This window comes from Nicotiana tomentosiformis, chromosome 8, assembly GCF_000390325.3.
Source record: "Nicotiana tomentosiformis chromosome 8, ASM39032v3, whole genome shotgun sequence".
Lineage (NCBI taxonomy): Eukaryota > Viridiplantae > Streptophyta > Magnoliopsida > Solanales > Solanaceae > Nicotiana > Nicotiana tomentosiformis.
This window is the reverse complement of record NC_090819.1, coordinates 93,830,020-93,902,108: the sequence shown is the minus strand read 5'-3', so window position 1 is coordinate 93,902,108 and position 72,089 is coordinate 93,830,020. Positions and strand designations below refer to the sequence as shown.

The 72,089-nt window shown below is 37.9% G+C and overlaps 2 protein-coding genes across 2 annotated transcripts; one reads left to right on the top strand and one right to left on the bottom strand.

Annotated features, from left to right (window-relative positions):
- Positions 1-1,885: 1,885 nt before the first annotated feature.
- On the top strand, positions 1,886-8,232 carry LOC104096564 (uncharacterized). The gene is made up of 8 exons (XM_018770945.3): positions 1,886-2,010; positions 2,191-2,294; positions 2,396-2,714; positions 2,814-2,940; positions 3,770-4,150; positions 6,531-6,939; positions 7,838-7,915; positions 8,003-8,232. The coding sequence occupies exons 5-8, from the start codon at positions 3,798-3,800 to the stop codon at positions 8,051-8,053; spliced, it is 891 nt and encodes a 296-aa protein (XP_018626461.1). The 5' UTR covers positions 1,886-2,010; positions 2,191-2,294; positions 2,396-2,714; positions 2,814-2,940; positions 3,770-3,797; the 3' UTR covers positions 8,054-8,232.
- Positions 8,233-41,850: 33,618 nt separating this feature from the next.
- Positions 41,851-46,765, bottom strand: LOC104096562 (glycosyltransferase BC10-like). Its single transcript, XM_009602944.4, has 2 exons — positions 45,460-46,765; positions 41,851-42,650 (listed from the first exon to the last, which is right to left on the bottom strand). Exons 1-2 carry the CDS (start codon positions 45,985-45,987, stop codon positions 42,012-42,014), a joined length of 1,167 nt encoding a protein of 388 aa, XP_009601239.1. The 5' UTR covers positions 45,988-46,765; the 3' UTR covers positions 41,851-42,011.
- Between the last annotated feature and the right edge of the window lie 25,324 nt (positions 46,766-72,089).

Here is a 72,089-nt window from a genome sequence, read left to right as displayed (position 1 = left end):
TCTCAATACCAAAAGTGCGTGAAGCCTAAGGGAGAGAAGAATCTTTCTGTCAGAGGTCATTACGGGACGGGTGACGTGGAGGAGGGAGGGTGAAGGAACCACGTGCGTGAGTTGGAGGGAGAGTGAACTCGCTTGAGTTCAAGCGAGTTTGGTCGACGGAGGGAGAGAAAAGGGGGTGGGCGCCGCTTGGTTAGGAATTAGGTTTAGGGTTCTGGGGGAGGGGAAACACATAATAAGCTTTTTATATGGGGGGTGAGAGTGGACTGTGTCCGTTGGATGGCGATGGATTGAATGGTCGAGATCGATCCGTCCAAAACGACGTCGTTCGCACTTAGTTGTGAGACTGGACCGGGTGAGGGGTTGGGCTTGGCGGAATTCAGGTGAGTGTTTGGGCCAAATTGTTTTGGCCCAGATTTAAACCCAAACCAAATTTCCTTCTTTTTTTCTTTTTCCTTGATTTTAAATAAAATTAATTAATCAAAAACTTAAATTAAGTGTTAAATCAATCTAATTTGTAGGAATAAACCTAGTTATCTATTTTATCATTAATTAATTTAGACTAATGAAGGAAGAATTACTTAATTTGCGATTAAAAGCTAAAAATACAAAAATGACCCATATTTTATGATTTTCTGTTTAATAATATAATTAACTTATGTAATTAAATCCTAAATGCAACTAAACCTAAAGTGTTATGCATGAAATACTTTTAGACATTTTGGTGTTTTTTTTTTAATGATTTTTAGAATGTTAAATATGCAAATAAATGTAAGAAACAATTAACCGAAAATCCCTACAAATTCTGTAAAACCTAAAACAATTAAGAAAAAATCTATTTGTGAATTTTGTAGGAATATTTTAGTCGGGCAAAAATCACGTGCTCACAGTATGCATGTTGAGGCTGGCAGTAAATCCCATGTACTTTTTTAAGAAAATGGAGAAACAAGGTAAACTGCAGATTTTGACTCTTAGTCTCTAGGATGTCAAGCATCTTAACATAATACTTTTACGATTTTAGGGTGTTTCTTGAATTGTATCTGTTGGATTAGTCCTTGTTGTATTCTCTAACTTCAGGAATTAGTTCTAAGCAAGTAAAAAGACATTTTCAATGATTAAATTTATTCATTTATGTACCTTTTTTTTTCTCTATGTGAGTTGATACTTGCTGGTTTTGGACAACGATTTTGTCAATAGTCATGTGAGCTTAGAACGTTTTTATTTTTATATTTGTGAGTATTTTAATTAAGAATATTACAATTTATGGCTTTATGCACTAGTTAATATTGAAATCGAACAAACCAAAGTTATTGTATCGAGTAAATCGAAACCGAAAGGAAAAAAATCGAATCATACCAAATATAATTAGGTATTATTGGCATAGTATTTTAAAAAACTAAATACAAAAAATATCGAATCAAAATATGTAAATATAGTACCGTATCGACGACGGACGAATAGAAGAGAAGAATAGAGATGAGAAGAGAGAAACCTTTGAATTTGGTAAAGAATTTGTCCAGACTCTTGGTCTTGGCCTCCCAGTCAGCCAAAACTAAGATAAAGCTAACCATAGTTAACTTAACTCACCAAGGTTAGGTCAATCACACTAAAGAGCCATTGAACTGGTTAGCGAGAAAGGTCCATGATTAAAATATTGAAATTAAAATTATAAAACTGACGTCTCATAAAGATTCCGTCGATCAACTTAACGCCGTCGAGGAAAATGCAGCGTATAAGTGGGGCACAGTAACGCCGTAACGGAACGAATTGACGGTTCAAACGAGGAGATCTCTACACCGTTCGATAAACATATCGACGGCCAGAGATTAAACGGCGTGTTGAAGTTGAAACGGGGGTTGTATAAAAATATGGGTTCAAAGGCCAGAGAGGCTATTTTTGTTGTATCACAGAGTGGGAGAGAAAGAAGAAGATAGTGAGCACTTTTTTTCTCTCTGTATTTTTTCTCTAATAATTTTCTTTCAAATTTCTCCGGAAAATTTCCTCCAAATTATGGTGAGTGAAAATGTCTTGAATTGTTAATTGCGTGAAGATCTAAAATTCTGTAATTCAATCTTTTCTTCGAAATAAACCGCAGACGAGATGAACAACTTTGTAAATTCGAATGTGTAGTTTATTGTCTATGAGTTTAATCTGGAAAATTTATATATATCGGTACTTGTTTTTGATCTGTAGATACATTCTGAAGAGGCTTGAGGTTTTCTTCTGAAGGAATTTTGAGTTTTGAATGCTTCAGCTAATTGTGAAGATTTGGTGTCGCGGGATTATGTTTCTCTAAGGTCTGTAATTTGAACTGTTACTCGATTTTCATTGGGTTTTCTCTGGTAAAAAGTTTGGATATGACATGAAATTTTGCTTTTTCGTAATTTTTGTTGGGCAGGCGCTGCATTCGGAGAGATTCTGTTGTGATGTTGGAAGAAATCTGAAGTATAGAGATCATTTTGAAGGATTTTAAGATCGGAATTGAACTCGAAATCTGATGAATGAAACGCTGAAATGTCGTCATTTTTACTGAAGAATCTCTAATTTTTCGACTGATAAATTGAGTTTAAAAACTATTAAAATCGAGGTTCTTCTCAAATCAGTTCATCTGGTAGCGGACCCGATTCAATTCGCCATTGACGAAGCTCACAGACGAAGAAAGAAAAGATTTCCTCAGCCAATCGATGGTTTTATGAGGCAAAATCAAAACTGATAAGGCATGCATATCAGTTTTCGGTGAAAATCGGTTTCAGTTAAAGAGTTTGATTTTGCGTTTTTGAATGACAAAAGCTTACGTTTTGTTCTTCTTGTAGCAGACTGTTGACAGATCCTGATTGCCATAGAATCGTGTTTGAGACGCTCTTCCGAGTGCCGATAGCTCCATACGAGCTTCAATTTCCATTTTTGGAGTCTAAAAAGAGGGACAAACCATTTTATACAAAGGTAAAGATTTCGGCTAATGCGATGTTGTTCTTGCTGGCTAGCCCTCTTTCCCTTCGATTGTGCCATTTTCATGAGGTTGTGAGCTACCTCTGTCGGTTTCTGTTGATTTTCATCTCCAAAACTTCAGCTTTTTTCACCAGTCCTATAAAAAAATTCCAGTAAACTCTGTTTTCTCTAATCTCAGTGGGGTTCTGTTTCCATTTTTTCTGGGAATAATCCTTTCCTCTGATTCTGAAAATTGTCAAGAATTTTTTGTAACTAAGGGTGAAATGTTGATTATCATATGTTCTTTTTTTTTTGGTTTCATTGCAACTCAGAGGATTTTCTTCTCCATGTCTGGAATGTCGAAGAACTTTTTAGAGTATTTGTTGAAATGTTGTTTTCTCCGAACATCTTTTTGTTTCTTCAAACAGGGAGTTTTGCTTTCACTTTGTTTGGCCTTCATATATTATGATATGAAAAAGCATCCATTTTCCTTCCTTCAGATGCTCAGTGATAGAAAATCTCCAATTTTCCTTGAGATTTTCTCAGCTATCACACAGATAGTGCAGTTTTCACGTATCTTATTTTTGTTTTGTACGATTTAACCAGAGCTGTATCGGATTTCATAAATTTTATCTTTCTGCATTTGGACAATTTTTTCCTAAATTTAGATAGGATAACTTTCAATTTTCTGATCACGAATTTATTTTCTGCCAATTTCCAAAAAAAAAAAAAAAACTTTTCTTCTTTTTGTTGCTATAATTAGTGGTAAGTTAACTGCGGTTAATAGTAATGGAAAAAGTTTAACCTGAGTTAATTAATTTTTGTGTTTGATTGGATATTACAGGTGCGCGTGGTGTATATAAAAACCAGAGATGGAGAAAAATTCGAGAGACGGATCACTACTGAGATCAGCTCAGAACCATCAGAAAGAGACGAAGTCAGCTGCTGCTACGACGTCGTCTGATTTCGTGTTACAGTGGGGGAACCGGAAAAGACTTCGGTGCATGAAGGTACAGAATAAGAATATTAGTCATAAAAGTAATAATAATGACTCGGCCGATTCAGTGGCGGTTCAGAGAACTCCGGTTCGAGTTGATCGACGGGTTGTGAGATCTGATCTAAACAAGGACTCCGGCAATCAACCCGCTACCACCAACACTGCCAATAGTAACGGTTATTTGAATCTCCGGCAGCGTGGAGCGTCCCCTTCTCATCGGAATCTCAGGTAAATTTTTTTCTCCTTTTTTCCTTCTGAAAATGCTTGTTTAGCGCGTGATTGTACACGCTCCGGCGTGCTGTGAGGTCAGTAACGGCAGATTAATGGATCGTAATATAATGTGTAGTGCTCTTTCTCTCTTCATTTTCTAGTATATCTAAATTTTGTATTTTTAAAAAAAAAAAATTGGAACCTTATTAATTACTCCCTCCCTCAGTTTGGGTGGGCACGGAATTTACAAAAAAAAAATACTAAAGATTGTTAAAATTTGTGATGGTGTATTACAAATTAGACTATAACATTTGAAGTTTGAATTTAAATTATTTCTAAATATAATATTTTCTTGTTCTTTTTATGACAGACTATAAAAAGAAAGGAAATCGAATAATAGAGAGTATTTATTTATATATAAAACAGAAGATTATAGTAGTACAATTTTCAGAAATATATACTTTATATGTAAAACGCATATCAAATATTTTGTCATAAGTTTGGAAAAAGCTTACAGTACCGAAAAGCATAAAATCTTAGTCAATTTAAACAAATATGAAGCACACTTTTCATTATGTGAAAAAGTTAAAATCACAAAACCAAAAAAAAAAAAAAAAAAAGGTGGACATGAACAGGGTATTGACAACATAGGGGTTCATAAAATATTAAGTTGTTGTAAGTTGGTATAGCCTTATTCAGCGTTTGCACATAAGAATTGTAAAATTTCAAAAAATAATAAATTTTTTCTTCAAATGAAAATGATATTTGAAAATTAGAATTATATTTGAACATGAATATCATTTTGGGCTGTTTTGAATTTTTGTAAAGGATCTGAATTGAAAATTTTGAAAATTAACTTTTTGAAATTTTTTAAATTTTCAAAAAAGATTGAAATTCATCTAAAATTGAAAATATTATGACCAAATATTGATTTCGAGAAAAAATAAAAAAATTGTATGGCCAAACGGTCTCTTAGTTTAACGTTTTTTATCACCACTACATGTGAGCTGGTTTTATTGTACGGCTTGAAGGGTAGGTTATTATTATTGTTATAAAGAAATTCTATTCTCACGTTGAGAGGTGAAGAAAAGAAAAAGGAGGCAGTATAAATTTTAGTGCGGAAAACATACAGTGATACAACTAGACTCGTGAGCCTGGGTAATAATGGGTGAGCTTTTCTTCGCTGGAAATTAATTGTGAGTGCTCACGTTTTGTAAGCTTAATAATATATAATACAACAACCCGTTTTGTAAGCTTGATAGTACCAGTTTTCAGAGTTGCTCTAAAAAGAGGAAGGGTTTTGAATGAAATGATTGAAACGCAAGTGCTAATGTCATTGATTCATCACGATAGCTTGAATGAGGTGGATTACTACATTAAATATGGTCTTTAATATATATTATTTGGCAGATAAACTGTATTTGAAGTTAAGCTCCTGTGTTACCTCTCTCTATTTGGATCTTTTTTTTTTCTTTGGTCAAATAATTGGTTCTGTTTGGGTTGAATAATCAAATCAATTGACCTTGACATTGTCTCTCTTTGTGTTTCTAGCTCTTGTTTTGATGGGCGTTGATCATATAAGATTGGATTCTTTAAAATGTCTGAATTCTCTCGGCTATAACTCTCCTCCAGATTAGATATAGTGAATGCCAAAAAAAAAAAAAAAAAAAAATGGAGGTGATTTGCTCTTATCCGCTTAAGTTTTTGGGGACATAATTACTCTTTCTTGTCATGTCATAGGATATATTTAAAAATATAGTATAGGTTATGCACCAAGGTATAGTTTCAACGTTTCCACAATATAGGTGAAGAATGAACTAAGTAAAAGAAAATATATTTTAAAAATTAATTGATTTTATATGTTGAGATATTGGATGGGCAAATGGTGGATTGATTGTAGAACATGTGAAGCTGAAGAAATTCCTACTTTTAAATCGTCATACTCAAGAAGGGGCTTAGGTATGTGGGTCCACCTTTTCTTCACAATTGATACCATCCCACAGCCATTACTATTCCAATCTTGTAATCAAGACACGTAACCTTCTCTACAATTCCAATCGAACGGCTCCTACGTTGCCATTGCACCCTACTTTTTCCTCTTTCACTTTTTTTTTTCTTCCAATCTGGGACTAATAATCCACTACTATACCCATTATTCATATTCTCTCTCTTTGGATTCACTTTCACAGGTCCATCTTCTTTCTCTCCTTTATAGTTCCCATCTACCTTCCCAAAACACCCATTTTGACGAATCTCAGATCTAGACCAACGCTAAGGTTATTTTGGTAATTAAACTTATTTGCTAAAGTTTTTATTATTTTAACAATTCAAAAAAAAAGGTAAAGTACTTTTTGTTTTTTTATTGTTATATGACGAATTGGGTTTTTGTTATTCTCAGGAATTCAGAGAGTACAATTGCGATGAGAGAAAGGAGCATCGGGTTAAGAGGGATGGCTTCTCCAGACAAAGTGGGTGTGCACGATAAGCGAGGTAGTGCGCACGTTAACCACCACCACCACCACCAAAACAGTAAGACAAACAATAATGATGATGTTAGTAACAACCACAACCACCACCACCACGGTGCAGGGGGTGGGTCTGCATCGTCGGAAACAGCGCACGATAGCAAGAAAGGCGGAGGAGGTGGGTCCTCATCGGGGAGCGACGCGATTCCGATGGTATGGCCACCGAAGTTTGTGATCGGCTTAACAAACAAGGAGAAAGAGGAGGATTTCATGGCCATCAAAGGGTCTAAGCTACCTCAACGACCCAAGAAAAGAGCCAAATTCATTCAACGCACCCTCAATGTAAGCTTTTGCTTTTCCCCTTTCTTCTCCGTTACTCCATTATTTATTTTTATTCGTTCCTAACTTTTTCCCCCTAACTTTACTAAATAAAACTTTGGTAATAGGGTCATGATAGTAACATTTTGAGTTAATGATATGTTTTGAGCTCTATCTGAACCAATACAAATTAAAATATTTTTGAGAAAAAGAAACTTCTATTCTAAGTTATTATTCCATTAAACAAAATTTGGGGTTTGCTGTTAATTAAATTTTTGTACTAAATCAGATTTATATTGAATAGGTCTCTCGAAATAATCAAATGGACTGTACGTTTTAAAAAAAAAAGACTGTACGATTGTGGTATCTTAATTATTGTTTTTTAAAAAAAGGAATTGTATTTTGGATAGTGGTATTTGGTGGGGCTACGATATTTATGGATGCGTAGCTTTGGCTTCTTCCTCATGGGGACATAAATAGCTAAGATAAAAAAGTATAAACAGAGCTATAAGGACGGCAAGTGGGGGTTTTCGGGGGACACGTGTTAGCTTTTAGGCACGGATTCTTCTGCGTATACAGGGGCACCACTAAAATTTTGGAGAATGTTTGGTAAAACTTTGAATAACATTATTTTTTAAAATTTGTATTAGTTAAAAAAATTACTAGTTTAATTTAAAACTGACTCGGAAGAGGACAAAAACTTGGAGCAACTCTAGACATATTATCTTAAATGATTTGAATAGTATTAATAACATATTATAATGCCTATAAGTTTTAATTTTAAGCTCTTACGGATCCAGGAGTAGTTTCCTTCCCTTCCCATGTTAATAGTAAGCGTAATTACGTATAATTTGTTTGAAAAAGCTATGGAATATTATTTAATTAATCAACTAATAAGCTTCGTATTCCAATTATTATGTAGCTGATAAGTCCAGGGGCATGGCTTTGTGATTTGTCCTTGGAGCGATATGAAGTTAGAGAGAAGAAAGTAACCAAGAAGGTATCATTTATGAAATTAATTTCCATTTCCATTTCTATTTCAATTTTGGGGGTTAGGATAATAGAATATTTCGTCGTAATTTTGCAGAGACCAAGAGGGCTAAAAGCTATGGGAAACATGGAATCTGACTCGGAGTAGACTTTCTTCTGTTTGGAAATGTTTCATTGAGTTAAAAAAGGAAAAGGCAAAAACGAAAAAAGAAAAAAACCACGTGAATGAAAATATGAGCTCTTGGTATTCCTCAAGATCAATGTACTTCTTCATGGTTTTTCGCCTTGGCATCAATTATAAGAAGAAAAATGTTTAGCCATATATAATTTTCGCTCTATTTTAATTTGTTTCCCTACAAGTTTTCCTTCCGACAAATATAAAAGATAAAGATAGGAAATAAATAAAATCATGACCTAAAGCTTCTTTTTCCTTGTTTCTTCAATCTTTCCGAACCAAGAAAACAATGTAAGAAACTGAAAATTGCAAAAAAGTAACGGAAAAGTTTAAATTTGGAGATTGAAAATATGTCAATTTTAAAGAATTTAAGCTAATAATTTTAAAAAATAAATAAATTACCTTTTACTTCGAACGAAAAGGAAGAATAGTTGGATTATATTGGTCAAGTTGGATTCTGTTATTTGTACCATTTGTCTATTTTTCAAGTCTATTTTCCAATTCGTCTCCCATTAGATTATGACTCTGTTACTTGTTCCATTTTAATCTAATCATTTTAACTAAAGCAAACTTTGAAAGTATTGAGAATGATTCATTTATTGATTAATGATCTCTCCAAATTTTAATTCAACTCATCCTTTAACGTATTTTCACTTAGAACGAATTTTCAAAAAGGATACTAAAGATCTTCGTATCCATGGGCAAAATCGAAGGAAACTAAACGCCAAAGGACAAATTAAGGAACAACTTTGCCTGCCCTTTATTTTGGCGTATTTATTAAAGATTTGATACATTAATTATTTATGTAATATATGGGCGTTACGCAATCTCACGCTGGCCCTTTAACATTTTGGTCTTTTATAAACGTCACTAAAATGAAAGTCTTTTGCCTTTTTTTTTTTTGGATGTTAAAAAACATTGAAAGTCGTATATTCTTGCGGTAAAATAAAGTAAGAAAAACAAGGATCATTCTCTTACATGCGTTTGTTTGATAACAGAAGATGTTTCAGAACAGGTTTGTAGCATTTCCCTTCTATATAAAAAATCCCTACGGAAGTGAAATAGCCAGCAGGCAGCATAGACTTGCATCCAACTTCAAAATGCTCACCAAGAAATAACTTGGAAACGAAATTACTACTCCCTCCATTCCAGTTTATGTGAACATATTTTCCTTTTTGGTCCGTTCCAAAAATAATGACCCCTTTTTAAAATTGAAAACAATTTAGCTTAAATTTTCAATTCTACCCTTAATGAGAAGCTTTTATAATCAACAAATACTTTGGACCCCTTTCTGACATGTTTAGGACTACAAATTCCAAAAGTCTTCATTTTTTTTAAACTACGTGCTCAGTCAAACAGGTTCACAAAAATAAGAACAAGAACGAAGTGAGTACTTGTTTATATTGTCTGAGGATCAAGTCTAGGGTAAAATATCCGCGAACACATTTATTTGAGTACATACCAAAACATAAGAATTTACCATACAACCACATTATCTTATTGAAGTGGTTCCAACTTATAGTAAGACATACTTTTCGTAATGGTATGGTATTTAGAAAAGAAACGGCTATGTGAAGCAAATAGCACTAATTCAGCAGCCACTGTAAATCTTGATTTCTGAAATCTTAGTTGAAGTTTACTCTGACGTTTTCTAATTTCAAGCTCATTTTCAAATATTTTGATTCAATTCCATTTAAAGAAAACTTTACAATATGTGCTACTCAACCATGTTTCCAACTCTCCACCAACGCCTATCCAAAGCAGCATGATGTGTCCGATATTTCAGGGGGGGCGTCAACTGTAGAGTTTTTGACCAATTTATCTTTACCACCGTTTCACCATAACTTTCATTAAATCCTTATAATATTTCATTTAATAAGGAAACATCTTTAAGTTTTTCAAAGTTAACCAAAAATATCCCTTTGTTAGATTTTCCATCACCTGTAACAGAAACTTTATTAATCACGTGACCCCTTTTTTTTCTCTCCCTTTTTTCACAATCTTCTTTCCTTCCTTTCTATGAAGAAAACATGCACATGACTTTTTTGGAAACTTTCAGACAGGATTTGTAATGGTTGTACCATTTGTTCGAGTGAAGCTTTCACTGCAAAAGCAGAGATGGTACTACATTACCTTTGCCCACTTCCTGAACATTATATGAACTAACTGCCTCAGAATTTGCAGACCTACAAGAAGAACTTGGCACACATGAAACCGCAAATTTACACTTTTTTTATTATACCAAGATGAAAAAAGGAAGTACAATTTTCACAATATGGTGGACTTTTTTGGAAATAGAGCTGATCAGGTTAGAGAATGATTGCTGATAACGATGGGGCTATCAGAACCAATATTAACAAAATTAGAGTTTATTACATGAGGTACCTCAAACTCCAAAACTGTATCCTTAGGCAAAAGGCCAGAGTGAAGTGGTTTACAGATGGCGATTCTAATTCTGCCTATTTTCATAGTGTAATTAAAAATTGGAGAAGGAGATTGAGCATCAACAAAATTCAGGATGAATATCACCAATAGGACGTATATAAAGCTGCAATTAGGTACTTCCACGGATTTGTTTTGCCAGAAGCCTGATCATAATGACTTCTCTGATATGGATGCCATTGAACCTATGATCACTGAGATATCAACAATGAGCTGATTGTTATTCCTTCTATGGAGGATATAAAGACTTGTATATTTTCAATGGACCCTAACAGTAGCCCCGTGTCTGATGGATTTATTGCTAAGTTTTTCCAGGTGGCCTGGACTTTGTTGCTCCAACCTTAGTCTTGGCCTTAAAATCTTTCTTTTGTGGGGCTAGTCTACCCAAGTGGCTCACACACACTTGTATCATTATGTTGCTCAAAGTGTCCCCTCCCCAGTATTTTAATGATATAAGGCCTATTAGTTTGTGTAATATTGCGAGCAAGAATTTTGCTAAACTTCTCAATTCTAGATTGTCAAAGCTACTGCCCAACCTTATTAGTGGGAACCAAAATGGTTTTGTTAAAGGAAGGTTTATAACTGAAAATATTATACTTGCTCGGGAAATCATTCAAGATATTTCTAAGCCCAATAAAAATGGCAATGTTGTGTTGAAAGTAGACATAGCTAAAGCTTATGTTAGAGTTTCTTAGTTTTTTTTTATGTGCTTCGATGAGGAGAATGGGGTTTAATGAAATATGGATTGATATGATGTTTAAGCATGTCTTTAGTAATTGGTATTCTCCACTTGTCAATGGTAATAGACAAGGTTTCTTCAAATCTGAAAGAGGACTTGGGCAAGGAGCTCTCATTTCCCCTTCCCTTTTTGTCCTATGTGCTGAATTTCTTACCAGGAAGTTACAGGATGTATCTATTCATAGAGAATTCACTGGATTCTATATGAATAAGAAGGGTCTTATAATTAATCACCCTGCATTTGCTAATGATGTTATTCTTTTTTCTAGTGGGTGCAGGAAATCCTTGGAGATGCTTATGGAGGCATTATCAGTATATGAGAAAGTTTCTAGACAGTTGGTGAATTAACAGAAGTCTTGTATCATATTGTCTCCTAATGCAACTGCAGAATTAATTCAAAGGGTAATGGAGATCACAAGAATGGAATACAAGGAACTACCTATCAGGTACATTGGTTGTCCTCTATATGTTGGGAGGAAAAAGACAGCTATTTTCTCAGACTTGGTCGCCAAAGTATTGCAAATGATATCAGGATGGCATGCCAAACTTTTGTCCACAGGTGGTACAACGGTATTGATCAGACATGTCTTGCTTGCTTTGCCAATTCATCTCCTGTCAGCCATACACCCTCCCAAGGGAGTCTTACATCAGATAGAGATGATGTTGGCAAAATTCTTTTGAGGAGGTTCAGACGAGAAGGAAAAATTTCACAGGGCTTCCTGGGATAGTTTATGCTTCCCATACAGTGATGGAGGAGTTAATTTCAGAAAATTACAAGATACATGTAATTATTTCATAGCAAAGCAATTGTGGATTTAAGGACCAATGATTCACTATGGAAGAAGTTTCTTAAGAGTAAAAACTATCAAAGATCACATCCTTTAATCAAGAAAAGGTATTCTAGGCATTCCCATACTTGGAATGCTATGTGTAAGATTAAAAGAAAGGTGGATATGCACATATTGTGAAAGGTTGGGAAAGGGAACACTGCCTTTTGGTTTGATAACTAGACCAATCTTGGTCCACTATACAATTTTCTGCTAGAAGGAAGTAAGCCTACAAACATTAAGCTCTCCGAAGTACTGGTGAATTATCAATGGTGGTGGGGAGGATGGGATAGCTTAATTCCTTTGACTCAATGAAGCTTAAACTGAGACCTGCTGAATTTAATTCCCAGTTTGGACTGTTGATGAGAAAAGTACATTCTCTGCGGCTTCATCTGGGCACTTATTCAGAAGGAAAGAGCAAAATTCATCGATTGATTCAAAGACTTGGCAGAAACAGGTGCCATTCAAAATGAGTTTTATTGTTTGGAGGGCCTTGAGGATAAAATCTCATCTGGTGCCAGAATTCTTAGGATGAGGTTCTCTATTTCTTCTAGATGTTATTGTTGTAGAATTCCTAACCTTGAAACAATAGATCGCCTTGTTTGTTCTGGAGTTTATGCTCAAGAAGTATGGAAAATTATATGTGGCCCTAGAGGTACTATATTGGAATGTCCTTTAGGCAACTATTGTTAAATTGGTGGAAATTTAACGCTCAAAACCTAGTTAAAGCCCTTCTGTTGAACAGTTTACCTATCATCACAAAATAGAAAATTTGAAAAGCCAGGTGTGGAGTCAAATATGATTCAAGAGAATCAATGTAAGGAAGACCATATCTCTTATCTTTTTCTCCATCTCTAAGGCGGTGAATACTCAATTCCTTAGGTTCAGAATCAAGCCTGAATGGAACAACATCTCTCAATTATTCCATACAACTGTCTATTTCAAGAAGACTATCATAACCAAGTAGAATAATCCCACCCACCCCCACCCCCCGAACTGTTTGTTAAGCTTAATTCTGATGGAAGTTGTAGGAATGGCTATTGTGAGGGAGGAGTAGTAGTAAGAGACATTATGAGGTTGATCTATGCGTACACTATAAACTTAGGTCATGTAACTAGTAATTGGGTAGAAGCAATGTCCTTGTTATTTGGCATCAAGTGGTGTATTGAGAGTGATTTCCACAATATCTTGGCAGGAAGTGATTTCAAACTCTCGGTAAATTATGTTAATGGAAGCACTACTACACTCCATGGAGAATAACATATCAAGTTAATGAGCTTAGAAGATTGAGGGGACATAGAGTTTTTAATTTGAATCATTATTTCAGGGAAAGCAATCAAGTTGTTGATAAACTGTAGCTTTGAGCTATGATTCATTACAAACTCAAGTGTTCCGGTCTTTTGTTGATTTACCAACACAAGTAAGAGGTCTTATGAACATGGATAGTTGGAAATTACCTACAATTCGAATTGCTGATAAAAGAAGAGCAAAGATTACCTTCGAGCCTCCTTGAAGCGTGTTGCTGGTCGTAGTTGTAGGAGTTTTTAGCAGAATATCTTTTTATAGGATGGATACTTTTCGTCTATCTGTATGTAAGGTCTGAGTATCCATCCCCTTGTGTAATCTTGCATCTTTTTGTCACAAGGATATCATAGGCTTCCTTTCAGTTTAGACGAGGGTGCTTCTTTGATTTAAATCATCTCCCTCAACTCTTTGTACTTCCTTTTGATTATGACGAATAAAGTTTAAAAAAAAGGTACGTTTTAATTTAAATGGCATACTTTCCTTATTAGTTAATTCAAAAAAGAATGACATAATTCTATATTAAAAAATAATTTAACTTTAAACTTTTCATTATATCCATTTTACCCTTAATAAGAAGTTTTTATAGCCACACAAATATTATGGTCCCAATAAGATTTTGTCCCTTAAGCTTTTAGCACTATATGTCTCAAAAATTTTATTTTTTTCTTAAACTTTGTGTCAAATCAAACTATAACGTCTAAATTGAATTGAGGGGAGTAACTATTACATGCATAAGAGAGAGAAACAGAGAGCATATATAGAGAGAGAAGTAAAGAACCACTGTGTGTGTGAACTTTCCAAAAATACCATAATATCCTCTTCAGATCCGTTTATTTTTCTCTGAACATATTCCTGATCCCTTTCATCACTCTTCAATCTCAAAAGCTGAAAAATTTTATTTGAAAAATTAGCTCTCTTTTAATTTAACTCATTTCTATTTACATTCATCCACTGTGTCAACTTAGCATGCGTCACTTTTTCTCTTCTTTTGCTCAATCTGTGCTTTACATTGAATAACACTAACTAGGTTTTTTTTTTTAATTGTTAATATTGGTGTTTTTCAGCTTCACGGTAGTTTTTTCGCCAGTGTCCACCAAAGCTCTGTCGAGAACTGTGAATTGAGTGTGTTGTTCCCGTAATTATATGTTGTGTGTTAGAACGTAGAACACTTCTCTTCAACTTTTGCATTTGACGGAAGCACATGTCTTCATCCCTCATTGATATACTTTGCCACCAATAATCAATTTTGTTGAAGCACTTGTTTTCAATTTCCGGTGATGCTCTTTGTTATAAATACTCAATTTTATTGAAACGCACCTGTTTTCAACTCTTGTTGATGCACTTTGTCATCAACACCCTATTTTTGTTGAAGCACGTATCTTCAGTGGCGAATCCACTCTTTAGGGTGGGGTGGTATGGCACCTGCTACATTGGTAAAATTATTATATATTTATGTAGAATTTTTTTTAAACGAAGTTAAATATTTGATCCCGCCACCCCCACTTGCAAACTAGACAAATGTGTCATAGCCGGTAGACCTTTTTAAAAGCTTTTCTCGTGTGTAAAATTCAAGTTCGAATTTATCTTGAACCTTATCTGACTTTCCCTTTTAGTTCTGCATTTTATTTCCTTTGTGCCAATCATTTTCCTTTTTGGCTACCTCCTAATTTTCTATTTATCGTTTATTATTTTTTATATTTTTTTCTATATTCTATTATTTTATTTGTGATCTTTAACAAGATCACTCAAAAAAGAGCCTCCAAAATTTAAAATTTCATAAAATAAGCATCTCTCTTAATCTCAAATTCTTTAAAGTAATTTTTTTCTTTCAAAATCAAAAAACTTGGGTCTTGATAGGAATTTTGGATTGAGATCAACTTTAATTTTTATAATTTTTTTATTATAACATAAAAATTTGTGCTATTCTATAATTGTTAAATACAACTTAAATCTCTTTACTATTAAATTATGATGAATATTTCGCAAGCATTGCCTAGAAAAATATGAGATTTATTATTTTACTTTTTAGAATCTTGTAATTTATCTAATTCTGCATTTACTCATGGGGTATAATTTATCTATTGAAGATTATTTTTTATTATTCTTATTCGGATTGGTGAAATTCCCTTATTGGAGATGTTATTTTACTTGTGCAGATTTATTTTAGCATACAAAAAAGATGTAGTTCTCAATTGAAAATATTGAGTACTTGTATTGTTAATAATAAAGGTGTGATTCCTTCTTTAAAATGCTAATTACATTTGCTTCTTGATGTCTGAGATGTAATTTTTATTTAACAACAACAACAACAACATATTCAATGAAATCTCACAAGTAGTGTATGCGATCGAGATGTAATTTTCATATTTACAAATTAAAAAAATGCCAATTAAATTTCCCGAATAAACTAAAAAAAATGAACTGAACAAGCGTTGCGAACAAACTCTATATTAATTATTACAAGGTCTACATTAAAGAAAATTATGGCACCCATCACCTTCAAATCCTATATCCGCCTCTGCCTATCTTGTACTCCCATTGATACAATTTGTCACCAACATCTAATTTTGTTAAAGCACCTGTCTCCAACCCACGTTGATGCACTTTGTCACCAACCGTTGATGTACTTTGTTACCAACACCCAATTTTATTGAAGCACATGTCTTCAACATCCATTGATGCACTTTGTCACCAACCGTTGATGCACTTTGTCATCAACACCTAATTTTGTTGAAACACTTGTTTTCAACACCCGGTGATACACTTTGTCACCAACACTCAAATTTGTTGAAGCACGTAATGAACTTCCAACTTTTTTAAACCTCTCTCCAACATTTAGAGAAGAGTTTCTTCCTCTTGTGCCATATTTGTTTGCACCTCTTTAAACTTACTTTTTTTTTTTCTTGAATCTGTTTTGAAACTTTTCATCGAATAGTCTAATTCTGTTGACAACTATCTATAATTTTGCCAATATATTTTTTTGGCCAGACGGGCGGCACACATTGCCTTGCGCCGCCCGCCGGCTGCGGAAGCTACTTGATTCTCTCCCAAGATCGTAGAAGTTCTAATACCAATATGAAGGAAAATATTTTATTTATAAATTTATGAATGATCCCTACAATTCTTTATTTCCTCCACACATAAAATAAGCTACCAATACTCCTATTTATAATAGTACGAAATATATTTTAATTAGAAACATGAAAGCCTATTTCAATATTAATTATGACTACAAATCCTATTTAGACATGAATTAAATAATTTTGCAAATATCAAATCCTAAATAATTTAAGTATCCTATTATAACTTTGAATTAGTTTTCCATAAGTGATACATACTACATACGTAGATTAAGATGATCTAATCAATTGAACAGGTTGATTTAGACAAATACATCTATTTTTTGGCTACGAATGAGTTAGAATGCTTTTACTCAAGACGGCAAGATACTCGAGACATATGTTCACCACAATCCAAGACGGATTTAAGATTTTTATAACATAAATAAATAAAAAGAAAGAATTAAGTAGGAATTGATCCTTGCTCTTCTAGGTAAATAACTCAACATTCAACCAAGTATACCATTTACTCTCTTCGTTTCAAATTAGATAAGATACTTTCCTTTTTAGTCTGTTCCAAAATAAAAAACACATTTCTCAATTTGGAAATAATTTAACTTTAAACTCTTCATTTTACCCATTTTACCCTTAATGAGAAATTTTTATAACTACACAAATGTTATGGCCCCACAAAACTTTTACCCCTTAAACTTTTAAGACCATAAGTTTCAAAAATATTCTTCTATTTTCTTAAAGTTCGTGCCGAGTCAAACTACATCATCTAAATTGAAACGAAAAGAGTAATTTTTTTGGGAATATGGATGCCAAGATAATATTAGATCTATTCTAAAAGGCTGAATATATACCCAAACCCTTATACCTGTTAGGATTTTTCATTTAGACACTTAAACTAAATGTTATTCCTATTAGACTCCTCAATAATAACTCAACCGTATCTATTAAACACAAACGGTTGACATGGCATGGAGCGTGTAACCCACATTTTCTAAGAGAGTGAAAGACCTAATTTTCTATTTTACTTTTTTTTCTCTCTCTCCTTCACCTCGATCTTCCGCCACCACTCCATCACCATACTTACTATCTCCATAAACCATAAGAAAGAATCATTTCTTCTAATTTTAGTGCTTAATCCTTCCAAATAAACTTTTTTTTTTGCTGTCCCTTTTAGAATTGCTCAGATCATCATATACATCTATTAATCCCTCATCTTTGGCCAGAGAAACCCCTCTTAATTCAATAACCATGGTTGTAGCACAGGTAAGCACACATATATATGGAGCCAGTCTTGCTCATTGCATAGTCTTGAGTCAAAATTGGCTTTGTCGGAAAAAAAGCCTTGTCGGAAGGATCTTTGCCAAAAGTCTTTTCTGGTTAATTGATTTTTACAATTTTGATTTCTTTTAGATTTAGTTCTTGTGCTGAAAGTAAGTATAAGTTGAGCATATTATCATGATTTTCTTAAACTTTTTGAGTGTGAGTTGCTTGAGGAGCGCTGAAACTGGGGCGGTTTCTGGTCGTGATATCGGTACCAATGATGATGATGGTGCCAGGAAAAAGGAGGGGGAGTTTGTGACGAGCGCAAAACCGGCGTATAAAATTTAGGCTCGCTAATCAAAGATAGCATAGTATTAAATCGTTTCCACATGGATTTCTTTAAATAATGTTCTAATAAATCTTCAACTCAACACTATCCATGATAATAAAACTTTGATTGATGTTGTTATCGGCTACCAATAAAACTAAGATTATTTATTGTAATAAACTAATGTCACTTTATGACTAAGGATCAACGATTGAATATCAGGGTGAGAAGTAAGGGTTGTGACAAGATATGTGATCAACTATTATTTCGAGTAACTCTGGGTTAAGTTCATTCTTAACTTCTATTGACTTCTTCGATTTCAACAGATAATTAGGTTACCTTAGGGATTCAAACTCTTCTTTCGAATGAATGAGAGTTCCCTTAATCAACCTAACAACAGGTCCTATGAATATATGCAAATGTAATAAATGAATGATATTTTGAAGAACACCTCTCGATTATTCTTTTAATCTAGGTTAATTGATAAACCTCTAAACTCTTTTGATTGCAACAACACTTCTCTTTCAATTAAAGTAAAATCACAATAAGCCTTATAATTCAATTAATAACTCATCTAATGAATTCGGGCAATTAACACAGAGTAAAACCCAAAACAATAGTCAAAAAACGCAACATCCATTAATAACCCTAAGCAAGATTACTCCATAATGGAAAAGGTATTCATCACAAGAGTATTAGAAGAACAAGAAGACATTACAATTCCCAAATTCAAATAAACTTCGGTATTGAATGAGTTGGATCAAGTATTTTGGGCTTCCATTGTTTCCTTCCTTCTTCTATCCCAAACATTGCTCTCAAAATCCAAGATACCCTCTTTTTAGACGAGTTGGGCTTCATATAGGTCGAGAGAAGTTGCCTCCGAAATTACAAAAATAGGCTTGGAAAATTTTTCGGACCGGACGTACGCGGCCGCGTACCTGGGTAGGTGATCGCGCATATGGCCGTGCATTTTGGACGGTGTTCTGCTCTACTTGCGCGCCCAGTGCGCGCTCGTGCACCTGGGTGGCTTCCTGCTCCATTCTTCGCTTCTCTTCATTAAGTGCATTATTGTCCGTTGATCCTCGATTACAATCCCAAATTAATCTATGAGTTTTTACTCAGACTTCAAAGCTCCAGAATATCTCGAATTAGCTCCACAACCTCATCATAACTCGGAATCGCTCCTACAAAGCATAAAACATACACTTAATGCAAAATAATACCATTTAAAGCTCAAACACTAGTAAAGTGCAGCGAATTAGAGTGCAATTAATGGCCAAAATACGCAATTATAGCCTACCATCAATACCCCACACTTAAACTATTTCTCGTCCTCGAGCAATCAAACTACACTTCACTTAAAATATGACCTTTTTCAACAACTCTCACGAATTATCACACCAAGACTCTTTAAAACAGATTAAGTACAATATTGAACATTTTAACCTCAAGATTTGACTTAAAAGCACTATGCATTATCTATAACCCGCTCACTTACTCTAACACAGAGGTCAAGCATTACCTTTCATTCCTGAATCCAGTGCCCTCACATGACCATAGAGAGTAATTCCACACATAAAAGATATTAAGAACAATTAAGAACTCAAGATAGAAAGAATTCACCCACTCTCAGAAATAACAGTCATATGCTACAAAAGACGTATCATAGGCTTGCCCGTAGTTTACTACTCTACTAATTGAGTTCATTCAGTCAAGGATCAAGTAGGACTTTAATTGGTTGTAATGTAGGTTGCGGGACGGGTAGGATACATGTGGATATAAGAGTGACTACACCTCCCTAAGCACTTTCAATACATATACTTAACCATTCAACCCCACACTTATGTCAAACCATACTCCACTTTCACATCAAATTATATTAACTCGTTATTTTTTTAAGCACAATTACATCAAGGGTCACCACTATCAAAGAATATTTTGCACAACAATTCACTTTTTCTTTCTTTTCTTTTTCCTCAATTCAAGTGGCTATTACTTTTTCAAACTAGTGCACCTGTCTCCTTATTTTATTAGTTCCACTCAAAAGCCAAACCAACCACCCCACACTTCAACTTTTCCAAAGTTCACAATAATTTCAAGTGCTCATGGAAGGTAAAAGGTTCAAATAGAGGGTCAATTCAAACAAATGGGTAAGGCTTGTAATGTGGTTGCCAAAGAAACAGAATTACAGGTTCAAAGGGGTTAACTAAGATACATAATAATTAGGTGGATAAGGCATATAACTGGCTCAATAAAGAAATGCCTATATCACTTCCAAGACTGAATTAACTACCATTTCACTTTGCAAACACACAAGGCAAGTTCTAGTCATCAAATGCAATGCAATGAATAATACAAAATCTCACCCACACATGGCTCATACTCACTCAGAATCGGACTCATCAAGACACTCTAGTCAAAGATGTTAAGCAAAGTCGAGAACATACAATTTACGGTATTTCTACGAGAGTCAAAAATTAAGCCTAAGCGTCACAACTAGAGTACTCACTATTCTCAAAGCATAATAGAGTCCAGAGATGTTGCCTTCCATTCAAATCAGAGTTAAGGGTGCCTACTCCTAACAAAAAAATAAAACTAACTACACCCGGTTCAATCAAAATCCTTAAAAAAGAACCGCGGCATAAAAAATATCAAGGGGAAATTAATACACTACCTAACAAGATAAAATATTTTTGTCTTTTTCTTTCAACTTTAATCCCTCAAGAAACCCGTCGAATGATATCCATTGTCGGGAAAAATCAAAAATTTTAAATTTTTTTTATGTATTTTTGTTTTTGTTTTTCATCTATCTCTAACTACTGCAACTAACATCAACAAACTACAACTACCAAAACAAAACTCAGATACATAAAACATACAAATATTTCTCACCCCACACTTTTAAATGGTGGAATGTCCCCATGGCACATAAAGAAAAATGTAAAGGTGAAGAAAACTCCCCTGATCAATTCAGTCTGTGTCGGAGACGGTTCTGGGGTCCAGATGACAAGCCCGACCAAGTGCACGCAGCCATACCATAATATTCCTCTCAGATTTGGTATTATGTGTAGCAAGGGCATCCACTTGAGCTTCCAGGTCAGTGACAGAGGTACGCATCCCCGCTATTTCCTGCTCTAAAGCGCTCATTCTTGTTTCCCAACTGCCACCTGAAGTTACCCCAACACCCGGCTCATGTGGTGGAGAAGCAACGACATCCTCATTGCCCTCTTCGGGCGCATCAAATTCCTCGCTATCCGCCTCAGCGGGCCCAACAAGGTCCTTCCCGATTACAACTCTATCAGCCCGAAATTTATGTTCGCACTTTACCTTTCCATCCAAGTCCCTGTTTTTTGGTACTCGTGCCATACGGCATAACCGAGTGACTAATGATGGGAAAAATAACCCATACCTCTACACAGGACAGCGAATCAACATCTCGGCCTGAAGGATCTCAGTCACATCAAAATCGTGGCCATTGACAAAGCACCAAATCAGAGTCGCCCGAGGACTATTCACCTCAGTAATGTTTCCTGAAGGCAGCAGGCGATTATTGATAATGTAGAGCCAGCACTTCCCTTCAAATATCAGCGAAGTCGAGTGAAACTTTCTCCTCTCCTTGATCCACACTACCTCCTTGCCAGGTACAGAAATGGTGGCTAAGAACATGCGCCACAAGTATGGTTCTCTGCTGTACGTGGCGTAGTAGTCAATTGTATCCAGATCTTCCACAAATTCCGGCAAATGATAGGCCCTTCGGATAGCCTCTTTGGAGAAGTCTACTCTCTTCTTTTTGATTGTGCAGACATGAGCGTCATGTTCCGGGGCAGTTAGCATTAAACTCCCGAAAAACCATTAAGTTCGCCTCGTCAGGTTCTTCAAAGAATATCTCCAAGCCGCTCCTGACCAATTCATGATACACACGGGGACAGTCATTCTGGAGGGACCCAATATCAATTTCCCTTTCCGGCATGGGCTTCTTGCTAGCCTTGTGTTGGAATCGTTCCTCTGCTTCCTAGGAGACGAACATGTTTTGATCATACGGGTGAGCATATGCGGAAGCTCGTGACCGGGATGTGCCCGCTTGACCACTTGTGGAGGCACCTGTGAATTTTTGTTTCTTGGATGGCACCATATTACCCGCAACAAACCGTCAACTATTAGCTAATGAATCACATGGAAAACCAAGAGAGGCTACTCAGACTTTAACCTTATACTTGGTCACAACATTTCACCCACAATTTCATTGAGGCAATTACACAAACACTTAACAAGCACAGTTCTTCCTAACCCCCAAAATTCAACTTCAGCCCTAATTAGCCTAAAGATACACCAATGTCACACCCAACCACTATATGGTCAGTCTCTATGGTGAAACTCGACATCCCACCCCCTAAGAAAAGGAGCATAAAAGGAGAGAAAACAAAAATAAAAATTTGCTACAATACAAGAAAGCTAAAATAAAATAAAACTAAGAAAAGAGAGAAAGCAAGCATCTCACTTACTTGAGGGGACTCGGGAGAGAACTCGTGAGGATGGGTGGAGAGAGAAGAGGAGAGGGGGCGGTGTTTTGTGTTTTTTCTTACAGAGAGGAGATGAAAAGGGGGGGTTGTTAGGGTTGATTAGTGTAGGGGAGAGAAAGAGAGAAATTTTAGAAGTGGGGATTTTGATAGGGGAAAGTCCGAAATTAAAAAGGAAAAGGGAAAAAACTTACATGATGCGCGGTCGGTGCGTGGTCAGTGCGCGGTTAGTGAGCGGTCGCGCATGTGAGGCAGTACACTAGTGAAAGTGCGCGACTAGGTGTGCGGTCACCCCATCAGGTGCGCGGCCGCACACGTTTCGCATCGTGTAACGTTGCTTATTGCGCGACCAAATGCGCGAGGTGCACCCCCAGGTGCGCGGTTGTGCACGGATACACTCAAAATGGGTCTTTTAGACACCTTAGTTCCTACCTTCCACAACATGTACCTTCATGCACCTACCACATCATACTATACATTAATTTCTATCTATTCTACACTATAAATAAAAGTGAAAAATCTAACTAATAGAAGAGTTAGAACTAGTTCTAAGTTATAGTCGTGAGCTTGACTCAACCGGGCATCCTCAACTGATTTTGTTGTAACTTTCTGTTCCGTCCTGGTTCTGGATCTCAATTGTCCCATATGGTGATACATGTTTCACCATATACGGTCCCGTCCATCTAGATTTAAATTTTTCGGGGAACAATCTGAGTCTACTATTGTACAGTAAGACTCTGTCCCCTTCATAAAACTCCTTTGGCTTAATCAGATGATCATGCCGCCTTTTAGTATTTTTCTTGAAAATGCATTTTCATACGCGTCCAGTCTAAACTCTTCTAATGCATTCATCTGTGCCAACCTGTGTTCACCTGCAAGACTAAGATCAAGATTAAGCATCTTAATTGCCCAATAAGTTTTATGTTCTATATCAACAGGTAGGTGACACAATTTTCCATATACTAGTTTGAATGGTGAAGTCCCTATGGTTATTTTGAATGCAGTTCTGTACACTCATAGAGTTTCTTCCAACTTTACCGACCAATCCTTACGAGAAGCACTAACCGTCTTTTCAAGAATTCGTTTAAGTTCACGGCTAGCCACTTCGACTTGCCCACTAGTCTGGGCATAGTACGGGGTTCCCGTTTTGTGTGTGACCCCATACTTGGACAGTAGTGCAGCAAACTGCTTGTTCACAAAGTGTGACCCATTGTCACTGATAATCACTTTAGGTGTCCCAAAACGGGTAAAGATGTTTTTCCTTAAGAATTCACACACCACCCGAGCATCATTGGTCCTAGTAAGGATTTCTTCGACCCACTTAGAGTCGTAGTTAATGGATACTAGGATAAACTCATAAGAGTGTGACGATGGGAACGGACCCATGAAGTCAATGCCCCAAACGTCAAAGATTTCACATACCAGAATGGAGTTGAGAGGCATTTCGTCCCTCTTGCTAATATTACCTACCCTTTGACACTTGTCACATGCAGCTACATACGCTCTCGCGTCTTTGTACAAGGTAGGCCAAAAAATAACCGGCTTCCATGACCTTTGCTGCAGTGCGATTCCCACCATAGTGTTCTCCAGCTGCTCCATCGTGGCAATGAGACAGAATGATGGCCATTTCGCCTTCAGGCATATATCTTCGAATCACACCATCTGCACATAGTTTAAACAAGAAGGGGTCATTCCAAAAATAACATTTTACCTCACCTTGCAGCTTCTTTTTCTTATCGGAGGTCAAGTCGTGTGGTAGCCACCCACTAGCCAAGAAATTGGCTATGTCGGTGAACCATGATGGTCTATCAAAGACTGCTGCAATGGAAAATATTTGCTCATCTGGGAACTCTTCCCGAATGTCCACCACTTCAACAGGTGGTTTCTCCAATCGCGACAGATGGTCAGACACTTGATTTTTTGTGCCATTCGTGTCCTTGATTTCTAGATCAAATTCTTGCAGCAACAATACCCACCGCATAAGATGCGGTTTGGACTCTCTCTTACTCAGTAAATATTTCGGTGCTGAGTGATCAATATGCACTATTACCTTGCTTCCCACCAAATAGGATCTGAACTTGTCAAAAGCAAATACTACTGCAAAGAACTCCTTCTCCGTGGTAGCATAGTTCACTTGAGCATCATTCAAGGTCCGACTTGCATAGTTAATGGGTCGGAACAGTTTATCTCTCCTCTGCCCCAGCACTGCTCCTACTGCCACATCACTGGCGTCGCACATTATCTCAAAAGGCTCACTCTAATTAGGAGTCACCATTATGAGGGCACTCACTAGCTTCTCTTTGATCTATTCGAAAGCTCTGAGACACTCCACATCAAACACAAATTTTACATACTTGGCAAGTAATGCAGTCACGGGCTTGGTAATGCTGGAAAAATTCTTAATGAACTTTCTATAGAAACCAGTATACCCCAAAAAACTTCGGATGCTCGTCACTGAGGACGGTGGTGGGAGCTTGGCTGTCATGTCTACTTTAGCTCTGTCAACTTCAATACCTTCAGATGTGACTTTATGGCCCAGGACTATCCCCTCCTTAATCATGAAGTGACACTTTTCCCCGTTTTGTACTAGGTGAGTGTCCTCATATCGTTTTAGAACAAGTTTGAGGTTCCTCAAGCAATCTTCAAAGTCATCTCCAAATATAGTAAAGTCATCCATGAACACTTCCAGACACTTGAAAATATTGACATCATGTATCTCTAGAAAGTAGCCGGTGCATTGCATAGTCCGAAAGGCATTCTCCGGTATGCAAAGATTCTGGACGGGCATGTAAATATGGTTTTCTCAACATCCTCGGGAGCAATGGGTATTTGATTGTACCTTGAATATCTATCTAAGAAGCAGTAACATCCACGCCTCGCCACCTTCTCCAACATCTGATCAATGAAAGGAAAGAGGGAAGTGATCCTTCCTTGTTGCATCATTTAATTTCTGGTAGTCAATGCAGATCCTCCACCCAGTAAGTGTTCTGGTAGGAATTAGCTCGTTGTCCTCATTTATTACCACCGTCATGCCCTTTTTTTGGGCACAACATGTACAGGGCTGATTCATTGACTGTCAGAGATGGAAATTATTATGTCTGCATCCAACAATTTGAGTATCTATTTTTGAACCACCTCCTCAAGAGTTTTGTTCAATTTGCGCTGGGGCTGCACCACTGGTTTACTCCCTTCTTTTAACAGGATCTTGTGCATGCATATTACGGGGGTTGATCCCCTGAATATTGGCTATACTCCAGCCGATTGCCTTTCTATGCTTCTGTAGTAACTCCACAAGCATGTCTTCCTGTTCACCTGTCAAATCAGCAGCAACAATCACGGGAAAATTGTTAGTCTCCAAAAAAGCATATTTCAAATGTGTCGGGAGTACTTTCAATTCCAGCTTCGGCTTGCTCTTTTCTTTCTCGAATTCTTCTTTATCTACCACCTAGTTCTCATTTTCCAGCGGCTCAACTTCCTTCTTGATCTCAGGATCTTCATCCTCTGTTGTGCTTGATTGACTAATGCATCTCTCCAGTGAGTCACCTACCAGCTTATCCAGTTTGTGTTGTTCAGCTACTTCTCTCACCACATCTAGCTTGAGACAAGCATAGGCAGATGCCTCGTCACATGGGTATTTCATCATTCTCTTTATTTGAAACACCACATTTTCGTTTCCCACTCGTAGCATGAGTTGCCCCTCATTTATATCAAGAATAGCCCAGCCAGTGCAAAGGAATGGTCTCCCCAGGATTAGAGGTACCTCCTTATTCTCTTCCATATCTACCACGATGAAGTCTACTGGGAATACAAATTTGTCTACCCTTACCAGAATGTCCTCAATTATGTCCTCCGGTATGATCGTGGTCTGATCACCCTGTTGCAAGGATACTGGCACAGATTTGATCACTACTAGCTCTCTTTCTAATTTCTTGAACACCGATAATGGCATCAAGTTAATGGATGCACCTGAATCGCACAAGGCTTTGTCAAAATTTTCGCTACCCAATGAGTAAGGTATAGTGAAACTGTCAGGATCCCCACACTTCTTGGAAATTTTGTTCTGTAGAATGGCACTGCAGTGGGCATTAAGTTTGTCTATTCTCATTTCCTTGATCTTCCTTTTTCTTGAGAGGATTTCCTTCAAGAACTTTGCATAGGCTGACATCTGTGTGAGCACCTCCGTGAACGGGATGTTAACAATGACATGTGCTTTCTTTCCTCAACTGCGTTGTTCACCTTCTGCTTATCAACATCCTTGCTGCTTACATTCTCCTTGGGTAAAGACTCACCGATTTTCTATTCTTCAGCTATCTTGGTTGAGTTGATATCTTTCTCATCCCTTGGTTTTGCCTTTGGCTATGCTATTGTTTTCCCACTCCTGAGAGACACAACTTTGATTATCTCTTTTGGATTCTTTTCAGTGTCTGCCGGCAAAGTCCCCGGTGCCCTTTTTGACAACAATGTTGCAAGCTACCCCATTTGTCTTTCTAGATTCCGGATGGCTGTGCCTTGCTCCCTAATAGTGGTCTCTTGAGTCTCAAGTTTCTCGTCAGATTTATTTATAAATGCCTTCATTAGATCTTTTAAACTTGAGTTGTTGGGCTGTGGAGGTTGATATGGTTGCCTTTGTTGAGTTTGGAAATCAGGAGGTCCTTTCACTAGTGCTCTGGGATTTTGCTGTTGCCAGGAGTTCAAACTACCAGTTGAAGAACTCCATGAGAACCCTGGATATCTTTGTCCCATAGAATTGAAATTATCACATCCTTGGTAGTTGCCTCTGTTGAAGTTCCCCACAACGTTGACTTCCTCGGTTGTAGCTTGACACTAATGTGTCGGGTGTCCTAATCCATAGATGTCACATCCCACCTGTGATTGATTTTTCACCTGAGCTAGCATCAGTAGCTTGATGTCCTTAGCCATAGCTGCAATTTGAGCCTGCATTACTACCGACGATTCAACTTGGTGCACCCCTGCTAATCTTCTTCGGTCCCCTTGATCAGTGGACCATTGTTCTGTGTCTTCAGATAGTTTATTTAGAAGAGTGACAATCTCTTCAGGAGTTTTCTTCATCAGAGGACCTGCAACTGCACTACTCAGGAATCTCCATGATGACAGGTTTAAACCGTCCCAGAAGTCCCGGAGTTGCATCCATTGCTCCATTCCGTTATGAGGGCACCTTCACAATAGCTCCTTGAATCTTTCCCATGCCTCGAACACTGTCTCCCCATCACCTTGGCTGAAATTATGAATCTCTTTCCTCATTTGTCTAGTCTTAGCGGTAGAGAAATATTTTTCTAAGAACTTGGTAGTCATCTCCTCCCACGTACGGATTGACCCTGTGGGAAGACTTCTCAACCACTGCTTTGTATCATCCTTAAGAGAGAACGGGAGTGCTCTGAGGTAGATGGCATCATGCGATAATCCATTGTAACGGAATGTATTCATAATTTTGTCGAAGTCCATCAGATAGTTGTTGGGATCTTCATTGGGTTTCCCTCTGAATATGCAATTATTCTGAATGGTCTGGATGACTCCCTGTTTGAGTTCAAAATTATTGGCATCAATGGGTGGGGGTCTCACACTAGACTGTTGTTGGTTGTACACCGGTCTGGCATAATCTCCTAACAACCTCCCAGGTCTAGGAGCTGCATTTTCAAATTCATCTTCTATCACATTTCGATTGGGATTGAACCTTCGCTCCCCGTTGACCATCTCATCCGCAATTCTGGCTACTTTAGCAGCTAACCGTGCTTCCCGTTACTGAGCCGCCTCTCTCGTAACTAGGTCCACTACCTCTTCGTTGTTTACCATATTATTTTGAGTTGAAGGCTGACCCAACAACAATCCACTCGATCCTTTCTCTCTTCTCAACTGCCTCAGGTGCTTGTCTAACTCTGGGTCGTATGGCACCAAGTCCTTTGAAGAGGATCGAGTCATACACTGCTAAACTTAACCCGTGGCCTGCACACAGATGAGAAGAACGTAAGAAAGGAAAATAAAATAAAGTTGTTCTTGAATTAGCACTGAAAATTAATTTAAACACTATTAATCGCCAATCCCCGGTAACGACGCCAAAATTTGACGAGCGCAAAACCGGTGTATAAAACTTAGGCTCGCTAGTCAAAGATAGTATAATATTAAATCGTCTCCACATGGATTGGTTTAAATAATGTTCTAATAAATCTTCACTTCAACACTATCCAAGATAATAAACCTTTCATTGATGTTGTTATCGACTACAAATAAAACTAAGATTATCTATTGTAATAAACAAATGGCACTTTAATGACTAAGAAGCAACGATTGAATATCAGGGTGACAAGTAAGGGTTGTGACAAGATATGTGATCAACTATTATTCCGGATAACTCTAGGTTAAGTTCATTCTTAACTTCTATTGACTCATTCGATTTCAATAGATGATTAGGCTACCTTAAGGATTCAAACTCTTCTTCTGAATGAATGAGAGTTCCCTTAATCAACCTAGCAACAGGTCCTATGAGCATATGCACAAGTGCAGTGAATGAATGATCTTTCGAAGAACACCTCAAGATTATTCTTTTAAACTAGGTTAATTGATAACTCTCTAAGCTCTTTTGATTATATAGAAGAGGCGTAAAATCAACCTAAACGATATGGCACAATGCAAATTACAGCAATACTTCTCTTTTGATTAAAGTAAAACCACAATAAGTCTTGCAATTCAATTAACAACTCATTCAATAAATTCGGGCAATTAAGAGAGAGTAAAACCCAAAACAATAGTCAAATCACAACATCCGTCAATAACCCTAAGCAAGATTACTCTATAATGGAAAAAGTATTCATCATAAGAATATTATAAAAACAAGAAGACATTACAATTCCCAAATTCAAACAAACTTTCGTATTGAATGAATTGGATCAAGTATTTTACGTTTTCGTTGTTTCCTTCCTTCTTCTCTCCCAAAAGTTGCTCTCAAAATCCAAGATACACTTTTTTTAGACGAGTTGGGCTTCATATAGGCCGAGAGGAGTCGCCTCCGAAATTATAAAAATAGGCTTGGGAAATTTTCCGAACCGGACATGCGCGGCCGCGCACCTAGGCAGGTGATCATGCATATGGCCGCACGCTTTGGACAGTGTTCTAATCTACTTGAGCGCCCAGCGCGCGCTCGCGCACCTGGGTGGCTTCCTGCTCCATTCTTCGCTTCTCTTCGTTAAGTGCATTATTATCCGTTGATCCTCGATTAAGATCCCAACTTAATCCATGGGTTTTTACTTAGACTTCAAAACTCCAGAATAGCTCGAATTAGCTGCACAACCTCATCGTAACTCGGAATCGCTCCGACAAAGCATAAAACATACACTCGGTGCAAAATAATACCATTTAAATCTCAAACACTAGTAAAGTGCAGCGAATTAGAGTGCAATTAATGGCCAAAATACGTAATTATAGCCTTCCATCAGTTTGATTCTGGGTAAACATATAAACTGTGCCTATTCTTTACTCAAAATATAAAAGAGGAGGAGTTTCCGGTGGCAGTACTCCAACAAGAAGACGTTAGAGAAAGAGGGCGGGGGACATCTGTAAAAACAGTTGAAATTTATTTACTCAAAATTTTTATTATTATCTAAGCTCAAATGCGACGCGTCACAATTTTATTGGTCACTTTGCCATGTCATTTGTGTGTGACTTTCACACGTCTTCTTTTTTCATCAGATGTTAGTGAATGGCCTAATAAGCACAGTAGAGCCTTTGTTCAGGTGTTCAATAGGAACAACCTTTAGTTCGAGTGTTTAAATGAAAAATTTGGATAAGTTAAGAGATTGCGTATGTATTCAGCCATTCTAAAAATATATACATAAAATATATAGTTTGGCAGAGAAATTATAGGTTTATGTGCCCCATATATTGGGCTACAATTCCGCCCTTGACCACAACATCCTAGTGCAAAGACCTGAAGATAGTCAGTGTGATTTCTTCATTATAAAAGAGACAAAAGTAGGACCTGCTCAAGAGGGTACCAGGTATGCCTGTTAATCGAGTCGGCCAGCCTAATTACAGCCTGGTTCGACCCCGGTCAGCCCGGTACGCTAGGGGGTGGGATGGGTTGGGTGAGAGTTGGGGGAGAGCCGGTCTTGAACGAATATTTTTTGGCTACCGGTGCGCCAGAACTCGGTTAGCCCGGTCCAACCCGGTTTATGTTGTAATTATTTTTTAAACTTCTGACTGTTGTCAACGGTCAAAATAAAAAATGACCGTTGGGCAACGGTCATTTTTTGCACTTTTAGCCATTTCGGCCTATCCCTTACTAAAATAGCCCCTCCATCCCCTCGATAAATTATATTCTTAGCCTTTTAATAACTATAAATAGCCCCCCCTCTTCTTCATTTATTTCACAACTTGCTCTCTTCTTCTACTCTAATTCTCTCTCAATTCCCTTTTGATTATTGAATTGTTTATTGCTCTCAAGTTCTCAATTAATTAATATTTCAAGTTTTATCAATTATTTACGGTAGCCACTATAAATTACAATTATCAAGTGAAGTGTGGTTACCATTTTTGTTAGGTTCAAGTTAAATCATGTCCCGTGCTTCTAGAGTGCGTTCACATATTTGGGAACACTTTGAGGTGGTAGAAGAAAATGAAGAAGTTCGCAAAGTAGAGTGCAAGAACTGTGGTCGAGTCTTTAATGTTCATCGAAAGTGGGAGGGCACAGTTTAAGGAGGCATATCAGGGGTTGTCTTGTGCGTCCTCCAGGAATTCGTATTTAAGTTGATTTGAGACAATTTGGGTTATTTTGAATTTCTTAGACTTATTTAAGTTTAATGTGTTAGTTTATAAGACAAGTTAATTTGAAGTATTATTATGCAATGAAAATATGAAATGAAAGCCTTTGAAGTTTGATCCTTATGTATTGGTCTTATTAAATAATTTTATGTAGCCACTTAATTTCAATTTTCAAATTTTAAAATTCAAATTTTAAATTTAAAACTTTAAACTTTAAAGTTTAAAAGTTTAATTTTATGTCTTAAAATATTTATTTTATTATTTAAAAGTTAGCAAACACTTAAGTAACAATTACATTGAACAAGGAAACATAATACACTAAAAAAAATTAACCCGGCCCAATAAGCCCGAATCCGGACGGGCCCACCAAAGCCCGGAATTTCCCATCCCACTACCAGCCCGGAATCCCAGCGTACTAACCAGCCCGCCCCACTAACCAGACAGGCTGTTGTTTTCCATGTCCAGCTCGATCCAGCCCGTTCCGTTAACACGCATGGTACCAGACTACCATGTTTAAATACTAAAGTTGTCCTTTTGAATCAGCTTATTTTGCGTAAAAAAGTTATTTACACAATTGCAATGCTACACTAGATAAGTGGCAATGCATTATGCAGGTGCTAAAGAGCTTCACAGAAATGCAAACTGGCTGAAAAAGTCGTTCACTCCCTATTCTTTAAGAGGTTGCTTGCAACTGTAGCATTAGATAGGCAATTAATGCAGGTCAAACAGAGTCAGTCCTAAGGTAAAGATCATTGGATGAAAAAATGGATTGAGCTGGCTAATCACTTGATGATCCGGTAGAGAACGGTAACAGAGTCGCTCCCACAAACGAATGAATGGAACTCATGTTCTATCCTAAACTATAGATATGAAAGAAAAAAGAAAGATACATATTCCTATGGTAGGAATAGTACGATTTTTTTTTATTCCTAGCCGCGTTCCAACAGTGAGTCAAAACTGTTGAAAAACAATTGTTTGTGTTTGATCATATACCATTTGCCCGCAAAATAATATTTCAGAATTTGTAAATTCTAAATTTCAACATAAAACTTACTTGAGAAATATTTCAAGTAAAATACACTAGTTTCGCTCTCAACTTTTTACTAATGTTTTTCCAGTAAAATTCGTGTTCAAATACAATTTCTTTTCCAACTTCATCTTTTATTTTTCTTTTTTTTTTGGCAAATATCTTAATTTTCTCAACCTCTACAAAAACTCTGTTTTTACTCTTATGGTTTGCCCCTTCAGTATTGTTAAGAATGCTATTGGACTTGCAATTACATACAAGCCTGCACCGGAGAAACTATCCGTGGCATCATGATGTGACCTCCAAAGACATTTGCACTTTTTTGCTGATGTGAATTTTACCTCATATTCTGTACCCCTCGGATTCTTTTTTTAAGTTTTGAAAAACAATTTAATTTTTCTTAACTCTAAATTGGTAAAATTTACCAACGGACAACTTGAGAAGAAAAGAGTACGATTTAATTAGCTTAATTAGTTTCCAAAATTCAAAGTGACAAAACTTAGAAGCAGCTGTTACACTAAAATTCTTACTCTAAATTGGAAGTGTACGGAGAAATTTTTGCTATTGCTTTCTTTTGGGGTAAGTACTATTGTAGCAAAATTCAACATCTAATGTTCCATTTTTCACCCTAAAGTTTTTTACTCTCCAATAAAATCGATAAAAATGGAAGACAAGTAAGAGAACTCAAATAATTGAAGTAAATCAATGAAATAAAGGAGTGAAATATATTCAATACATAGAGCCGACCAAAATATCACAATGAAATCATATCTCATAAAGCTACGATATCTAGAATCCATAAACACAGTAGAAAATCCATAACCTATACACAAAACGAAGCACTTCCTAATATATCATATATACGCTGCACAACACCACAAAACTCACGAAGCAAACTGAAATGCAAACAATGAACCGCAGCAGAACTTCAGATCCTGAGAGCAGATCCAAAGAGGAAAGCGACAACGGTGACAGCACAACCGGCGGCGAATGACGGAGAGATAGATCCGACAGATGAAGCTGGCGCCGGTGCAGGTGCGTCTGCGGCAACCGTAGCTCCGATGAGAGAGCAAACTATGACGATCACAGCGAACATTGCGAGAGCTGAGGAAGTTGACTTTGAAACCGCCATTTATGCTTGAAATGAGAGGTGAAAGTGAGAAAATTTAGAGATCTGAAAAGAATGTGAAAATGGCGGAACGAAGCAACAACGGAGTGATGGGTAATAGTAGTGCTTCATATATAGCAGTGAGTGAGAATTTGGGCAGGTCGACAGCTTATACGGGTAGCTGCCCAGGATTAACAGGCTGGTGAGTAGTTGAATGACAACTGGTTAACTGGGGTCCACTGACAGTTACGATATTTTCTTCTAAGGGAAGTTTTGTGGTCGCCACGATAACGTTTTTAGTGGGAATCCGATGCGATTTCTAAAGTTGAATCATAAATTTGTAAAAGAATTTTTGACTTCACGCGCACTTCAAGGAGTCGGATCGCGTGTCTTAGATTAGTTGACATCACAGTTCCATGGATTAATTTAAAAAATATTTTGAATAACAATTAATGTTTGGCCAAATTTTTAAAAAATATTTTTAAATATATTTTTTAAAAAAAATATTTTTTAGAGAAATACATTTGGAAAGAATCTATATTTTCTGTTTCTCCAAAATTGCTTATGTTTTTATTCAAAAATACTTTTTTATCCTAAAAAGTTGACAAATATTTTAATTTTGAAAAAAAATACTTTTGCCCGGGAGAAACTTGACAAAACAAGCTGCTATTCCTCTACTTACTTCACCGTACTTTTTTTCTGTGTTTTTAAAATCATATTCTATTCTTATTTAATGCTTAAATATATTTTTAAAATCACATACTCACTCAATTTCAAATTAGATGATGTCTTTTTTTTTTTAGTTTGTTCCAAAATAAATGATACATTTCTAAATTTAAAAATAATTCAACTTTAAACTCTTCATTTTGCCCCTGATGAGAAACTTTTATAACCACAAAAATATCATAGTCCCGTAAAGTTTTTATCCCTTAAACTTTTAAGACCATAAGTTTCAAAAAAAAGTCTTAATTTTCGTATCGAATTAAACTATCTCATCTAAATTGAAACGGAGAGAATATATAAATTATTTAAGGTAATAAATCTTTAAAAAAAATTAGATTTCATGTTCAATTAAACATAAACTAGGGAGTATTTGAAATTTGAAAGAAGGTGACGAAGCCCCTTTTACCTGCACGTGAAAGGCAAGCGTTAGGTAGGGAAAGTGGGAATGAGTAGGAAATACTTAGAGGAAAGCAACAATGATTCAACGCACAGTGTGCCAATGAGGCGATTATTCGATTGCCCATACATACATGCTTTTTTGGTGAGTTGAATTACAGGTTGATTGGGACCCACTAATTCATATGGCCAATTCATTGCTATTGTGTGAAAAATTGAACAACATCATCCCAATATAATTTTACTAGTGTAGTATAAAAAGGATAATGTATACGTAAATCATATCCCTATATTAGAGTAGAGAGACTATTTTCTATAAACCTTCGACTTGCTCACTCCAAAAACTCTCACATTTCTCTTGGATGACTCGAACTCATAGACTCTTGGTTGAAAGTGATAACCCACTCTTATCTGAAACAGCCAATAACGTAGAGACATATTCAATGTCGGGGAAGAGCAAGCGTCAACTTCATCGGTCAAGGAACAACATGTGGTGGTTGCTTCTTTTGTCCCCATTCTCTCCCCCACCCCATATCTATAAATTACAATTACTACAATGCAACAAAAGTATCACATGTTCACTTCGAGAAGCTTCCTAGATGGTGTACCTGTCATCTATTTTGCTGCCAAAACTTACTGCCTTAAGGCTCTAAGTATAAATTAAACAAAAAGTTCGAGCAAATTAGTTTGGAGGGGTGAGGCGCACAAGAAAAATACTCCTTTCATTCTAAAAGATTGACAATCATTTATAGTTCGTCGTTTATAAAATAACATTTAATTTCAATTTTAAAACAATTCAATTAGAGTTTTTGTTTTTTATATTCTTAATGACAATCCTTCGTGGACACAAAATTTACATATTTAAGATCTCAAATTTTAAAAATCTTATAATCACATAAATATTACGACATATTAAAAACTACAAATTTAAAAAAGAAATTTTTTTAAACTTTATAATCGGTCAAACTATGTCATACAAATTGACATGAAGAAACTAATTAATTGTACACAATATATATCAAATCAATAAGATGTAGCTTACTTTATCCTGTTTAAATGTTGTCTTTTGAGTACAACAACAATAAAACTCCCGCTATAATTTTACAAGTGGGGTCTAAGGAGGGCACGGTATATGCAAACATTATTCCAAACTTAAGAAGGTAAAAAGATTATTTTTGATAGACTCTTCGCTCAAAGAAATATTAAAAAATCAGTAGCACCATAAAGAACAAGAAAATCGAATCTAAAAAAACAACAAGCAATAATAGAAATCTAAGAAAAATAACAAAGTACATGACTAACACTAATATTATTAATGTGGATAAAAAATAACATACGACTATCTACTAACCCTCCACCCTAACACTCGACCTCCACACCATTTTATAAAGCGTCATATCCTCGGGAAGCTGAAGCAGCACCATGTCATATTTAATCACCTCTCTCCAATACTTCTTTAGCTTATCTCTATCTTTCCTCAAATAATACCAAGGCCAACCTCTCACACCTCTTTACTGAGGCATCTGTGTCTCTCCTCTTCACATGTTCGAACCATCTAAGTCTCGCTTTCCGCATCTTATCCTCCACAGGGCTACTCCCACCTTGTACCGAATATATTCATTTCTAATCTTATCTAACCATGTATGCCTGCACATCCATCTCAATATTTTTATTTCTGCTACCTTCATCTTCTAAATATAAGAGTTCTTGACAAGCCAACACTCTGTCTCATACAACATAGTCGGTCTAACCACCGGTCAGTATAACTTATCTTAAAGTTTTAGTGGCACAGTATATCCTCATAAGTATCTCCATTTTCTTGGATTACTGATCCAAGGTACTTGAAAATCCTTTTTTAGGGGATGACTTGTATATCAGTCCTCACATCTACATCCGCTAACTGAGTTATATCACTGTACTTGCACTCTAAGTATTTTGTCTTGGCCCTGCTCAACTTCGAGCCTTCAGATTTTATGGTCTATCTCTAAACCTCCAATCTCGTGTTACACCATCTCGCGTCTCGTCAGTTAGTACAATGTCATTTACAAATAACATGCACCATGACACCTCTCCTTGATTGTGACATGTCAATATATCTATTGCCAAGGTAAATAAAAATGGGCTAATAGCTGATCCCTTGTGCAACTCTATCACTATTAGAAAGTGTTCTGAGTCTCTTCCTACTGTCCTCACCCACGTTTTAGCTCTATCATACATGTCCTTATTCACCGTAGTGTAAGTCACACGAACCCCTTTAGCCTCCAAACATCTCCATAGGACCTCTTTTAGGACTTTGTCGTATGCTTTTTTTCTAGGTCAATAAACACTATATGCAAGTTTCGTTTTCTGTCACTATACAACTCCACCAATTTTCTTACCGGGTGAATGGTTTCCGTAGTTGAACGCCCCGGCATGAATTCGAACTGATTCTCAAAAATAAACACACTCCTCCCCATCCTCGCTTTCACTACCCTCTCACAAACTTTCATTGTATGTCTTAACAGCTTGATACCCCCTATAGTTGTTGCAATTGTGGATATCTCCCTTGTTCTTATACAACGGGACCATCATACTCCACCTCCATTCTTCGATCATCTTCTGCATGCTAAAAATGACATTAAACAACCCAGTATGAGGGACAGCAAACGTACAAAAAAAAAACTACTTGACATACATACGCTAAATGGTAGGCCCATTACGAAGAATCGTGAAGGCAATCTCTAATCTTGCTCGGTTTGGGGCTATCACCTGAACAGGGCAGGATTGATCGATCTACATAAAAAAATTTGGCTTCCTTTCTGAGGAGCGCATTTAAAGAATAAAGAGAGCACGTACCATAGCCACTCCAAGCCTGCATGTCCGCGTTCTTCTTAAATTCTATCAGGATTTCGTCTGGCCTAACCGCCTTTCCCTGTTTATCTTACGTATAGCCCCCATGATATCTACAACCTTTATACGCGTACAATACCAAAAATTGTAACGACTCTCGAAGTGCTTCAAATTATCTAATACAATATTTTTGTCCCCCTCTTCGTTGAAGAATTTATCGAAGTATGTATGTCTTCTTCGTCTAATATGTTTCTCTTTTATCAAAACTCTGTCTTTCTCGTCTTTGATGCATTTTATTTGATCCAGGTCACGGGCCATCCTTTCTCTTTCATGGGCTAGTCTGAACAACTTCTTGTCCCCGTCTTTATCCCCATGTTCTTCATACAAACGTTCAAACGTTGCAGTCTTAGCCGTCGTAACAACTAACTTTACCTCTTTCTTAGCCTTCTTATACCACTCCATATTTGTCCTCTTCTCGTCTATGCTCTCTACCAGCTTCGAATACGTCATCTTTTTGGCTTTCACTTTTCCCTAGACCTCTCAATTCCACTGGCAGTCCCCTTTGTGACCACTCAAGTAACCCTTCGAGATTCCTAATATCTCTCTTGCAGCTTCTCTAATGCAATTCGATGTCGTGGTCCACATGCCACTAGCTTCCCACTACTCCGCTAGGCCCCATAGCCCATAGCTTCTCCCTCAACTCCTAAGTTTTGTCCTTAATTAAGGCTCCTCACTTAATTTTAGGTTGGCTATATACAATATTTTTTTCTCTTTCTATTGATCTTTAAGTCCATTACCAAGAGCCTACATGAGATTCTTACTCGGGATAACCTTGCAATCCGTGCATAGACCTCTATCACACTTTCTAAAGATTAGATAATTAATTTGAGTCTTGGTCACCGTACTATGGAAGGTGACCAAATGGTCCTCCTTCTTTTGAAAACTCGAGTTAGCTATCACCAAATCAAAAGCTTTGGTAAAATCCAACAATGAAGTACCTCTATTGTTTCTAACTCCAAAATCGAAGCCACCGTGCACATTGTCATAACCACCATAAGTTATTCCGAGATGGCCAAAGATTTCTCCTACGAAAAGATTTTCGGTGAGCGGGATACCATGCACAACCTCGTCCAAAACCTTCCAGAAGTGCCTTTTGACCTCTTGTCCAATCCCACTTGAGGTGTGTAAGTACTAATTATATTTAAAGTAAATCTTCCAACAACTAGCTTAATCATCATCAACTTATCGTTCACCTTTTTAACATCTACCATTAGCTCCCTGAGTTTCCTATCAACCAAAATACCTACTTCGTTTTTACCCCCTCACGTCTCATGAGTACCATAGTTTAAACCCATTCACATCCTGTGCCTTAGTTCCTACCCATCTGGTCTCCTCGATACAAATAAATGTTGTTTTTTGAGTAGGGCTAATAGATTTTGCGTACATGTTAGTTGTAAGAAGTAGCTTTATAGAGAATCTATTTATCCGGTCTTCGTCTCCTTTTATGGTTTGTGATGACACCTCATATGCCTCTCTTCCTAGCTAAGTTCACTTTAGAGTAGCCGACTTCCTTAAAAGCAAGTTTTGAATAATTTCCTTCTCCTACCACATATCATGAGCCCGCCTATTTCGTAGCTATTATAATGTTCAAAATTGTTGTTAGATGTATTCCTTTAAATTGGTGCAGTGGTTTTTTTTTTGGGGGGGGGGGGGTGGGGGTATTATTCCTATTATTCTTCTTCTAGCAAGGTTAAGTTATGAAATAAATTTCAACCCTTCAAATACTCTATGGACAAATGGCATGAATCAAAGATCCCATTGAGTATTACTGGACAGTAGTGCATTTAAGGGTATCTTTCACATTTAACGTTTTGTACATTCACCTTTCTTTACGTTTCGTCCCACCACCTAACCCAATTGGTAACCCGAGAAGGCCGGCTCTAACCTTATAAGAGGTAAGGCTTATGCCTTGCCCCAAAATTTGAGGGCCTATTTTTTTTTTAAATAATAGGTTTATAGGTATTTTAAAAAATAATATTTAGTATTTTCAATACAAAAGTAGAATTTTTAATATAAAGGGAAAAAAAGTCATATATATATATATATATATAGTAATAGTAATAATTTGACTTGCTTAAAAATGGATAGAGAATAGTTTTTCAAACGTTTTAATTTTTTAGTAGTACTTTTTACTCCTTCATTAGATAACGTGTAAAATTTTTACTCTCCCTTTCTTAATTTGTTCAAGTCAATCTTTCTTTTTTTTCAATCTATTCAAACCCCTACATATTTTTTATCGTTCTCTTTAATATTCTTACTCACATTCTTTCTCCAAGACTTTATTAGTTTAAGTGTTCAACAATACTTTTAAGCTTCCAGAAGTTCTATTCTATTGCTCTACAATATCTTATCTAAAATCAATAATATCTCAAGAAAGATTAAATGAGTTGGCTATAATATCAATTAAAAAAAATATTATTAGAAAAAATCGATTATAAAAAAGATTATTAACAACTTTATATTTCAAAAAGTTAGAAGAATAGATTTTAAATAAAAATATATCTTATAACTTCCTTTTAAAAAATTAGGCCTGATATTAAATTTTGGCTTTAAGTCATGCATGTGCTTGAGCCGCCCCTATAACCCGAACGCAGAGTTATAGTATTTGCTTCTCTACATTCTACGTTCCAACTCTCTGAGTCTCTGTAACTTTCGTATGTGTGTTCATGTGTGTGAGAGATTTTCTTTTTGTATCCCAATTATTACAAGAACTTCTCCAGCTTCAATTTGTATTTTTTTTTTCATCAGATTCAATTTGGTTTCATCTAGCTGTATCTATCACGGTTAATTATCAGGAAAAAAAAAATACTCATATGATGTCTACACCCACCACATTACTTTACTATTGTTAAATTATAATTAAGGTAAAACTACACATTTATCTATATTTATATTAAAAGCACGAAAACCCTTAGCGAAATGTTTTTTTATCCTTTAAAATTAATTTATTCATTGATATAATTATATTTTGTGTATTAAATGCTTCCTTATTTAAACTATGTAAGAATCCTAATATTTAGGACTTAATAATTAAACTTTTACCTTATATGAATCATTAAAAAGAAAGAAAAAAGTCAACAACATACGTTTACTGTGTTTTTCTCCCCTACCTTTCATTAACAAGAGATACACTATCTATTACATTAATTCAACGTTACCAATAAAATACTACTATCAATGAATAAATGCTTACCTTTTAGAACTTAAAACTAACGACTATTTATCTCATCTAAACCTTGATATTTATAAATAAAAACAAAATTTGTAGACCCTTAAATATGTGTTAATTACTATAAAAATATTTCATTGAATATTTATTTAATTATTATCCTAATATTTAGGAGTTTAAAATTTAATTAAAATTTTAAAAAAATCTTTTTTGAACTCTGCAGAAAATCCTACTATTTAGAGTTTGCATTATGTAAATCTTACACTTAAATTATATATAAATGATAAACAAAATACATAAAGAAAAGAATAAAAAGTTTAAAGAGAGGGCATACGGGTTCTTAGATAATAGCGGTCTCATTTTAATAACTTTCTTACGTTTTCATTTATACGCAATTCTTTTTACATTAAAATATTTTAAAATACACATGACTATTTACTAAAAATAATATTTTATATTATATTATTAACTTTCAAAATTTATAAACGAAGTATAATTAATTGGAATGTTGAGCAAATCATTAACAAACACATATTTTATTAATTATTCCAACAAGATAATTTAAGGTATAGAAAACAAAATGGATTCAAAATTAGTTGATATTAAATATATTATTTTCTTTTTTCATCAATTCCAACAAATAGCCCTCTGTAATTTTTTATACATTAGTAATTTGTTATAAAATATTCCCTCAACATTAGTCATTTACAGACTTTATATTGTCACTTAGTTATCCTTTTTTCTAAAAATTATATGACCAACCACTTTATTCTGAATTTTTAAAAGAACGATACATTTTTTTAATGTGTTAATTAGATGACTCTGAAAATTCATGACAAAAATATATAATAAATATTTGATCATTTGTTACGGAAGAAAATGTGACACCATAGTACTCTATTTATCTCTTGTGCGAATGCGGGTTGAATTTGGGATAACATCATGAGCACTTTTATGAAGTAGACTGAGTTAGTTTAATAATACAAGAATCCATCATTTTCAGGACTTAATTTTTTCTTTATATTTTTGTAACTCAAGTATATTCTTTGATAATATTTATGTAGTTTCAAAAGTTTACATTCACAGTGAGGATACACGCATAACGCGCGTACCCTAAAACTAGTCATTTAAACATGGCTAAGTAACAAAAACCTCTGATGCCTGTACATGTCTAGTATAGCTTCAAGGTTGGAAATGGCCAAAAAACAGTATCAGACTATTAGTAAAGCAGTCCAACAACAATATCAACACGCGGGCAAAAAAAAAAAAAAAATGCAATGATCAAAGAAATTTTTGAAGAGCCCTGTTTTAACTGTATAACCTATCTAATACAACAAAATTAGATTTCTACAAAATCTAGAAACCTAAGTATTTTGGGGCTAGCAGAAATAGAGGTTCCAAAGCACTTGGTGCAAACTTCCTTGCAAAAAGAAAGCACATTGATGTATTTCGCTCGTTATAAGTACAGTTACGCCCTGCCAACATTCTCTTCATAAACTCTTCGGTGATATCTGATTTTCCAAATGTAGCAGGGTGAGCCCCGCCCCTCGACCAATCAACCCATGTTATACTTCTGTTTGCCAAGAGATTTGATGCTTGAATAGTCAGCATAGTCGGGAAGTAGTGCTCGTCTACATAACATGCTGGCTTGCAAAACTCCGCAAACTTGGGGTAGAATTTTGTGTCTTCAACTATGTAAAGAGCAAGCTTCCTATTGATTTCAAACCACTGTGATCCTTTGCGCCAGTCAGTAATGTTAACCTCGGGCAACATATTCTCATCATATCGACCTCTTCCATATGGTCCAGGATCATCAAATGCACCAATAAAGCTATGCTTTGACTGACTTATGTACTTGTAGATGACATTGAAATTGTACAGAGGAATGCACGACTCGGAAAGCAGAACAAACCATTCATTGGAGATGTCAAGCAATGCATTCGCAATGAGTCTTCTCTCCGCATCACACATACTCATCTTTCCCCATTCTGTCACCTTTGAAGAAGAAAGTTACAAGATCATCAGCAACTTACAACCCAATTCCATATAAACACGTTTCACAAAGCAGTATCTAGTGAAGTAAGGACACAAAACCATACCAAAGAGACAGCCATAGAGAACATGAGATAACTACAAGCATAAAAAAGTCACGAGCAACTAGCAGCAGAACAACAACATACCCAGTATATTCCCACATGTGGGGTCTGGGGAGAATAGTGTGTACGCAGACCTTAGCCCTACCTAGTGAAGGTAGAGAGGCTGTTTCCAATAGACCCTCGGCTCAGAAGAGCAGCTAGCAGCAGAAGAAGATGAAAAAGAACACCAAAAATGTGAAGGAAAAAAGGAGGTTTTGCACTATCCTGTGAAACTTTTCATCAATGTTTTTGCAGCAAGCTACATCAACAAACTGCTACTTGGACGCACTATCATTCATTGGCAGCTAATTTAAGGAAGAACAGCATTTGAGAGAATGATAGTAGCGTCCAGGACTGCTGCAGAGGATTGATATTACAAAACAAAGTCCTGTTTGTTTGAGTACTAAGTTGCTTCTCTTATCAGTAAGTAAGCTGAGTGCTATATTGTTCTTGTTACGGAATAACTTACATTATTTGTTTTGACTGATTGGAATTAAAAATGCATATCCTATGACATTATATATAACATTCATGCATAAGAACTAACAGCCATGCTTAATCCTCTGCCGCTTGCATACCTTTACAATATGATTAGTTGTTAGCCTTTTCATACATTTTGAAATTTCACTTTAAAAGCTCCCCCCCCCCCCCTTCATCACCGCCCTCACTTTCCTACTACCTATGGGAAAGAGAAGATCAGCTCAGATCACAGGAGAGGAATGAGGGAAACAGAACATATAAACTAAAACCGAAAAGTGTTAGCACAAGGATACTGATATGTTGCAAAAGATGCAGCTCAAACTATTCGGTGGCATATCTTGGATGAGATGACTGACATATGTGAGAAATATATGCCCCTAGCAACGCAAAAATTTTTCAGGCAGCAATATCCTTGACATCAGTTTTCACCTTCACAATCTTCCCCTTGGCAGAGCTATTTAAAATGAACTTCAGAAGCTCACAGCACTATAGGTTTGCCTGAGCTTTAACTTAATATCAGAGCACAGCCAACAGCACATAACTGAAAACTCGAGCAGACCGTCCTAAACTTAAATCAAGATTCTTCAACTAGGTTTTCAGCATTAACTTAAGAGGGCAAGCCCTTGGTTCAAGCATCCAGAAGCTAAGTCACCCACTTCTAGCTCAACTACCGAGTGGCGTGCCCGAATAGATAATTATACTCCAGGTCCGCATACGTACTCCGGAGATATTATTCACAGGGAACAACTGGAAGATGACGTAAACCCACCACATTACTCCATTACTTTTAAATTCGGTTGCCCACAGATTCAGATGTATGGTGAGACACAAGAACACCAACGGAGAACAGAGGTACCTTGACTCAAAAATATCCACACAGTTTCTATGAATACTCTGCATCCATTTGGCAAGGAGATGGAAACTCATAGGGAAACTGTGACCAGCGAAAGGAGATGCTGCATGACTTGTTGAAAGAAACTGTCTAATAAGAACCACTGTACAGACCTTGCTAGTTCATACTCGTTTTAGAAGAGAAATCATAAATCATATAATGTTAACCTGAAAAGTTTAACTAGGTCAATAGGTTTTTATTCATAACCGAAGACCCCGAGGTAACTAGTTTAAACCACATATTTAAATTGTTGATATCAAACAAGCACTTCTACATTAATTGCTTTCCCACTTAATCCACCCTAATGGCGCACATTTAAGATCAAGTCATCATCTTTTTATCTGGCGATCAACTTCCACAATTAGATCTGCTAACCGAACTGGATAACTGATGCTTGTAGAGATAATATGCATATATGTTCAAAGCTCTCCTTGAAGAAGCTAGCAACAATGCATTCAAAAATCCAATCTTCAGATGGTTTGCAAAGAGGAAAACACAAGGACAAAAACCACATATTCATTAACCATGTCATTAATATTATAGTACAATATTAGCCGGCCGATCAGGCTTTCCACCTTAGATACAAATATGCACTTCGACCAAAATGTCTGCAGTGTCCCTCATGATATACTGGCAGATTACCACATTCGCATAAGTCGTGGATATGCTTGCCCCAACTTCAAATTAGAACTTACATCCCTTACTACAAGCACAGCAATACAAACAGCCTAGCAGAATTGACCCTCCGCATTGGGTTACCAAGGGAGCAAACTGGGAAAGATCACTTTTGACTCCTGTGCTTAGAGGGGTTTAGAAGATGGGGTTTGCCATATCAAAGGAAAACATTATTTTCGATATATCCCACACTGGTAATGGCAAAATCCAGGTAACTGATCATAAAAAGCAGGAATTCTTTCATGGAAGCAGCCCAACTAAGACATCAATTAGGAATGATTTTATGGTCATGAAGAACATATGAGTTCCCTCAACACACAAAAAGGAAACCCGGATGCATAAAGTTCCTGACATTAAGGACACAAGTTGGTCTAACAAGGGAAAATGCAATCTAGTACATATTTAGCCACATCTCTTCTTCAGGAACAAGTTACATGGACAGACATAATAAATGATCTGGCTACTATTTAACTGTAGAGACAAAAAGGAGACTACCACCTTTCATTGCACATGGTTTTCAACTTAAAGGACACAAAAACAAACACAAAACAAGAAAAACATCAAGGTATATATTGACACAGAAGACGTGTGCAAAATGAAGGCAAAATCAGCAATAACATACCTGACTGGGAATTTGCCTCTTGTAGAACACCGATGAGGACGGGAAATCAGCCTCAAAAGAGGGCAATGAATGAATATAAATTGAATAACGTCCTTGATTCCCCTTAAAAAACCTCTCCCAAATAGGCGCCATCGGCAATGGCCCTTTAGTCAAGAACATGAATGCAATCTTGGGAACCCTCTTAAATGGATACTTCTTTATTCGCGGCACCATAGAAGCCCTCCATAACAACTCTTTATCAGACATAGTATGCATCAAATTAGACAGAGGACTAATCCAACGCTCTAATTTACTCGATTCTTCCTCAATACATGGCTGTAAACTAGGCTTTACTGCAGGAACTATGCTATGAAATCCAAAGTACTTGATCATATAAATACTAGCCACAGAAAAGGTAAAACACAAAAACAAAAACAGCATCAGCAATTGTAGCAGCCTCTGTGGCAAAGCCCTAGTTTGGTTGTTAGTCCTACCTAGAACTACTAATGGATCTTTATTCTCCTCCATTTCAACAACTCTTGATTGCATCTAATTAACCATCAAAGAATCCCTTCTAGAGATTTTATCAAACCAAATCTAATCAACAATCTAACATCAAAATTTACAGGGAAAGATCATCAAAATGATATCTTTTTCCAAAACTCAGGATCTAAAACAGCAATTTAACAGCAAAATAGGAACCAAGTTTCAAACTTTTTACCATGTCAGCTGCTAAATCACCCTTTTCAAATCAAAGACCGGAACTTTTTTAAACAGTAGGGTTTAGCAGACCAGTAAATCTTGCAACACAAGTTTGTTTAAAGAAAAAAGACTAGAAGTTAAAGTATGTGGGGAGGCTATAAAAGGTATAGAGAAAAGAGTAACCGTCTAGAATTGAATGCAGAATCAGATTAATTTGGAAACTTCAGCTGAAGCAGAAATTAAGAGAATGAGGGATATTGTTGAAGGTGCGACCAATCTGCTTTTGACAATTAGGGAAGTATTATTGGTGGCTCTTCTGAATTTTTTAAGCCGAAAAGCTGGAAAATGATTATTTGGTCTAATCTTGACTAGTATTAGGAGTGAATTTTTAGGGACAAGAGAGTATGTACTGAAAAAAGGAAATGCTGAGTGAGCCAACCAAAAGAAAAAGGAAGAAAGAAATGCAGTTAGTGAGATGGGCAGATTTTCTTGGAGGAATGAGCACATAAATGAGGGTAAATGGTGAAATTGCAAAGGTGGTAGCAAAGATTGACGGAGATCTATAGAATCTGGTGAGAACGTGTTTGGGAATGTTGGCACATCACATGCGCAGAGAGATGCCCTCAAGTTGGTGAGTGGGTGGTGGGGTGTGTTATGAGGAGGAAGGGGCAAACACAAATAAAAAAGAGAAGAATACCAAATTTAACGTGGAAAATCATTCAAATCCAACTTAAAAATCATGGGATTATAAATATCCAAAAAGTTTCACTATAACAATAATATGGTTACAAAAGATCTTCAGATTGACTACGCAATAAGTATCAAACACGGAGCAACAATAATAATAAGAACAACAACAAATCAATTGAAAAAAGTAGAGAAGTCATGGAGCTGTTATCCGAGGCTCGAAATCGGATATTACGGGCCACCTAATCCGATCTCTACCGTTTGAATAAAAGATCAAGATATTACGAAAAATCAACCAAAATTTCAGTCCGATCCAACGGTTAACGAATCGGAGAACATAATCTAAAATTGGCTGGTCGGAACAAAATCTTCAATAAAACAAACACTTTTTCTTCTCTCTTCTCTCTTGATAAAAGCTCTCTAAAAAATCACTCTTATGTGCTAAAATCTTTCAAAGACTTATACCAATGAGTATAGAACAATTCTTCAAGGTTGCTCTATTTATAGATAATGAGTGGTGCTTTCTTTTTAAGCCAAACCCAATTCTAAATAGGAATAAAATTGTAAGGCCCCGTAAAATTTCGCAAAGGAAATTAAGGTTTCGTGGTGCCGAACTAGGCTTACCTGTTTGAGGATTGTAGAGCTCGCCGCAGCTTGGACTTTTTGGGTTGAACAATGCGCTGGGGAGTAAAAGAAAACTTTTAGCAGAAAAAGACATTTATGCGGCCGCAGAATCACTCTGCGGATCTCATAATGGTCGCAGAGTGAATCAGAAGCGGGGCAAGATTTGAGGAAGGTCTGCGGTAGAGATCGGATTAGGACCTCTATGTGATCGCAGACCAGTTATGCGGTGCAATATGCATCCGCAGAACAGGTCTGCAGGCCACATAATCACCGTAGACCCAACCAGACGACCCCAGTTTTGGAGCTTCAATTATGCGTCCGATATGCGGGCCGCATAATGATTCTGCAGTATGGTCTGCGATCGCAGACCCAATTTCGGCAAGTTTAAGTTTTGCAAAATTTTACCTGACCCCATTTTGATAAATAACATTTGGGGCTTATTTTGGGGCATTCATCTGATGATTTTAGAGAGAGGTAAGAATATTTTAGAGAGAGAAAGAGAAAATATAACATTCTAATCATCCATTCTTGTCCTAATCTTCAAGAATCAAGGAAGTCAACCACAAGATCTTCATCTAATAGGTAAGATTCAAATCCTAGTCTTCAATTTCGAGTTTGGGTATGAGATGTGTGATTGAGAGCATGATTCTTGAGTGTAAGAGTATTAATTATACATGCTTGTACTAATAAGGGTTGTGGGGATATTGTTGAGCTCAAATAAGTAAAGATTATGTTGTTGAATAAAGAAAATCTTGTAGAAAAATCTTGTAGCCAGATTTGCACACCTAGTATTTGATAAAATGCTCAAATGAGTTAAAACCATGAATATCTTCCTAATTTGTGTTCAATTTTGTTATGTCTCAAAATAGATTGGGATTGCTAGGATTTTCGGAACGTTGTAGTAATTTAAGAAAAGCTCAAATCGAGGTATGTTGGCAAACTCCTCTCTTATAATTGAATCTCACGGTACTCATGTAATTTATGTAAGTCCCGAGTTGTTCATTATAAAAGTAACTATTCCGAATAAGCTTGTATTGAAAGATATATGTTCAATATGTATCCCAAATACTTTTATCATGTTATGTTATCATTTGAGAATGTATTCAAAGTATAGGCTGTGTATTAAGAATATTTCGACTTCAAGCCAAGTTCAAACGAAGGCTATTATGCCATATTTTGTGAAAAACTCTATGTGCCTAAGACTCTTAATTGCTCACATGTGTACTAAAAAACTTAAATTGAAATGCCTTATTATTGATGATGATGATGATATTTGAAAGTGAAAAAAGGTGAGCATGAAATACTAAATACGACCGACAAACCAAGAGTAATTTTAAAATTTTGGCCACTAGTGTCAATGAAATGAAAAGATGCGAAAGAAGTATGAAACAAGATGATTGGTATAAAAGGATGATGTCTCGAATGAGATGGCCTAGTCGATCGGGTCATGATCGGACGACATGCCGCGCACATGGTGGTGATTGTACTGGAAATTGTAATTGAAATTATTATTGTGGTTGATATCTCGAATGAGATGGCTTAGCCGATCGGGTGATCGAACTCCATGCTAAAAGTACGCTGGTATGGGTATTGTGAATGGTGGAATATCGGTACTAAAAATCTCACAACTTAAGATATGAAAATTAATTTGAACACTGTCTTGATCCTAAATAGAGGTTTGATGTTGTTTGAGGCTTCCACTGATATTATGATTGTTCTTGCTTGTATTGTTAATCGTTCTATTGAGATGGTGTTTTGTCATTCATACTAGTATTATTCCATATGTACTAACATCACTTTTGCCGGGGGCGCTGCATCTTCAATAGATGCAGGTGGTTCCACAACATGAGACCTTAATTAGTGATAGCGGTACACCCTCTTCCAAGTTGACTTGATGAGCCCCACTTAATTTCGGGGTCATGTATCTTTTATTCCTTGTGTATTGTGTTTGAGGTATAGTTGGGGTCTTGTTGCCGACATTATCATGGTACTCTTCTGTATCTATTAGAGGCTCTGTAGACATAGTGTGGGTTGTATATTAGTGTTGGAGAAGTCAAACTAGTTATGTTGTGTTTGGATTACTTGTTCAACTTTAGACCATGAAAAAGCGTGTAATTTGAGACATTAAAATGAAGTAACTAATGGTAATGAATTGGTATTGTATACCTGGTATCCTTATCATATAACTAACAAAAACATGTATTCTCTGTATTCATAAGTGAGTTTGGGTAGAAAGTATCTAACAGGCTTGCTTGACTGGGTTCACTCGGTTGAGCATCGGTCGCACTCCCCAAGTTCGGGGCGTGACAAAAATCGAATCTAATTCAGAATAGGAATGAAAACCATAAGAGAATAGGATTAGGCCATTGGGACTTTAACTAGACAGCATGGACATGGGATCAACAAATTTCCCCTCCAACCAAGGGGCCAAATATGTCTTCAAATAGATGAACTATTGACAGGCTTCATGCCTGCCAATTTTATGCAAAGCGCATGCTTATCTGCAAGCTTAACTGCGAAATCCTCATGCTGCTCCATATAAATCTCCTCATCTAAATTACCATGAAGAAAAGCAGTATTTACATTCATCTGCTCAACCTCTAAATCTAGACTCGTGGCTAAGCCTAGAACCATACGAATAGAAGACATCTTCACAAAATGGGAGAAAATCTAATCAATGTCAATTCCCTTCTTCTAGCCAAAACCTTTAACAACTAACTTCGTCTTGTACCTCAGTACTTGTGGATTCAGGGGCGACGTCAAGTCGGAAGAGTATCACAGAAAGATAAAGATCTACACTTCCCTTTTACAACATAGGAAGGATGGGGCCTAGTTCCTAAAAAGCTTTTCGGATTGCCTCTGCCCCTATCTCTTAAAGCTACGGCGCAGAGGTATGTTGATCTTTCTTTACTCTGAATATCCATTTGTTTGATAAATCTCTTTTACCTTTCGGCAATTTCACTAACTCATATGTGATATTCTCATGGAGTGACTTCATCTCATCTTCCATGGCTTCTATCCACTGATCTTTGTGACTATCTTGCATGGCATCATCATAATTCTTAGGTTCTCCCATGTCAGTTAAAAGTACATATTCATCAGGAGGATAGCGCATGGATTTTTGCTTCTCCCTTGTAGATCTTCTAAGAGAGGCTTCGGGAGCATTAAAGTAGTTACATGAGCAGGAATTGGTTGCTGATCTACCACAACTTCATCAACTGGAGCATCCATAACATCTATACCATGATGATCATTTTGATCTTGATCACTATCTTCATTATTGTCTTGGGTTCCTTCATGTGCAATAGGGGCCTTAGTAATAGAAATTGGATAAATAGCAACTAAGCTCTCATTACTCTGAGAATTTATCTTCTCAGCTTTGTCAATATCTTTAATAGTCTGATCTTCAAAGAATATTGCATCACGATTTCTAATAAGTTTATTACCAACTGGATCATAAAAACGATACCCAAATTCATCGTGACCGTAACCAATAAAGATGTACTGCTTAGTTTTGACATCCAGCTTCGATCTCTCATCTTTAGGAATATGCACACAAGCTTTGCACCCAAAAACTCTCAAGTGATCATAAGAAACATCTTTGGCAAACCAAACTCTGTCTGGGACATCACCATCCAAAGCAACAACAAGAGACAAATTGATAACATAAGCAAAATTTTTAATTGCTTCCACCCAAAATATTTTTGGAAGTTTAGCCTCTGAAAGCAAGCATCTAACTCTATCAACTAGAGTTTTATTCATCATCTCTACCAAACCATTCAATTGAGCTGTCTTGGGCGGCATTTTCTGATGACGAATTTCTTGTTCTCTACAATAGTTATCAAAAAGACCACAATATTTACCACCATTGTGCGAAAGCATTTAGATTTCTTCCTCGCCTGTCCCTCAGCTAAAATCTAAAATTTCTTAAACATGTCAAGTGCTTGATCTTTGGATTTCAAAGGATTCACCCAGATCTTGCGAGAATGATCATCAATGAAGGTCACAAAGTAAAGTGTACCACCTTTTAACTTTACATTAAAAGTACCACACAAATCAAAGGGTTCTAGCTCCAATAATTCGGGCTTTCTTGAAGGAGGATGGCTATGAAAGGAAACTCTTTTCTGTTTGCCAGCTAAACAATGGATATACTTTTTCAGCATTGCTTGTTTTACTCCATAAAGCAAACTTTTCTTAGCTAAACACGTAATCTCCCTCATGCTCATATGATTCGGTCATCTGTGCCACAATTTTGATAAAATGTCACTTTCTACCGGATTTATGAAGTCATTAAGAATAGATCTTGTGTCATATATAAATGAGAAGACTTGACTCCTTGAGCCACTACTAATGAGTCTTTGGTGAGCTTCTATTGGCCATTTAAGAGGGCATTATGGTAACCTTCATCATCTAATCTTCATGCATAGATCAAATTTAAAGGAAAGTCTGGACCATGCTTGAGATTTTGAAGAACTAACATTGAACCATTATTAGTTTTCAAACAAACCGTGCCAACACCAAACACCTTAACTTCACTGGCATCGCCCAACTTTAACACTCTAGAAACAATAGGGGTATAAAATAAAATAAAATAAAAGTATTTTCTTGGTGGGACATGTAAGGTAGCTCCAGAATTTACTATCCAGCTCGTCTCATGAGATACCAAATTGATGATATTTTTTATCATAAGCAAAAAGAAGTTCATATCGAACAATAGCAACAACATTGTTCTCGTTATTTTCAACTTTCTTTCCTTCTCTAGTGTCTTGCTTCAACTTGTGGTAGAACCTTTTGATATATCCTTTCTTTCCATAGTGGTTGCATGTGAGAATATAGTATCTGGACCTTGACTTACTTCTGCTTTTATATCTATTCCTCGGACCTCTTGTTCTATCTCTCCCATGGCCTTCTGTAACCAAGATATGTACTTGTGACGACAAACCCTGAGATTTTCTCCTTACTTTCTCGTTCAACACACTTGTGATGATCCGATAGTTCATTTATAGATTTAACCCTCAATTTTATATTTTGAAATATCGAATAGATCTATTTAGCCTTCCTCGTTTTGCGCACAGTCAGTGTCTTTTTTCAGAAGATTTTATTATGAAAAATTAACAAAAATAGGAAATCGTTCTTTAAAACTTATTTAAGTTGACTTCGGTCAACATTTTAAGCAAACGGACCCAAATAAGTATTTTGACGGTGCTGGTGGGTCCGTATCGTGATTTAGGACTTGGGCGTAAGCTGGAAATCGAATTTGGAACTCCCTAGCTCGTATTATCGCAATTTATTGAAAATTAGAAGCTTAAAGGTTTAAAGAATTAATAAGTTTGACTGTAATTTTGACTTTATTTCTACCGGGTCCAGATTTTTGGTTCCGAAACTTGTTATAGGTTCATTACTGTATTTATGACCTGTCTGCAAAATTTGGTGCAAAATGGAGTTGATGACCTAATTCGGACGTCCGGTTGAAATAGTGAAAGTTCTTAGGTTTCATTGAAAATTTCATTCATTTTTATCACGCGAACGAGTTCGTATGATATTTTTGGACTTGTGTGCATGTTTGGTTTGGAGCCTCGAGGGCTCGGGTGAGTTTCGGATTGGCTTCGTAGTGGTTTTGGACTTAGAATCATAGTTGGTGCAAGTTTCATCTGGTTCTGGACTGCAGACTTCGCAAATGCGAGGTCTGGCTCACAAATGCGAGCCTCGCTTTTGCGAAGGACACTTCGCATTTGTGAGCATGGGCTGGGGGTTCTCGCATTTGCGAGATTTCTGTTGCATTTGCGATAGTTTCATGTTCGCAATTGTGAACAAATTGTTGGCATTTGCGATGGCAACATAGGTGTGAAACCTTCGCATTTGCAAAGACTTTTTCGCATTTGCGGGGTTCACAATTGTGAACCCTAGGTCTGAGTTGCGACATCTGCGCCTGGTCAAAAGCTGAGAAAAACGGGATTTTAGCTAATTCTCTCAAATTCTCAACCCTAAACACCCTAGAAGCAATTTTTCCTAGGGCTTTTCTTCCACAATTCATTGGTAAGTGACTCTAATCTACTTTCTTATAATTACCCATTATATTCCATAAGATTTCAGCACTAAATCTAGGATTTCCATGGTAGAAATTAGGGAATTTGGTAGAATTAGGGATGTTTGTAAAATTGGGATTTAGACCTCGAATTGAGGTCGGATTTCGAATTGAATTACATAACCGGGTTGGGGAGTGAATGGGTGATCTGGTTTTGGTCCGAACCTCAGGTTTTGACCAAGCGAGCCCAGGGTTGACTTTTGTTGACTTTTTCAATAATGATTTATTTTGAACCTCTTTCATTCTTGGGTAGTTTCTAAGGCTTATTTTGAATCATTTGGTTGATAATTTGCTAGATTTGGTTGGTTCGGAGGCTTGTTCGAAAGGCAAGGCCGTAGTTGAACTTTCAATTGGTTGCGGAGTGAGGTAAGTGTCGTGGTTAACCTTGACTTGAAGGATTAGGACTTGTTTGCCTATTTGTTACGTATTTAATGAGTGGGTACAACGTATATGTGAGGTGACAAGTACTTATATGTTGTTGTTGGGGTTAAAGCATGTGGGTAGAACTTGTTTCCTTGTGATTTATTGCCTCTTTAATTATGACATTCATGCTTAGATTAGATTATTACTTATTTGATCGTTCTTTCCGTATTTATGGATTAATTAGTAACGGTTGAGTATGTTGGAAGTTGAGGTTTGATATCTTGGAATCATAATTGATGTAGAGTACATCCCTTGCATTATTTATCTCTCGAATTTGTATATTCATTATGACATGGTAAGGGAGAGTGTTAAAGCACGAAGGGTGATATCATGCAATTTCATTTCCTTATTTACTGATTAATACACGGTGAAGAAGAGAATTAAAGCATGAAGGGTGATGTCATGCCAATTTATAATAGTTATTCACAGTTACATGGTGAGATCGAGAGTAAAAGCACGAAAGGTGATGCCGTACCATTTTCATTTCTCTTATAACATTATTTCTATGGTAAGGATGAGAGCAAAAGCACAAAGGGTGATGTCGTGCCATTTTCATATCGTATGTTATCTGTCCTCCTTGGTTGATTTATTTGACTATCTTGTGTTGTCATTCTTGTTGTAGTTATCGTATCTTATCCCCCTTTCGCATGTCCCCTCCCAACTGTACATATTAAATCTCTATTTTATTGTTGTTTGGTACATATATCTATGTTTGTACATGTTTAATTATGTGAGTGTCCTGTCATAGCCTCGTCACTACCTCGTCGACGTTAGGCTCGATACTTACGGACTATATTGGGTCGGTTGTACTCATATTACAATCTACATTTGTGCAGATTTTGGTACTGGTCCCAGCTGTACGTGAGGTGCACTAGCTCAGATTATCACATTCGGAGACTTGAGATAGATCTGCTGACGTCCGCAGACCTTGAAGTTCCTTTTCTTTTTCCTCTTTTACTGTTCATTTCATTCGAAATAGTTGTATTTATTTCAGACTCAATTAGTAGAACTTCTAGTAGTTCGTGTACTCGTGACTCCAGATCTTTGGGAGTAGATGTTATTACATGACTTATGCTTGATTGTATTAGTTTGAGTACCTATCCCTTGTTATTTATCATCACTTTGTCTTAAACTGTTAAAATTTGACTAATTAGCTATCTCACGTCGGCTTGCCTAGCAAGTGGATGTTAGGCGCCATCACGACCCCAAGGTTGGGATTCCAGGTTGTGACAAGTTGGTATCAGAGCACTAGGTTGCCTAGGTCTCCCGAGTCACGAGTCACGAGCAAGCTTAGTAGAGTTTGGAGGATCGGTACGGAAACGTCTGCACTTATCTTCCAGAGGCTATGGAGTTTAGGAAAAATGTCACTTTTTTCTTACTCTGTCGTGTGATTTTATTATGTCATTGATGATTGAACCCTTTTGTTCTTGTTCTCTCGTAGATGGAGAGAACACGCACTGCATCTGCCACCGGGCAGGAGCCGGAGCCCCTTGTGGCAGCTACGATTAGGGCATGGCATGGTATGGGCATTATGAATTCCTACTGATGTCATTTGGGTTGACAAATGCCCCAGCAATATTCATGGATTTGATGAACCGACTGTTCAAGCCCTATTTGGATTCTTTGTGATTGTATTCATTGATAATATCTTGATCTACTCCCTCAGTTGAGAGAAACATGAGCAACATCTTTGGATAGTACTTTAGACTCTAAGATATAGCTAGTTATATGCCAAGTTTTCAAAGTGTGAGTTTTGGTTAGACTCAGTCGCCTTCTTGGGGCATATTGTATCGGCACATGGCATAAAGGTGGATCCCAAGAAGATTGAGGCAATTCAGAACTGGCCTAGAACTACTTCAGGTATAGAGATCCGGAGTTTCCTTGGTTTGGCGGGTTATTATCGCCAGTTCCTGGAGGGATTTTCATCTATAGCAGCCCATTTGACTAGATTGACCCAGAAGGGTGCCCCATTCAGATGGACGGATGAGTGTGAGTTGAACTTTCAGAAGCTCAAGACTGCTTTGACTCTGACGTTAGTGGTGGTGTTGCCCACCGGCTCAGGATCTTACACGGTGTACCGTGTTGCATCTCGTATTGGGCTCAGTGAAGTATTGATGGAGGAAGGAAGGGTGATTGCATACGCGTCGCGGCAGTTGAAGGTTCATGAGAAAAATTACCTTGTTCATGACCTAGATTTGGAGGCACTATCTTTACGGCGTGCCGTGTGAGGTATTCATGGACCATCGGAGTCTGCAGTATTTGTTCAAATAAAAGGATATCAATTTGAGACAGAGGATATGGTTGGAACTGTTGAAAGACTATGATATCACCATTTTGTATCATCCCAGGAAGGCTAATGTGGTGGCCAATGCCTTGAGTAGGAAGGCAGTGAGTATGGGTAGCCTTGCGTATATCCCAATTGGTGAGAGACCGCTTGCAGCAGATGTCCAGGCTTTGGCCAATCAATTTGTGAGGTTAGATGTTTTAGAGCCTAGTCGTGTTTTAACTTGCACAGTCGCTCGACCTTCCTTGTATGAGCGTATAAGAGAGCGTCAGTATGATGATCCCCATTTGCTTGTCCTTAAGGACACGGTGTGGCACAGTGGTGCCAAGCAGGTTACAGTTGGAGATGATGGGGTTTTGAGGATGCAGGGCCGTATTTGTGTGCCCAATGTGGATGGGATTCGTGAGTTGATCCTTGAGGAGGCCTACAGTTCCCGGTATTCTATTCATCCGGGTGCCGCCAAGATGTATCAGGACTTGCGGCAATATTATTGGTGGAGGAGGATGAAGAAGGATATAGTTGCATATATTGCTCGGTGTCTAAATTATCAGTAAGTTAAGTACGAGCATCAGAGGCCTGGCGGTTTGCTTCAGAAGTTAGAATTCGTGAGTGGAAGTAGGAGCGTATCACTATGGATTTTGTTATTGGACTCCCATGGACTCAGAAGAAGTTCGACGCGACATGGGTCATTGTGGATAGATTGACCAAGTCGGCACATTTCATTCTTGTGGCAGTTACCTATTCTTCAGAGCGGTTAGCTGAGATCTACATCCGCGAGATCGTCTGTCTTCACAATGTGCTAGTGTCTATCATTTCTGATCTAGGTACGCAGTTTATCTCGCACTTATGGTGGGCCGTAACTCGTGAGTTGGGCACGTAGGTTGAGTTGAGAACAGTATTTCATCCCAGATGGATGGACAGTCCGAGTGCACTATTCAGATATTGGAGGATATGCTTCGCGCTTGTGTTATGGACTTCGGGGGTTATTGGGTTCAATTCTTGTCACTTTCATAGTTTGCCTACAACAACAGCTGCCAGTCGAGCATTCAGATGGCCCCCGATGAGGCATTATACGGGAGGCAGTGCGGTTCTCCAGTTGGATGGTTCGAGCCGGGGGAGGCTCAATTTTTGGTACATATTTGGTACAGGATTCCTTGGATAAGGTCAAGATTATTCAGGATTGACTTCGCGGGCGAGGTGGCCTATAAGCTCGCATTGCCACCCATGTATCCAAGCTCCGGAAGTATCACAGTGATCCGTCCCATGTGTTAGATTTCAGCTCAGTCCAATTGGACAAGGATTTCACTTTTAAGGAGGAGCCGGTGGCTATTCTAGCCTGGCAGGTCAGGCAGTTAAGGTCTAAGAGTTATCCTTCAGCTCGAGTGCAGTGGTCAGCCAATCGAGGAAGCCACTTGGGAGTTCTAGTCGTACATGCGGAGTAGATACCCATACCTTTTCACCAGTTCAGGTACTTTCCTATGTCCGTTCGAGGATGAACACTTGTTTTAGAGGTAGAGAATGTGATGACCCGATAGGTCATTTATAGATTTAAACCTCAATCCTATGTTTTGAAACCCTGAATAGCTCCGTATAGTCTTCCTTGATTTGTGTGCACAGTTCTTGTCTTTTTTGGAAGATTTTATTGTGAAAAATTAACAAAAATGGGAAATCGTGCCTTAAACCTCATTTGAGTTGACTTCGGTCAATGCTTTGAGCAAATAGAACCATATCAGTGTTTTGACGGTCCTGGTGGGTCCGTATTATGATTTGGGACTAGAGCGTATGTCGGGAATCGAATTTGGAAGTCCCTAGCTCGAATTATTGCAATTTATTGAAAACAAGAAGCTTAAAGATTTAAAGAATTAATAAGTTTGACCGTAGTTTGACTTTGTTGCTAACGGGTCCGAATTTATTTCCGAAACTTGGTATAGGTTCATTATTATATTTATGGCTTGTCTACAAAATTTGGTGCAAAACGGAGTTGATTTAACGTAATTCGGACTTCCGGTTGAAGTATTGAAAGTTCTTCAGTTTCATTAAAAATTTCATTCGTTTTGGTGTCTGATTCATAGTTTTAGGTGTTATTTTGGTGTTTTGATCGCGCGATCGAGTTCGTATGATATTTTTGGACTTGTGTGTATGTTTGGTTTGGAGCCCCGAGAACTCGGGTGAGTTTCGGATATGCATCAGAGTGGTTTTGAACTTAGAATCATAGCTGGTGCAAGTTTCATCTGGTGCTGGACTGCATACTTCTCAAATGTGAGGTCTGGCTCGCAAATGTGAGCCTCGCTTTAGCGAAGGACACTTCGCATTTGAGAGCATGGGCTGGGGGTTCACGCATTTGCGAGATGTTTGTCACATTTGCGATGGTATCATGTTCGCGATTGTGAACAAATTGTTCGCATTTGCGACGACAATAGAGGTGTGAAACCTTCGCATTTGGGAAGACTTTTTCACATTTGCGGGGTTCACACTTGCGAGGTTCACATTTGCGGGGTTCGCAATTGCGAATCCCAGGTCGTAATTGCGAACCACAGGTCACAATTGCGACATCTGTGCATGATCAAAACCTGAGAAAAACGGGATTATAGCTCATTCTCTCAAATTCTAAACCCTAAACACCCTAGAGGCGATATTTCCAAGGGCTTTCTTCCTCAATTTATTGGTAAGTGACTCTAATCTACTTTCTTACAATTATCCATTATATTCCATAAGATTTTAACCTTAAATCTGGGATTTCCATGGTAGAAATTAGGGATTTGCGTAGAATTAAGGATTTTTATAAAATTGGGATTTAGACCTCAAATTGAGGTTGGATTTCAAATTGAATTACATAAGTGGGCTCAGGGGTGAATGGGTGATCGGGTTTTGGTCTCAATCTCGGGTTTTGACCAAATGGACTAATGAGTAGGGATTTTGACTACTTATTTGCACCCTTTTACTTTTGTTTTAGCTCAAAAATATTTAAAGGTATTACCGAAAACTAGTAAAGTATGCTTACTTGCAGGAGTATTAGAAAATGAGCCAAAACGATGAAATTCAACTCAAGAAGGAGTATTTTTGGACAAGGACTAAAACCAAGCAAAAAAAGAGCAAAGTACAGACCGCACAATTTTGAGTGCGGCCGCAGACTATGAAGGACCTCTGACAGAATTCTTTTGCAAAGTACGGACCGCACAATTATTGTGCAGCCGCAAAAGATGAGGTTCAGAGAGATGGAGTTTTGATCCATGAAGAAGTGCGAACCGCACTATTATTGTGCGGCCGCAGAAGTCCAGAGTGCGGCCGCACACAGAAATGTACAGTCCGCAGAACCTGAAGAAGTGCGGCTGCAATTCAGAATTGTGCGGCTGCAGAAGTCCATCCTGCCAAGCCCAGCTTCAAAGTGCGGACCACACACAGAATTGTGCGGCAGCAGAACCTCCGAAAAGGCAATTGTGTCCGAAAATTTCAGATGTGTATAAATAGTCTTTTTTGTCAAATTTAGGTTAAGTTTTGAACCTCAGAAATTAGATAGCCGTTTTTTACTAACTACTTTGGGAAATTTTGTATTAGTTTATAATTTTAACATTGGATTTTCATCCCTTTATAATCTATTATGAGTTTAATCTTCTTTTCTTCTTTAGTTTCTTCATTTTTGCCTATGAGTAGCTAAATCTCTAGATAGGGTTGTGACCCAACCCTAGTGCGGCTACCTAATGAGTGTTTGATTTAGGGCTTGTTTGAGGTTGGGTGTATGATATTTAGCCTAGTTCTTGCTTGAATTTAAGAATTAATGGTTGCAAACATTGATTCACGCTTAATTGACTTAGTCTCTACTTGAGAAAGAGAGACTAAGTCTAGGAAAACTTAGCTAATAAGAAATTAGGGTGAACTCAAGAAATTGATAGCCCCAATTAAATGGTTGAATCTAGAGATAGTAAGACCCGACTTGAGCATATATCAACGGTTTTGTGAATTACCCATTTGGACTTGAGAAAGCCAAATTGGGCAAAATCACTCTAACTACCAAGAGGTATCGAGTTGGTAATTGCGTGTTGGTTGCTATATTACACCCCGACCAACGAAACCTGCCCTAAAGCCCACAACCCGTTAGGTAATCACCTAGGTGGAAGTCACAGCCCTAGATCTTTTTTAAACTTGAAAAAACAACAACACCAAAACAAATATCGTTCTATAGCTTTACATTTACAAACATTAGCATAAACTAGAAGTAGATCAACACAACCAAGTATGCGGAAGTGCATTTTAGGCACGTCATACGCTTAGTCTAAGTATATACCTAATTTAATATAAGCTCTCTGAGGAATCTACCCTGACTCAAGTTGGGTAATTATAATTGCATCGACCACTTCACAATCTCAATTAGTGGTGTGAATTTGGGTGACATCAATTTTTGGCACTGTTGCCGGGGAGCTAAAAACGGATTTAGCTATATATTTGGTTTTGTGTGTGACTTGTCTTCTTTTCCTTCCGGGTTACTAACCTTTTTGTGAATCAATTGGAGGTACAAAAATGGCTCTCAACAATGATACTTTCGGAAACTTGCCTTTGGGGGAGGAAGTGGACGATGACCAAGGTGATGAGGTTCCTCTTGAACCTCAAGCAAATAGGCGAGGCCGGCCACCTCATGACAATATTCCCGTCCCTCCCCCACCTTCACCAAGAATGGCTCCACACCGGGTGTTGCCAAACGAAGGATACGCAAGTGCCATAATCCGCCCCGCATTAGGGCGTGCAACTTCCAAATCACCAATGTTATGCTCACATTGCTAGAGCAACATGGATTCTTTACCAGGGCTCTGAGTCAAAATGCATACAATCACTTGAAAGGGTTTGTGTACACTTGTTGAGGGGAGTTAACAGACCAACGCCTCCGAGGATGCTCTAAGGTTTAGGCTATTTCCCTTCTCTCTATAGGGGAAAGCCTTGGATTGGTTATAAAGATTGCCAAACCATCCTATCCATACATGGAATGAATTGGCGGAGAAATTCATTGCCAAGTTCTTTTCACCCCGGCATATGGCTACTCTTCGTGATGAGATTCTAGCATTCAAGAAAGAACCCAATGAGCCTTTGCACGAGATTTGGGAGAGGTACCGTACTATGGATAAAGAGTGCCCGAACAATGACATGACCGAGGCTATGATTCAACAAACATTCTATAGGGGGATCAATACTACCAACCAATGTGTGATCAACCAACTTGCCGGTGGAACTTCATGACAACGCCATATGTCAAAGCTTGTGAGATTTTATATGAAATGGCGGATACTTCATCGGCATGGCAAAGTAGAGCAAATATTCCCCAAGGTGACCCTAATGTGATTCACCTACACAAGGAATTGCATGATCATGGGCAAGCAATTGCCGAGTTGATGACCACAATGAATCAATTAGAGAAAGCTCAACTTCAACAAGTTTAAGGTCCTAAGCAAGTGAATGCAATGGAATGTGTGAATATGATAGTGAACAAAAGAAGGCAAAAGGGTCAACAAGTGAAAAACCATGTGGAACAATATGTGCAAGATGATAGTGGGTTTGACCAAGATGATTCATTTAATGAACAAGAGGAAGAAGTGCAATATGTGAACAACTACCAAGGGCAAAGAAACAACTCTCAAGGCCCGAATCAACAACAATGGCGATCTCAAAAAAATCAAGGAAATAGGAACAATCAAAGCCACCAAGGCAATTGGAGTGGTGGTAACAATAATCAAGGTAATTGGAACAATCAAAACAACCAAAGCAATTGGAATGGCAACAATTAAGGATATTGGGGAGGTAAAAACCTAGAGGGTTGGAATAATAACCAAGGGAATCGGGGGTCGGGCTTTCAAAGGCCCCCGATGTATCAACAACCAAACAACCCACCTCCTTATCCATCTCATGGGCCGAGCTCTTCCAATAATGATATGGGGCAAATTGAGAATATGTTCAAACAAATAATGGAGAAAAATGCCGACTCCGATGCTCAACTAGCCTCTCACAATACTTCAATCCGCAATTTGGAGGTTCAACTAGGGAAAATCTCACAAGCTTTAAACACTCGTCCTAAGGGGCACTACCTAGTGAAATGGTGGTGAACCCGAAGGGTGGGAATAACATAGGACATGCCATGGCCGTAACCATAAGGAGTGGAAAATGTGGGGAGGCAACAATCTCAAATCAAAGAAGAATTATGGATGATGGTGTAGTGATTCAAGAAGATGAGATTCCAAGCAATGTGGTTCAAGCTAATGAAGAAGTAAGAATTGATATTGATGAAAATGTGGAGGAGACTCAAGAAAAAGTGAACCCATCTAGGGAACACGTGATTGACATACCAGAACCAGTAGTGCCAAAGGCCAAGGCACCAATGCCAAGGCCTCCTCTTCCATACCCTCAAAGGATCGCCAAGCAAAATAGCGAGAACCAATTCAAGAAGTTTATTAACATGATAAAGATCTTATCCATTAATGTGCCATTGGTTGAGGCGTTGGAACAAATGCCCGGATATGCAAAGTTCATGATGGATTTGGTGACAAATAAAAGATCAATGAATTGTGAGACTATCAAGATGGCACATCAAGTGAGTGCAATGGTGCACTCAATGGCTCCAAAATTGGAAGATCCCGACGCTTTCACAATCCCTTGCACTATTGGAAGCGCCGACTTTGCCAAAACTCTTTGTGATCTAGAGGCGAGTATCAACTTGATGCCCTACTCGGTGTTCAAAACTTTGGGAATTGGGTAACCAAGACCCACATCCATGAGGTTACAAATGGCGGATCGTACTATGAAGAGACCATTGGGTATTATTGATGATGTGTTGGTTCGTGTTGATAAGTTCATCCTCCAGGCAGAATTTTTGATTCTTGATTGTGAAGTGGACTATGAGATGCCTATTATTTTGGGTAGACCTTTCCTTACTACGGGGAAGGCTCTTGTTGATGTGGAAGCCAATGAGCTCACCTTCCGGGTGGACGATGAGAAGGTGATTTTCCACGTGTGCAAATCTATGAGGCAACCGAATAGCAATGAAGTTTGTTCGTTTGTGGATTTAGTGACCCAGGTGATTGTTGATGATGCTAGTGCCATGATGAATGTTGATGATACTTTGAAAGCCGTATTGCTCAATCATGATGATGATGAGAAGGAATTCTATGCGGAGTGTGTAAATGCATTGCAAGGAATGGGGTCGTACACTTATGAACCCCGAAAATTGTCCTTAGATCTTGAGAACCGGAAGACTCCTCCAACAAAGCCCTCAATCGAGGAGCCTCCCACTTTGGAGTTAACGTCATTGCCTCCGCATCTCAGGTATGAGTTTCTTGGCCCATGTTTTACTTTATCGGCTATTGTTTCCTCTTGTTTGACTAACGTGCAGGTAGACTCTACTTTTACAGTGCTACAAAAGAGGAAGAAAGCTATCAGATGGACATTGGCAGATATTCGGGGTATAAGCCTCGCCTTTTGCATGCATAATATTATTTTGGAGGAGGATGCCAAACCCTACGTTGAACATCAAAAAAGATTAAATGAAGCAATGCAATAGGTGGTGAAGAAGGAGATCATAAAATGGTTTGATGCCGGGGTTGTTTACCCCATTTCTAATAGCTCGTGGACCTCTCCGGTGCAATGTGTCTCAAAGAAAGGGAGCATGATTGTGGTCACCAACGACAAACACGAGTTGATTTCCACAAGAACGGTGACCGGGTGGAGAGTGTGTATGGACTACTGGAAGCTCAAGAAAGTCACACGGAAAGATCATTTCCCACTTCCATTCCTTGATCAAATTCTTGATAGGTTGGTCGGTCGAGCTTTGTGCTACTTCCTTGATGGATATTCCGGCTATAATCAAATTCTTATTGCTCCGGAGGACCAAGAGAAGATCACTTTCACTTGTCCCTATGGTACTTTTGCATTCTCGCGGATGCTATTTGGGTTATGCAATGCACCGATGACTTTTTAACGGTGTATGATGGTCATCTTCACCGACATGGTGGAGGATTTTGTCTTCATGGATGACTTTTCCGTGGTCAGAAATTCTTTTGATGATTGCTTGAACAACTTGGATAAGGTCTTGGCAGGATGTGAGGAGACAAACTTGGTTTTGAATTGGGAGAAATGTCACTTTGTGGTCGAGGAAGGCATTTTCCTCGGCCACAAAATTTCAAAGCATAGTATTGAGGTCGACAAGGCCAAAATAGAGGTGATCTCTAAACTCCCACCCCATACATCCGTGAAGGGAGTGAGAAGCTTCTTGGGTCATGCAGGGTTCTATCGCCGATTCATCAAGGATTTTTCCAAAGTGGTGAACCCCTTGTGTAAGATTTTGGAGAAGGATGCCAAGTTCCATTTCAACGAGAATTTCATGAAGGAATTCGAATTGCTGAAGTTCAAGTTGACTACTACTTCTATTATTACCGTACCGGATTGGAGCTTGCCTTTCGAGCTCATGTGTGATGCTAGTGGTGTGGTGGTCGGAGCAGTTTTGGGGCAACGCATCAATAAAATCTTCCATCCGGTCTACTATGCTAGTAAGACCATCCAAGTCAACTACACAGTGACCGAAAAAGAGCTACTTGCTATTGTCTTTGCTATGGAGAAGTTCCGCCAGTACTTGATGGGTACAAAGGTGATTGTCCACACCGATCATGCGACACTTCGGTACTTAATGAGCAAAAGGATTCAAAGGCAAGGTTAATGCGGTGGGTGCTTCTATTGCAAGAGTTTGATCTAAATATTAAAGACCGCAAGGGTAGTAAAAATTAAGTGGCGGACCACTTGTCTTGTTTGGAGGAGGAAGAAAGGCCACATGACGGCCTTGAGATAAATGATTCCTTCCCTGACGAGCAACTTCTAGCCATTTCAATGACCGGGATGCCATGGTTTGCCAACTTAGCAAATTATCTCGTGAGTGGCATTGTACCGAATGAGTTCTCTTCAAACCGAAGGAAGAAGCTCAAACGGGATTGCCTTGACTATTATTGGGATGAGTCGTATCTCTTCCGGATTTGTACCGATGGTGTGATTCGACGATGTATGCCGGAGGAAGAACAAGTGGAAATTCTTGAGGCTTGCCACTCTTCACCATATGGTGGTCACCATGGTGGAGCTAGAACGGCAACAAAAGTGTTGAGTTGTGGATTCTATTGGCCTACTCTCTACAAGGACGCTAGTGATCTAGTCAAGCGTTGTGATGAATGTCAAAGGGCCGGTGGGATTTCTAAGAAAAATGAGATGCCCCTCTCCACCATCTTGGAAATTGACATTTTTGATGTGTGGGGCATTGGTTTCATGGGTCTGTTCCTGAGCTCTTGTGGGAATACTTACATTTTGGTAGATGTGGACTATGTGTCAAAATGAGTTGAAGCCATGGCTTTACCCAACAATGAAGCTCGAAGTGTGGTGGCATTTTTGAAAAAGAACATCTTCACAAGATTCGGTACTCCAAGGGCCATTATAAGTGATGGGGGATCGCACTTTTGCAACAAAGATTTTGATACCTTACTCACCAAGTATGGTGTCACTCACAAGGTCTCATCCCCCTATCACCCTCAAGCAAGCGGGCAAGTGGAAGTCTCCAACCGGGAGATCAAGAGTATTTTATCAAAGACAGTGAATGTCACCGGACGGATTGGTCGAAGAAGCTTGATGATGCTCTTTGGGCTTATAGGACGGCTTACAAAACACCAATTGGTATGTCTCCATACTGGTTAGTGTTCGGGAAAGCTTTTTACCTTCTGGTGAAACTTGAACATAAGGCTATGTGGGCATTGAAGAAGCTTAATCTTGACTGGGATATCACCGCCAACTTGATGGTGGCACAATTGAATGAGCTTGATGAATTTCCGTACCATGCATATACAAGTTCTTCCTTATATAAGGACAAGATGAAGTACCTCCATGACAAGTACATCCGGAACAAGGAGTTCAAAGAAGGTGATTTTGTGTTATTGTTCAATTCTCGGTTATAGATGTTTCTGGGAAAATTGAAGTCTAAATAGAGTGATCCGTTTGAAGTTGTGAATGTGACACTCTTTGGTGCATTAGACTTGAAAAATAAAAATTATAAAGTGTTTAGAGTCAATGGTCACCGAGTAAAGCATTGTCTTGGAAATGTTGATGATGGCCACGTCGTGGAGTTAATTCATTTCAAGTGATTGATGGTAATCTGTGTCGTGCCGCAGCGTTAAACCAGTCGCTTCTTGGGAGGCAACCCATGTTTCTTTTCATTTTTATTTTTTTTCTTTTTTAGATAGGTTTTGTTTTGAGCTACGTGGTTTTGAAGTGAATTGCAGGAATGAGTGTGCATTGCAGGTACTGTGCTCGAGAAAAATGGCCAAGTGTTGAAAAAGTGCGGACCGCACAATTTTATATGCCACAACAGAGAAGAATATGCGTCCGCACAATTCTTTGTGCGGCCGCACAACCGGAGACCCAAAAATCCAACTCTCTGAAGTTTGGAATTACAGAGAAATGGCCATTCTGCGGCTGCACTCACTTTTGTGCAGACCACAGAACGTCAGCTCGGTTCAGGTAAAGAGTGCGGACCGCACTCAAAATTGTGCGGCCGCACTCATCTACACTTTTGACCGACTTTGGTCAACCTATAAATAGGTCCTCATAGCACTATTCACAACTTTACACACTCTGAGCTCTTGAGACCTAAGCAAACACAGTGCACACAAATTGTTTCACACTCCACATTAATTTCATCAGTTTATATTCACCCATACATCCTTCATCACTAGTATGCTCAATTCATGCTTAGATTTTTCAATTTTTCTTAGTTTTTGTTCTTAAGTAGTATGGTTATGTTTAGGCCTAAAATGTCAAATGTTCATCATGTGTGCTTTAAATTGTGTGGGTAATATCACATGCACTCATTGGGGGCTGGGTAAATCATATATCATGTTTAATTTGCCAATACCATATATACATTGTGCAAAATAATTGCAAAACCTAAGTCAATGCCGTTTTAATTTGAATTGTGCAGTCCACAAATCTTGAGTTCAGACAAACTATTATGCATGAAATATGCAGACCACACTCAAAATTGTGCGGTCCGCAGAAAAATTGTGCGGTCTGCATAAAAATGTGTGCGACCACACTTTGGAACATCAGAGAACCAGTAGTCTAAACCTGGATTTGTGCGGCCTCACTCAAAATTGTATAGTCCGCACTTCAGTTGTGTGACCGCACTTTGAAATTGTGCAATCCACACAAGGCAGTCTGCGGCCGTACTCAATATTGTGCGATCCGCACTGTCTCTTCTGTACACTGCTTTACTGCAACTGTTAACATATTTTTGAACTTTAACTGACTTATGTGCTCCATATTGCAAACAATGGTTCGATCAAAAGGCAGAGGTGATACATCTAAAGGGAGAGGTGAACCCTCCCGAGGTCGAGGCAAGGGCACTCAACATCTGGGAGTGCAATCAAAAGCAATAGCCAAAAATACGACCATTGGGAGAGGTAGGGCCACATAGCCCTCAGAATCAAGCTTGTATGTCCCGTCTAGGGAAGCCTCTGAGGGTCACTCCGTGGAGGTACAGCCTGAGGCCTAGTCCTAACAACCATAATTCACTAGGAGATACCAATTGCGCAACGAATCCTCCACCACAGCAAGTTCTTATGAGGGTTCAGAGCCCTCATCTACACACACTCCCCCTGCACCAGTTGCAGTAGATGATGATGATGATGTCCCCGATGATGGTAGAGGAGGTGACACTAGAGTGGGCGGCCTAGAGAGGTCGAAGAAGAAGAAAATATGGGAGGATCGATTTGTGAGTTTGGCGACCTTCACAAAGTTCAGAGAGTGCCCCAGAGATCGCTCACACTTGAGCGACAGTTCTTGTTGAAGGATTTGGATAAATACAATCCAAATGTCCTTAAGCAATTCAGGGAGCGCAAGGTGTGGATGTGGTTCACCCAGACTATTATGGATGCCAAAGAGCACTTGGTACGAGAATTCTCTGCCAATGTGGTACACATCAAGAAGGGTACCAAAGTGACCAAAGTGAGAAACTTGAAGTTCAGATTCGACCAAAACACTATGAACACATACTTGGGATTTGAGGAGGTAGAGGCAATCCATTACATGGAGAAGCTTGCTGTGGGTGATGCAACTCGCCCTTGGTTAGCAGAGATTTTGGCTGCTCCAGGACCACCACCACCGTGGATTACAATGTGGGTTCCCATTGCACGGGCCACCCTCAACTTTGAAGCAAAAGGGGTGGCAAATTTTTGTTTGCAGCCGTATTGACCCAAGCCAGAATGAGAACAATCTTCCTATCCCCTGAGCTGTTTTGGTGGCATCTATCATGGCCAGGTATCCAATCAATGTGGGTGCCATCATGCCATCCAACATGTCAGTGGTTGTCCGAAAAGGTGAAAGCTCCTACCCATATCCTAACACCCTCACAGAATAACTCATGGATGCAAAGATGGAGCCGAGGAGTTTTGATACAAAAGTGCGAGCCAAGAAGCCCTTCTCATAGTACTCCTTGAAAGGTTCGGGAAATACAAAGTTTAAGGGTAAGGAAACTGCCACCATTGGCCAGTCTGATGAGCCATCGGTGGTGGTTACAGATTCTGCTGCTAAGCCATCTACAACTCCCAGGCCTTCCACAGGAGCCGGTCCTTCTGCTAAGACAGCTGACATGCCAACATCTTTATCTTCTAGACCATCAGCATCAGTACCAGTGCATGCCTCATCCACATATCCACTCACTGCGCTGCGAGTCTCCCAAACATTGGCGAGTCTCAACAACTGGATGCAGACAGTTACTTCAAATCTATATGACATATCAGTGATGTTGCAGCACAGTTTTCTATCCCAGCAGTACCACATGTTCCTCCGTCAGTGGAGGAAACATTGAAGAAGATCCTAGAAAATCAAAAGACCATTATGGATACACTGGTGGCACATAAGGGAGCTATTGAGGAGTTGGGAAAGCAGGTATGATGACCCGATAGGTGATCTCGTGTTTTGAAACCTAATTCTATGATTTGAAGCCTTAAAATCATATTTTAGCCTTCCTTGATTTGCGAGCGCAGTCCGGGCATCGTTTCGGAAAGATTTTATGTTAAAAACTGATAAAAATAAAAATTTTTGCCTAAAAACTTTATTTGAGTTGACTTCGGTCAACAATTTTGGTGAACGGACCCAGATTCATGTTTTGACGGTCCCGGTAGGTCTGTATTGTGATTTGGGACTTGGGCGTGTGCCCGAAATCAAAATCGGAAGTCCCTAGCCCGAGATATCGGACTTTGTCGAAATTTGATAGTTAAAGGCTAAATGAATTGGAAATGTTTGACCAAAGTTTGACATTTTGAATAACGGGTCCGTATTTTGGTTCCGGAACCCGGTATAGGTCCAATACCATATTTATGACTTGTATGTGAAATTCGGTGATAAACGGAGTTGGTTTGACGTGATTCGGACGTCCGATTGTGAAAATAGAAATTTCAAAACTCTCTTGAAAATCTCATTTGATTTGGTGTTCAATTCGTAGTTTTAGGTTTTATTTTGGTATTTTGATCACGCGAGCAAGTTCGTATGATATTTTTAGACTAGTGTGCACTTTTGGTTTAGAGCCCAGGGAGCTCGGTTGAGTTTTGGATAAGCTACAGAGTGAAATTTGACTTGGAGAAATTTGTTGGTGTATCTGATCTTGTTGCAGACCTCTGACCTCGCATTTGCGAGATCAGACATCGCATTTTCGACCTCTGAGGGGTTCGCATTTGCGAGCTTCTCATCGTAAATGCGAAGAGAAGCCGAGACACACAGGTTTTGCATTTGCGAAATATTCTTCGCAATTGCAAAGTGGGTTTAGGGAAGGAATTCTTCGCATTTGCAACGATTGTGTCGCATTTATGGTCATTCAGAGTTTGTATTTGCGAACCATTCTTCGTATTTGCGATAGTTTCTTCACATTTGCGAAGCCCAGGGCGCATTTGCGACATCTGTAGCTGAAGAAATAGGACTAACAAGAGTGGGTTGCTCTAGTGGTGAGTACCCTCCACTTCCAACTAAGAGGTTGTGAGTTCGAGTCACCCCAAGAGTGAGGTGGGGAGTTCTTGGAGGGAGGGAGCCGAGGGTCTAACGGAAACAGCCTCTCTACCTTATGGTAGGGGTAAGGTCTGCATACAAACTACCCTCCCCAGACCCCACTAGTGGGATTATACTGGGTTGTTGTTGTTGTTGTCTTCAAATTTCAAACCTAGAAACACAAGAGGCGATTTTCCAAAGAACTTTTCTTCCCCAAATCATTGGTAAGTGATATTAAACTAATTTTTTCAATCTTCCACTACTTTTTCCTAAGATTCAACCTAAAGTCTAAAGTTTTCATGGTGGAATTGGGGGTTTTTGGGTAGGAACTAGGGATTTGGTATATTGGGGATTTAGGCCTCAAATTGAGGTCAGATTCCAAAATAAATTACATAACCAGGCTCGGGGGTGAATGGATAATTGGGTTTTGGTCCGAATTCTGGGTTTGGCCCAAGCGTGCCCGGGTATTGACTTTTGTTGACTTTTTCAAAAATGGCCTAAATTGAATTGTTTGGTTGGTAATTTGCTAGATTCTATCGGTTCAGAGGCTTGTGTGAAAGGAAAATCCATGATTGAGCTTTGAGTTTGGTCGTTGGAGCAAGGTAAGTGTCGTGGTTAACCTCGATTTGAGAGAATAAGAATTGTTGTCTTATTGCTATGTGTTAAATTGTTGGGAACAACGTTTATGTGTGGTGACGAGTACCTATGCATTGTAATCGAGTTAAAGCATGTGGGTGGGGTTTAGTTTCTTGCAATTATAGCTTCTTTTGCTCATAATTATCCATGTTTTGACTAGTATTGTTAATTCGACCGCTTTTATTATGTTTACGAATCTTTTGGTGATATTTGAGTATTGATTTCGAAGTTAGGAATTGATATTGTGGAACCAAAATGTGGAAGTAAGACTTGTACTTGTTGTTTTGTTCTCCATGTTGTGAATTGTACATTGCATTGGTAAGGGAGAGTGTTAATGCACGAAGGGTGATGCCGTTCCGATTCTATTGACTTTATGTGAGGATGAGAGTGTTAATACACGAAGGGTGATGCCGTGCCATATTTTGAGTATAATGCACGAAGGGTGATATCGTGCCATGTTATGATAGTTAATGCACGAAGGGTGATGCCCTGTCGTTTTTATTAATTTCATGGTGAGGATGAGAGTAAAAGCACGAAGGGTGATGTCGTGCACTTCTCCTTTACTGTGTTCATTGATTCTTATTGGTTCATAGTATATTTACTGTTCAAGTTATCTTTCTGTTGAAGTTCTTTATCTCGTATTTCCCCTCAGCATGTTTCCCCCTCCTGATATTACCCGTTTAATTCTTTACTGTTATTTGTATATACACTGTTAAACTATATAGGTTTGATTTATAGGTGTCTTGTCTTAGCCTCGTCACTACTTAGTCGAGGTTAGGCTCGAAACTTACCAGTACATGGGATCGTTTGTACTGATACTGTTCTTTGCACTTCCTGTGCAGATCTTGGTATTGGTCCTAGTTGATCGAGAGGCATAGCAGCTCGGATTGGACCACCGGAGACTCAAGGTAGATTTGTCGGCGTTCACAAACCTTGAAGTCCCCATCTACTTTTTTTGTTTTACTGTTTCTTTCGTTCAAATAGTTGTACTTCTTCCAGACTTTTACTTGTAGTAAATTCTAGAATATTCGTGAATTGTGACACCACATCCGGGTAGTGGAAAATGATGAAGTTGTTATAATATTCTGCACTCGTTATAGCTTATTTACTGTTAATTACTGAAAAATATAAGATTTGACTTAATAATACTCTAACATAGGCTTGCCT

What these genes read in the sequence shown, in the direction of transcription:
- LOC104096564 (XM_018770945.3), top strand. Translation starts at nt 3,798, where the DNA reads ATGGAGAAAAATTCGAGAGACGGATCACTACTGAGATCAGCTCAGAAC. An exon ending in TCATTCAACGCACCCTCAAT is followed by an intron (nt 6,940 to 7,837) that starts GTAAGCTTTTGC and finishes ATTATTATGTAG; the next exon opens with CTGATAAGTCCAGGGGCATG. An exon ending in AGAAGAAAGTAACCAAGAAG is followed by an intron (nt 7,916 to 8,002) that starts GTATCATTTATG and finishes GTAATTTTGCAG; the next exon opens with AGACCAAGAGGGCTAAAAGC.
- LOC104096562 (XM_009602944.4), bottom strand. Translation starts at nt 45,987, where the DNA reads ATGCAATCAAGAGTTGTTGAAATGGAGGAGAATAAAGATCCATTAGTA. An exon ending in AGAGGCAAATTCCCAGTCAG is followed by an intron (nt 42,651 to 45,459) that starts GTATGTTATTGC and finishes TCTTCTTCAAAG; the next exon opens with GTGACAGAATGGGGAAAGAT.